This window comes from Falco peregrinus, chromosome 1, assembly GCF_023634155.1.
Source record: "Falco peregrinus isolate bFalPer1 chromosome 1, bFalPer1.pri, whole genome shotgun sequence".
Classification (NCBI taxonomy): Eukaryota; Metazoa; Chordata; class Aves; order Falconiformes; family Falconidae; genus Falco; species Falco peregrinus.
In genome coordinates this window covers 126,586,936-126,655,668 of record NC_073721.1, presented here as the reverse complement: position 1 = coordinate 126,655,668, position 68,733 = coordinate 126,586,936, and the positions used below count along the sequence as shown (strand labels likewise).

General features: G+C 56.3%; 1 protein-coding gene and 1 long non-coding RNA gene across 9 annotated transcripts; both read left to right on the top strand.

Moving 5' to 3' along the window:
- Positions 1-31,834: 31,834 nt before the first annotated feature.
- Positions 31,835-33,475, top strand: LOC129783651 (uncharacterized). Its single transcript, XR_008745420.1, has 3 exons — positions 31,835-31,931; positions 32,050-32,213; positions 33,279-33,475. It is a non-coding gene; the product is annotated as an uncharacterized LOC129783651 (long non-coding RNA).
- A 2,530-nt stretch (positions 33,476-36,005) lies between these two features.
- On the top strand, positions 36,006-67,712 carry TLE3 (TLE family member 3, transcriptional corepressor). 8 transcript variants are annotated; one of them, XM_055816881.1, is made up of 21 exons: positions 36,006-36,416; positions 36,836-36,959; positions 37,031-37,131; positions 38,573-38,636; positions 39,511-39,555; positions 47,904-47,966; positions 48,460-48,534; positions 55,214-55,415; positions 57,255-57,271; positions 59,517-59,636; positions 59,922-59,972; positions 60,154-60,309; positions 60,453-60,585; positions 60,840-61,021; positions 61,679-61,755; positions 61,968-62,217; positions 62,402-62,649; positions 62,967-63,114; positions 64,344-64,494; positions 64,962-65,038; positions 65,280-67,712. In XM_055816881.1, the coding sequence occupies exons 2-21, from the start codon at positions 36,936-36,938 to the stop codon at positions 65,385-65,387; spliced, it is 2,292 nt and encodes a 763-aa protein (XP_055672856.1). In that variant the 5' UTR covers positions 36,006-36,416; positions 36,836-36,935; the 3' UTR covers positions 65,388-67,712. The 8 variants fall into 8 exon arrangements, with proteins under 8 accessions (XP_055672856.1, XP_055672823.1, XP_055672832.1 ...); XM_055816848.1 differs by having other exon boundaries at positions 48,460-48,564; positions 60,840-61,036; XM_055816857.1 differs by having other exon boundaries at positions 36,007-36,365; positions 48,460-48,564; positions 55,211-55,415.
- The last annotated feature ends 1,021 nt before the right edge of the window (positions 67,713-68,733 follow it).

Genomic DNA, 68,733 nt, shown 5'->3' with positions numbered 1-68,733 from the left:
TCCTGGGCTCATTTGAACCAGAGAGTGGCCGAATAGGTTGGGGAAGAACCCGGGCTGAGCTCCCTCCGCGTTAGGGCTCTTGGCTGGCTGGCAAAGGACCGACCCCACTGCCAGGCTCAGCACCATCCTGATGCCCTCCACCATCCCGACTTCATACAGGAGTCAGGCCCCAGTGAATCACTGTAATTTTTGTATTTTTTTATATTTCTTTTCTCAGGCAAGCCAAAAGCACAAAAATTGCTATGAATTGATTTTCGGACATCAAGTTTAGATGGGTCATATTTGCCTAGCTTTTAATGCCTGGTGTCTATAGCTTGCACTTCCATCATCCCATTACACGGATGACAAGCAGGCCAGCACCACAGAGAAGAAACAAATTACCTAATAAATCAAGCACCTAGGATATAAAGCGGACAGTGTTATTAGGCTGCTACAGAGAGGGATAGTAACAGATAGGGATGGATCCAGGCTGAAATGGTGGGGAGAGGGGGCCGTGTGCCTGCTTCACCACAACAGTTGCAGAGGGCTGATGCGCACCCGGAGCCGTGCATGCTGTGCTGGGCTTGGCTCTGCCTGGCTGCTCGATGGGCTGTGCGCCGGCTCGATGACATTTATTTCATAAAAAGCTCTGTGAAGCGAGTTCCTGGGCACGCTGACTGGGAGGAGGTTAATGGGGTTGGAGGGGTGTTTTTATTAGCCTCTCCCTTTCTCCGAATCCTCCTCGCAAGTTCTCATCGCTCTAACGAGAAATTCTGAGGGCTTAGAAATGAGCCCGCTCCAAACCATCAGGTCTTTGCGGCCTTCATTGCAAAGCACTGATTTCATTGTGGGATTATAATTAGCAACTACAATGCCATAATTATGCACCACTTAACTTCTTGGCTTTAATATCTGTGTGAGCCAGCATTAAAGCAAGCAAGCAGGATCCCGGTGCTCGACTTGGGGGGGGAGGGGGGGGGAATATACAGGGAAGAAGGCATTTCCAAGGGGGGTGTCATTCCTGGCGTGCAGCTAGACCTGCCCTCTCCCAGAGCAATTGCTATTGTTTTCTGTGAGAACGGAGCACGGCTGTGGGACCGAGCGAGCCCTCGGCCCCTGGCCCCGCCGGGGCAATAGGCAGAGGAACAAAAGAGGGCTGCAGGAAGGAAATGCTTCATAACCTTCTAAAGGCTCCCTCTCAGCAGAAGAAATGCTTTTGATTTTTATCACTTTTGTTCTTTCAAATAACCTACCCTTAACCTTTTTGTGTTTCCCTTTCTGGGACAGCAAGATAGTGCTGGGAGTGCCTGTAACTCTTGGCTCCAGGGTGCTGATGGGGAAGCCTTGGATTCTTTTTTGGCATTCCTTACCTCGTGTCCCACTTGTCTCTTCACCTACAGCAGAGTCATCTCCGCTTTAGCATCCGCATCTTCTGAAGCCCTGCTCGGGACTGTGCTTTGCAGGGCTGGGTCCTCACAGCACCCTGGCACCCTGAGGGGATGCTGTGCCCTGGGGAGTGGGGCAGCTGCCCTCCCCTGCCCTGGGATAACTCAATTTTCTCACCTTGCACAAGTGAGCGGGTGTTCCTTGAAGTCCACTGTGGCCGTCAGCCTCCATGTCATTTAACTCGTCGAAAGCTGCCCTGTAACTCATTATTCTGGATGAATTAAATTGTTTGTAATTGATAAATTATGCAAAAGTGCCTGCCAATTCTGAAATGTAGAGCTGATATCAACCCACCCAGGGGGACTTATTCTAATTTTATCTCAGCCTTGCATTGTGCCTTGCCTGCTTGATGTATGTTGTATTGATTTAACAAGACTCCTGGGAATTAGGCTGATTTTCTAATTTTATCCTCTAGATGAAATGAATCAGATTTAAATACAATCAGGGCATTGTCTGCCTTGGGTAGCGCAGCGGCGTGAGCAGAGTGCCCTCTGGCCCGATGGCTGGCTGGGCTGGCGAAGGGGATCGGGGGGGCCTGCTCTCAACCCGGTGTCATCCCAATGCATCTCCCAAGGACCAAACCCACCCTGCCCCCCCCGGAGCCGGCGCCCCCACGCTGTTGCCCTTCCGGACGCGTGGCACCCGTTGGCGGACGCTCCCCGCGCTGCTGCTGCCACTGGCCCCCCGCACCGCAGCCAGCAGGAAACGTGAGATTACTCCTCAAAATAGCTCTGGCTTTTCTACCGGGGAGCGTTGCTGGAGCCGCTGTGATGATCTGAGGATGACATCGGCATGAGCAGTAATGTTAGTACTAAAAAGAAGCTTAGGAAAAGATTAAGGTTGTATTTTTTCCATGCTTGTTCAATTCTACATGGTAATAGTCTATAGAGGGGATAATGGAAGAACTTGATTCATGTATCGAGTCCATCTTTGCAATCTCTGTCTGAGAAATTTTCATTACAGTGAAATTCCAGGGTGTTTCCAGTCCCCTCGAGCCTCCCCACAGGCTGAGGGCAGGAGACTCAGACCGTTATCATCTCCAGCTGGGAGGACTTTCAAAAAGCAGCATCTGATGCCCGACACAGCTGTGCTCCGCCAAGAATTACTTCGACCCACCCTTTCCCCCACCCCACCCCCACCCCGTATTCTCTTATCAGATAACTGGGACAATTAGGAGATAGTGACCATAAATAATCTAGATTATGCAAGAAAAAACTGTGGTTAGGACAATATATCCTGATGTGTCGGATTCAAAAGGCTGGGAGAGACCTTTGGCTTCTGGATGTGGCTCAAAACGATGGGTTTGGAGGAGGTGGGTGGTTCAGAGGATAAAGCACCAGCAAAGGGCACAGGCACTGTGGGCTTTGCTTTGTCCCTGGTTTCCTGGCGTGATTGTGGTTGAATCCCTTCAGGGCTTGATTTTTTGTAGATATTTACCAGAACTGCTGGAAAAACCAGGATATTTGGGTGTGGAGTCTTCATCTGCCATCAGATCCTGCTGCAGCCCAGACTGTGTGACGATTCCCAGACCTTCTTGTCCCATGGCCCTTGTGGTAGTTTGGGTTGGAGATGCCAGAAGGCAATTCCCAGGAAGCTGGATGCGGACACCGCTCCCAGGCAGCACAGGGGGAAACTGGGTGCTGGGGGAACCATCCCCACTGGGGAGATTGGAGCCAGGGCTCCCGGCACCAGGCAAGGTCCTGACTTTTGCGCTTACTGCTGCACTTCATTGCAAAGGTTTTATCCCTGGAATATGGGATGCAGGCTGGAAACCTCTCTGGAATTCCTGAGTGGAAGCCACCATCCAAGAGGAACGCTTGGCCCCAGTGTTTCATGGCGTTACGAGTCGGGACAGCATCCTCATGCTGGAGAAACTGTCAGGCAGTGCTGGCGGGGAACCAGACAGGCAGCGGGCGAGGGAGGATGCTCTGCGGTTCAGCTCAACCCTTCCCTGCCTGCCGAACCTGAGCGGTGAGGCTCGCTTCAACCTGGGGGTAAACAAGGCTCTGAACCCCGGTCAACCCCCGGCGGCCCCGCTCCGGGGAAGAGCGGGATGAGGCAGGGCTGTCCCACAGAGCTGTTCCTGCCCGACTGGGCTGGGTCCAGCCACTGCTCCCGGACAGCCCGGGAGGAAGGGAAGAGTTTGACAGATTTTTCTGGTTGTGATGATAAACACGGAGGAGCCAGCAAGCACATTTCCATGCAGGAATTCTGCATAACTTGTCTGTGCATATGGTACAGCGGCCCTGAGGCAGCCAAAATGAAATTAAAATTAATATTATTTTTTTTTAACTCCTGTTTTAAATTAATATGCATGTTTTCCTTACGACTAGGACTAGTTATTCTCTCTCCCCTCCCTCCTGCCCTCAAGACCTTCAGGGCTTGTAACTGGCTTGTTGTCCATTATATATTTCCAGTATATGGGAATATGCTAAGTCTAAAATACATATTTCAGTGCTTATTTGGCTGTTGAGAAAGGGATTGTTAGCAGGAGGAAGATGGATTTGATGCCCGGCTGGGGAAGTCCCCAAGAAGCTCATGTTGGAGCTTCAGGAGGGTCTGAGTGTGGGAAGGGGGTGCTGGTTCCCCCTCCCCGGGGGCTCCTTTGCTGAGCCGGGATCTGGTTCCAGGTGTGAGCTGGGCTGGAGGGCACGGGAGCCTGGCGAGGGCTCTGCCAAAGACCATATCGATCCCTCCTTCCAGCACGGACCCTGTTAGGACTCGAAAATTGCTGTGCTCCAAAAGCAGCTTCACTGAGAATGAGAATTTGTAGTGTTTAATAAATATTATTAGAAAAGTGAAAGATAATAATTATGTCAATTACAGGATGGGTAATTGGGCCGCGAGAAGAAAAGTACTTTTCTTCCTAATTGCTGGGGCCATGCTACTGTGATTGCATGTATCAGTTCCAAAAATAAAAGGCCAGCTATCAAGTGGAGAAAGCACTTTGTTTTTCTAATGGCATGTTACAGTGCTGTGTCTGAAAGAATGCTCTGGGCCAGCCCGCAGGGATTTAAGAGCATCAGTTTAAAAAAGAAAAGGGGGGCAAAAAAGAAAAGCAGCATTTTCAGGTGTGATAAGAGCCTTTGCAGTGACCCCTTTGCTCCCACACCCATACCCACCCTCACCTCTGTTTCAGTCCCCACCACCCGTGGAGCCTGGGATGGCAGTGCTGGGGCAGGGTGGCTGGCAGTTTTGGGGTGCTGCCCCTGTTTATTCATCAGGTGCCTGTGGAGGTTCCTGGGGACGGTGCTGTGGGGCTGGGCAGGGTGTGCGCAGCCGTGCCGGGCGAGGGATGTTGGCGGCAGGCTCGCTCCTCCTTGCAGAGCCTGCCCGGGCTGGGTGGCCCGTCAGTCAAGGGCAGGCACAATCCCCTGGTGCTTTGGGGCCTTTGTTTTTTTCCACGGTAAATAAAATTTTCTGTGATCCTGCTTGAAAGATGTCTGGGAGAAATTTCAGCGTGGTGGAAGAGGGGGAAGGGGAGTGGTGATTTATTTCCTCCTTGCCTGGTATAAAAGATACTGCGCTGGGTCTACTGAGCTTTGAGTGTTTGTATAAATCTGTCTACTCAAAACATCTCAAAGAGTTGACTGACGGCCCATGTAATTTAGCACACAGCTAAAAATTTAAATCTTGCATCCTGCTGAGAGCTGGAGAATACAGTATCGTCTGCGCCGTGTTCGGCATTGCGCTGCGGGAAGCAGGTGCCAGGATTATCTTTCGGGACGTGCCCATCACACAGCTGGGGCAGTGCTACCCCCCCGGATGGCTCGCTCTGCTTTTCCCCATGGATGGAGGCACGGCCCAGCACGAGGGGTGTCATGACCGAGCTTGGTGGTGCTTAGCGTGGGGGTGCTGGTCCTCCCTGCGGTGCTGCAGTGGCTGGGCTGCCATCTCCCCCTACACCCAGGGTGGCTCAGGTGCGATGTGCCTGGGGTCGGGGTGCCCGGGGGCTGGTTTGGGGGCAGGGCAAGGCATGTTGGCAGCGTGACTTTGGCTCAAGGCACCCAGCCTGGCCTCCCTGGGGCACGGGCAGCCCCAGGGGATGGTGACACGGGGGACACAGGGTGCCACCCAGGTGCCAACCCCCAAAGCCATCCTCCCCACAAGCATCAGGCCATGGAAACCAGCTGAGCGGGCACTGACTCCCGGGGCTTGGCTGACTCCGGTTTCTTTTTCTTCTTTTCCTTTTATCTCCCACTTAATTTGTCTGCCTCAGTAGCCCATATGTTTGCCTGGAGATGGTAAGGTTTATTTTTTTTCCCCCTGAACTATAAATAGACATTTCAGAACAACGTCTTGCTGCCAGTTATCCGTCTACACATCAACATTAACATAATTACCACAGTGAATCTCTAATCTCGGCAGTAACGCGTTCAGGTTTTAGCAGTGGATCAGGCTTCGTAAGTGTGCATAATTTGGGTCTTTAGTGAACTGACAAATCTGCAGGCGAGTTGCTGCGGAGAGTTGTGAACTTCCACTAGTTCTCAGCCCTGATTGCTCGAGAGCTGAATGGTGACAAGTGAGATGGGAACGATGAATAATATCTGCCACGTATCCCAGAGGTGGGGATGTATCACAGCCTAACTCGTGGCTGTCAGGAGAGCGGTGCATTAATCTTTCATCTTCTTTGTTTTGTTTGCAAATGTCCCCAAAGGACGGGGCTGTAATTGGGCCAGTGGCAGAACTGGCAGTGGGATTTCTGCGGCGTGTTTTCCAGCTGCCATCTCTGACAACTTTCTGGGGAGCTCATTTTGAGCGTGGCACAAGCTGGAGGTGATGTCTGCCGTGCTCGCCCATCCCCAGATCCCCAAGACAGGTTGCCTGGGGATGTGCCCACACGGGGTTGGCAGCGCCGGCGTTTGCATGGCTCAGCCCTGGCCCCGTGCAGCCCTTCCTTCCGCAGGAGCCCACCGGCACAGCGCTGCTGCAGAGCCACACTAAGCCCACGTTTCTCCCCTGCTGAATGCGATGCTTCCAAGAGATGCGTCTCCCCCTTCACCCCAGGGCAGGGCATGCATTTGCTGTTTGCATGGGCTGGCAGGGCAGAGCTGCCCCACTGCAGCTCCTCTGGCTGGAGGCACAGGCAGCTCTGGGGGCAGGAGGCTTTGTGCCCACCGCCGGTTTCTCTGAGCCGGGGCTCCCATAAGCTGCCTGCTCTCCGGGCAGCACAGGGAAAAGAGTTACCCCAAACCGTAAGTGCATGTGTATTCCCTTCCCAGCCTCTGAGTTATACAGGGACTGGTTAGATGGTTTCAGTGGTTAGATGACTCACGACCTCATCATATTGTGGCAACGCTGCTATAGCACTCACACTACAAATTATGGGCTGGATCCCGCCGCCCCGACAGTGGCTGGGTGCCCGGTGACTTCAGATATAGCCGTGTGTGTGTTTGTTTTCTGAAAAGCTTTGACTTCAGTGGGAGGGTTTTGGGTGGGTTTTTTGGGGGGAGGTGGTTGTTGGTTTTGGTTTGGTTTTGTTTTGTTTTTTTTGCCTGAAGAAGAAAGGACAGGGCCTTAAAAATGGAAGGAGCTGTGCTGCTGGCAATGCTTTGCTGTCTGGCTGTGCTGGGCTCTCCCCAGGCTGTGCTGGGCTCAGGATCCCTCCCAAAGGGAGCCTTTGCAGAGGACATGCATCTCACTGCACTGTCAGCTGTGCTGCCTGCCTTGCCTTTGCACAGCTTTTGTTAGTGGGATGTGGGTATGGCAACGAGAGCAGGAGCCTTATCCCCGCTTGCCTGCACGTCGTCCCAAGTACCACTGCCCAAAATCTCGGCTCTCTGCAAGCTGACGTAACTTGAGCAATGTTTGCAGCACATTTTCCACTGCTGTGGTGGGTTGCCTGGAAGAAACCTGCTCAAATAATCATCACTTTGATTCCCAACAAAAGAAAGGAGCCGACTGAGTTAAATGCCTCCCTTCTGATGTGCTGTTTTGTTATTTTGCTTTCAAGAAAAATAAATACCCCCTCAGCGTGTTTACAGTGCTGATTTGGTACTGCAAACACCAGCCTAAATTGGAGGGCAAGGCATTTCAAGAAGAAAAGCAAAAGCAGCCTTGAGAGCTGGCTCTCCATGCCAGAATGCCCCTGTGGCAGGGCAGGAGGGGCCCTGGGAGCTGATTCCCCACTCTGTGGGAAGGAAACCTCTGGCTGAATTTGGAGATCTGCTCCCCTAGCCCCTCTGCCCCCTCCGTGGGGCCCGTGCCCCTTGTCCTCTCTCTTCCTGGGGCTTCCCCTTGCTCATGGGCTTTCGCCTGCCACCTCAGCATCAGCATCGCATCTCCCAGAGCAGCTCTCCCCTGGGTGGTTTCCCCCATTTGCATGCTGCAGCCGGCTCCTCTCAGGCTGAAACGCTGCTAGCTGTTTTCCTGGGCCCCAGCACTGCTGCTCTGGGTGTGGAGCTGGGCTGGAGCGACCCTGCTTCTCTCTCTGCCCCATGTCTCCCATGCCCAGGCTGCCCCAGCCCCATCTGCCTACAGCAAGGTTTAAGATTTGCATTTTGTTTGCATCCGACTTTTGTTTGCATCTGCTGCTGCCGCCTCCCTGGTTGCGGGCAGCAGCTGTGGGTGCAAGGAGTGGTGAGCCAGCCGGGTGTCACCAGCCGTCCCTGCAATGCATGCAGATGTGCCAGATGTTCCTCCCCAGCGTTGGACACGGGACTTGTGAAACAACAGCGAAGGCTCCACAGATATGCAGAGCCCAGGACCTGGACTAGGCAAACACCGGTGCTGGGGTGGAGGGGTGTACCGTGCATGCTGCTCGCCCCTCACCGCCCTTCCCGGCCTGGGGCAGGTCTGACCCATGGATGCTACTGGACTGGACCAGGGACTACAGGGAGCAGCACCTGCTCCTCCTTCCCCATGTCCCCCTACATTTGAGAAAGTCGGCATTGTTCAGCCTGGAGAGGAGAAGGAGAAGGGGACACCTTATTGCGGCCTTTCCATACTTCAATGGGACTTGTAAGAAAGATGGGGACAGAGTTTTTAGCAGGGCCTGTGGTGACAGGACATAAGGTGATGGTTTTAAACTGAAAGAGGAGAGATTCAGAGTAGATATAAGGAAGAAATTTGTTATGATGGGTGTGGTGAGGCACCAGCACAGGTTGCCCAGGGAGGTGGCCAATGCCCCATCCCTGAAAACATTCACGTTCAGGCTGGACGGGGCTCTGAGCAACCTGACCTACTTGGAGATGGCCCTGCTCATGGCAGGGGTTTGGACCTTTAGAGGTCCCTTCTAACCCAAACCATTCTGTGGTTCTAAGAAAATCCAAAGGGACTTCATCCATGGGGGCTCAGCAGACCCTCATCTCCAAACTCTCATCTTCTTCACTAGGCAGGCAGCTGCCTGCAGCCTGGGATGGTGCTATTTGAATTCAGCCGGCCAAATCTCCCTCCCTGTGCCTCCCCGTCCCACATACCCTCTCCCACAAGGGAGCAGAGCCATGGGGCGGACAGGCAGGGGCGCAGGCAGGGGCGCAGGCAGGGGCACGGGGCCGGCCTGGCAGCTGTCGATAGGCAGGGATGATAATCACGTAGCACGATGGGGGGTGAGGGTTGTTTTTCTTCCCTAGGGCTTGTGTGGATGCGCCAGCATCTCTGACAGCATAATCTTCTGCCTGGTGTCATCATTATGGAAACAAGCTGTAAATCTTCCCTTGATGTTATGTAGATCTGGGATGGCTTGCCTCACGGGAACAGCCAGCGCTAAGAAATAGGGTGTTGAACATAAAGATTAACATATTGCAAGCACTAATTTTGGGAAGGAACTGCCTCTGCGAGGAGAGCCGCGGTCGGTAACGCTGTTAGCGGCTCTGCCGAGCTCTGCGCCGTGTCTGCCGCCGCCTTCCCAGCAGCTCCGAGAGCTGGATGCTCTTATCACACCATCGCCTTTCCCCACCACCCCCCCTTCATTTCCTCTGGCAGAGACGCCAAGCAGCAGGGGGAAGAATACTGCAAAGTAAGGGATGCTGTTCAACAGAAAAAGTTGCTGTTTGGATATTTTTGGTGCAATTTTGCTGACCCGCAGACACCTTTGTTGGCCGCTGCTCCCAGACCTGTCATCTTCCCACCTGCTACCATTTATTCCTGCCCATCCCGACCGGCTCTGCGGGCTGCTGTGTGTCGGTCCCGGCTGTGCCGAGTGTTTCCACTCACCCCCTCACTCTTCTTCGCCAGCCCTTTAATCTTGGGGAATTTTTTTTTTTTTCCCTCTGACATCTCTGACTCTCTTGTGAAATGCAAATTAATTAGATTCTAATTACTCACTGTGTGCTGTTTCTGTTTCACTCTCTTGTTAGGTTAGTCTAACATCTTTGTTGTCAGCTGTATGTTGTATGTATTCAGCCCATTAAAAGTGATCCTTGTTCAGCGGGAGACAGGCAGAGCAAAGAGACAGTTCCCCCCCTCCTGCTGGGGCTTTGTCAGGAGCAGCTTTGTCAGCAGTTCCCGGCAGCATCGCTAAGGCAAACCTCCGCTTTTTTTATTGTTCAGTTTTTCTTCTGTTTTTTTTATAACCCGGTGAGTTAACGAAACATTTAGCGAACATCAGCCGACCCCGCTGGCTCGCCTCCACCGCTTGAGGCCACGCTGGTCTTTTCTCCACGCTGGTTTTATGCTGCCCGTGGTCTCCTGTGCACTGGGAAAGACACGTTGGAACTCCTGCTTGGGATCTGGGACCCCTCCATGTACCTCCATTCTGCCTCCAGCCCCATCCTGGGTCCCACGTCCCTCTGTCCTGCTGGGAACACCCACTGCCTGGGCTCAGGGGCTGAGGTGGGACGCTCGGTGCAGGGATGCTCATCCCTGGGGACTCCTGGGACTGTACAAGGTCCCACCACCGCCCTGGCCCCTCCCTGCCCTCTGTGCATCCTGGTGGGAAAGGAGACCCCAGCCTGCATCCTCTTGCCTTGCTGCTGCCTGGCTTTGTCCCCTCTCCTGTCCCCTTCCCCTCACTCCTTGGCACCTTGGCTCTCTCCTACCACAAGCAAGGGACTGGCGGTGTCCCTTGCCGTCCCCCTGCTCTCACTAAACCACCTTGGCACCACGGAAAGGGGCACCTGTGGACACTTCTGAGGCTGCAGGCATGGCAGCCCCTGTGGCAAGTGTCTGCTTACGGCATGGGTGGCTCCTAGGCAAAAATCTGCTGCCTCAATGGAAAGCACATGGTGGGAAAGCACATGGAGGCAGCACCACATGCTATGCTGCAAGAGCCACCTGAGAAATGTGGGTCTTGTTCTTCATCCCATGCTCATGAGTTTCAGGCAGGTTCATGCCTGGATAGCCCGGTAATAGAGATCTTAATAATACCAGGAACTTCATGGAGAATATGTGTCACTCAGCAATGAATCAGGTAATAATGTTGACATATAAATGGTCCTCATTAGCCACGGGAGCACACACCCAGGGCACAGAGCGTTGTGGAAGTCCACGGGCTCACTGCTGGCATGGCGGGGTCCTGGGAAGGGGGGCTCGCCCCCCATTCAGCCCTCGCTGCTGCCGCTGCGCCTCACCCCAGCGCTCAGCACCCCGCACCGGGGAGGCAGATGCCGAACTGCAGCTCCTTTAGGTGCCTGTTTGATGTCTTAACGATCTAACAAAACATGTGGCAAACAGGAGTGTTCATCCCGCGCCTGACGCTAGGAACAAGACACTTATACTTTCTATAAATTGAGCATGTAAGCGGGGAAGCTGAGGGAGAATCACACAAGGAACGGGAGCATCGGCAGCATTTCTCCGGCAGCTGAGACCGGCATCGCCTCCGCTGCCACCTCCTTCCCTGCCCTCCTCCGCAGCCCCTGGCACCCTGGGGGAGCCCTGCAGACCCCCAGCCAGGGAGAGCAGGGTCCCAGGTCAGTGGGACCAGAGCACAACCCTGAACTGGGCCTGGAGGCACGGCTTCGGGCACAGCCCACAAATAGAGAGGTTTCGGCTGCAGGAATAAATGCAGAGGCAGCCCCTTATTGCAGCCTACTTGTCTTTTGCTCTTCCTATGAGTAATTTAGGGTGAGATTTTCAAGGAGTTTGTCCCCTGGCTTTGCTGCTACATGCAGGGCAGATGTCTGAGTGCTGCCCCGCGCCTGCTGCAGCAGCAATCCTGCATTGCTGCCCCAGAGGCAGGGGCTGCCTGCGGCTGCCTGCGGCTGCCCCCGTGATGCCAGCGCTTTACCTGGCCCTTAACATGAGCATGTTCCTCTGTCTCAGCCCTACGTCCACAGGGAGCCTCGCACGTACACTCATGGAGCTGGGCAAAGTTGAAGAGAGGCCCAAAAGCATCCCTAGTTGGTCATTGTCCCTCCGGCTCGGGTCAGCTTTCCTTCCAGCTGTTAAACTTCCAGCTGTGTGTTTTGGGTAGGGTGCTGTGCCAGGACCAACCCCACAGAGCCCTCGCTGCTACCCAGGTGTGGGTACCAGCATCTCCCCGGCACCCACAGGCGCAGAGCCAGGAAGATGCTGCTATAAAAAGGCACCACCAAGCAAAACAGACCAAAGTTTCTGCAGGTTGTTTTTTTCTCCTCCGAGTACTGCACAGTCCATAAATAGCGTTAAAACACAAGCAGAATCTTCTTCTACCTTCGTGCTCTTTTTCTTCTGCGGGAAGCCAGTCTTGCTGCTCTCCGGAGTTTGTTTGTTGCCCTAGGAGACACGCTGACAAGCATCACAAGCTTTGAGAGTCAATTGCTCACTGGAGTTGAAAATGTGTTTTCAGGTATCTGGCTGATAGGTCCTCCATGAGGAGGATGTGGCTTGAATGCTAAGTGAGGCAGGGCTGGATCCGGCCCCTCGGGCAGCCAGAGGGGAGATTGCTCTGCTCTGATGTGCGGCGATAAAACGCTGCAGCTCAAAATGACCACAAGATCTGAGTGCGAAGTCCTTGTTCACCGAGTCGATAAAGAAGGCACAATTTATATTTAAAAGCACTATAAACTTTTTGGTCCTAGAGAAATGCCTTTGGCTGAGAATGAATGAGGATTAAAAGTTTCTGTTGCTCTGGGGAAACGGTTGTGAGACTGGGTTTTCCATCCTCCTGGTCCCCCCGGGAGCAACAGCATTGCCCGAGTCTGGCTCTGGGCTGCGATGCATAGGGCGGTATCTGATCTTTGCTAGACGAACATCTACCAAAGTGAGGTCTGAGCACCTTCCATGGTGGGACACAGGCCTGGGATGCCGAAGCTGCAGTAGTGATGGAAGTCATGCCAGCAAAATGATTTGGCTTGCCTGGAGATGGGTGATGGACCTCCTCACCCTGCCTCGATACTACCCTTGGTTCTGCCTCAGTGTCAGCCCTGCAAGCCCAGTGTCCAGCGGTGTTGTGGTGCCTGGAGGAGATGCCTGGCTGAGGTCCATCACCTAAGGGATGCGACCCTGGGGTTGAAACACCTGGATAAAGCTTGCTCCAATAGTCAAAATCTCTCTGCGTTTCTCTAGCTGGATCTGGCAGAGCGGAGCCTGGACCACCACCCTCTCCCTGGAGCTCCATCGCTGCTGGGGAGCAAAGCCCGGTGGTCAGGCTGCTCGCTGCAGCAGAAAGCAAAGTTTAGCTCTGCCTGCGGCTGGTGCATCAAGGAGCATGTGTTGGTGGGGGTGAACATTCTAGAAAACCAGCCGTGCATGTTTGATGTGGTTTAAATTAATCTTGATTGCTGTCTAATATTTTAAAAAGACACTTTTTATAACATGCAAGAATAATGTAGGAGAACTAATGTTCCCTTATGAAATGCCTTTCAGAATAATGATAAAAGTGCACTTTAATCTGCTGTGAGAAGTATCCATGAGGGAGAGACATCATATGAACAGGTGGAATCGTGGAATAAATACAATAATTAATGAAAAGGAAGAATTTGCATCTTCTGACTTTTCTACAACACCTGCTCTTTTTTTTTTCTTTTTTTTTTCCTAAACGGCTTTATTTTGTTTCCTGAGGGGGTCAGGAGAACCTGGGGATTCAGGCTTCTGGCCATTATTAAGTTATACTTTCAAAGACTATAAAATGTCAGGGAAGCAGTGCATGGGAACTAAGTGCTCCATTAAGTTTTCCCTATGAAATTAAGCACCTTTATTGCCCTAAATGAGAGCTACTTCCTAATGATGGACCGATGCAAATTTCCATCTGCATACCTAAGCGAAAGGGTTGGTTCCCACCCCAGTAGGCAGGGAGGTGCTGCCAGCGAGTGCTGGGCACAGGGGATGGACTCAGCTTGGTCCAGCCTCACGTCCCGCCAGGAGGGAGCCTGATCCTGTGGGAACATAGGAATAAGGAGCCTTGTCTGAGCCCACGGAGATGGCTCCCCAGTGCCATGTGTGGGGCAGGAGGGGGTTTGGGTGCTGGCTGCCCCCTGTCCCGCACATCAGGCAGCTCAGTGGGGCAGCAGCATGACCCAGGTTTGGCTTGTGCTTCCCAAAAGCGAGACCCTCATGGTGGGCTCAGGGCTGCACCTTTCCTGGTGCCGTATGGTTTCTGGGTGGCCTGCGAGCAGGCTGCTCCCATTTGGTGGGGCCAAATTCTGGTCCTATGCCTCCATCCCAACCACTCACAGAGCCTTTACTAACTGGGATGGCTCATACCTCACCACCACAGACAGTCTTTGCCACTGACACTGTCACCACACTATGCCCACACTGGTGTCACTCCCAGACACCTGCATCACCCCCAAACACCAGCCTCACTGATATGGAAACCCAGCGGACCCACACAAGTTGTGGGTGCGCTCGAGGTGCTGTTTAAGGGCTCTGCAGAGGCAGGGGCTGCCCAGGTGAATCTTTTAAGTCTCATTGCTGCTTGTTTCTGAGCAGGTCCTCCTCAAGCACAAGCCTTTCTGATGGCCAGCAATGCTATCGGTAGCTACGGACAAGCAGCACCTGGGAAAAAGTATGCCACCTGTTACAGCTTGAGACATTGAATTAGTAAGAGGTATGTATACAGCAAACAAATAATCCATTCACATTTAGATTATGTCCTTTTCAGATGTTCTACTTTTTATGCAGTTTCTGGAGAAATCTTACGGTTTCCTTCATTTTCTGAAACCGTGGTGTTACAGCAGATAAAGGTTTTGCAATTGCAATCCAGGCGAAGCTGTTGCAAAATGGAAAACCTTTAGTAACTTGTTCATGCTGGTTGGGAAAAGTCTCAAATATGAAGTTTGTTCTCTGCATGTTATTTCTTGCTAATTGCAGCATCTCGGGGTGACTTCAAAGATCCCCATCAAAGAGTGGAAGGTTTAATATGGGCTGTGACGGCGGGTCAGGCTGTTTGCACTTGCAGAGCACCCACTAACCTCCCTGCTGAGCAGGGCTGAGCGCTGGCCAGGTGCAACATACCAGAATGATAATTTCTCTCCCTATATTTCTGTAATATTGCTTTGAAAACGAGGAAGATGAAAAAGGACAAGCATACCAGACAAATTACTACCATTGTTAAAAAATAATGTGTCAACAGCCATTTGAAGAATAGGCTTCACTTCTGGTTCATCTTGGGGTTTCAGTTGTGAAAAGCCGCTCGCTGCTGAATTTGGGTGCTCTGCTCTCGGCTTGTGCCTGATGTCCCAGCAATGTGGGACCTCTTCATGTGTCCAGGAATGAGCACCCAAGTGCCCTGATCCCACCTGGGACCAACCGGCCTCATTACTACCTTGTAAATTATTAACTATTAAATTATTTTTATATTTTTAGACTAAAGGATGCAAAAAAACCCCCAGCAAACAATCCAGTGTCATGAGGCAAAATTCACCCTGACACAGTCCAAGCCCATATGCTTTCCACTCCATCTTCAATTGCCCGTGGAGCTGCTCACCCTCTTCCCTGCATGTCAAGATCATTGCACCAAACCCGCTTCCTCCCACCGCTGCCCGCAGCGCTGCCTGCCCAGCCCGCACGGCACGGCACGGCACGGCATGGCACAGCACGGCACTGAGCATCTAGCCCCCGCCCAGCTTGATACCAGCCACTATTACCATCAGAGGTTGCAGGAAGATCCAAATTAATCACGGAAGGGCTGTGTGGGTTTTTTGTTTGTTGGGGGGGGGGGGCGGTTATGATTAAAAAAAAGGAAATTTGGATAGCAGCATAATCATTTATTTGTTTAAACATTGATAGGAACTTGTGCTAATTCAAACATCATAAAATGTTGTGAAAAAAGCAGCTCAGAAGATCTGAAGCTCTGCGTGTGCGATGTGCCCAGCCACGAGCCTTGGAGGGGGCCGGTCGCACCCCCTTCGTCCGAGCACAGAGGAAGCAACTAGAGTGCCTTAAGTCAGATATATAATGTTATTTATCCCCTGATTACCATATGTATAGGCACTTTCCTAAATATGCTAAGTATGTCCTTGAATGTTTAGTTAGCATCACTGGGGTTAAACTTTAATCATATCTGTAAGTGTTTAATTAGAGTCATTGCCCTCAGGACAGAAGAAATTACAATATATATCTTGTTGTAAAGTATTTATTGTACATATGTATATTTGATATATGTAAAGTATTTATGAAGATCAATAACTGTTGTTTAAGCATTATCAGGATAATTTTCTAAAGTCATCTTATGATTTCAGCAATTTGACTCGGAAAATCTCCACACACGATCCCAGCGGGACACCGGTGCGTGCACGCAGTGGCAGGGGACAAGCAGCAGCAGTGAGCCCGTCCCGCGGCAGCGAGGTGGGGGGGCTACGAGCTGGGGCTCATCCTGCTCACCCACACTAGGCACGGAACTGGGAACACATGAGACCTGGGGGAAGCACTCACCAGCATCATCTGAGCCAGTCAAAGGACAAGTTGAGTCATTTTGTGGAGAGCAAGGACAAGGGTTCATTGATCTGCTGCTGGAAAATATGTCCCCAATGCAGGTGATGCGCTGTCTGTCCCGCAGTGCCACAGTGGCAGCTGTCCTTAGGGCAGAAAAACATGCAAGACCACAGAAAGCACCAAAACTGGGCGCAGCAGAGAGGGTGCCTCTCCCAGGCCATCAGCGATGTGCCCGGTGCTGTTCCATCCCTCTGTTTGTAGCACCCAAGCTGAGTTACCCACGCAGGGACTGGACCTGCAGCACCTTCCACGGTAATGCCCCCAGCTCTGCAAAATGCATTTCAGCCTGATTGGCCAAACTACTCTCCTGCTACTCTCCTGCTACATCAGCAGACACATCCAGGGCACCTGTAGGTCATCAGCCCATGGATGCTCAAGGAGGAACCTCCCCAGACCCACTGTCTCCCCAGGAGCTATAAATGGTGCCTGGTGGAGGAATGCTTAGGGATGGGAGCAGAAGGTTGTTCCTAGGGTGGGTGATACTGGGTTTTGGTCTCAGCTCTGCCATCATGTCTGTAAGTGCAGGGATGTGGGCCTGGATAAGCCACTGGCCATGCCGGGGACCTGCCTGCAGGGACCTGTGCCTTTAGCAAGCAGCAGAGCCACAATGAGCAGCTGCAGCAGCTTCACCCACAGTCGGAGAGCAGCACAACCCTCCACTGGCAACTGCTGCATAGGGGCTGAGGTCTGGACCTCCTCTGCAAAGGGATGGGAGCACCGCAGAGGCTGAAGCTGGTGGCCCCCCGTGTGTGGGGTTTTCTCTGCGTGAATATGTAACGTGGCCAGGAACTGCAGCGGGCTCTGGGCTGCCCTTCCCTCCTGCCCTCTGCAAACAGCAGCAATCAGGCAGCGCAATTTGCAGCTAATCGCTCCCATCCTTTGGAGATCTGGGGAGCCCAGACGTGGAAGCAAAGCTCTGCCACCAAAGTTTTCAAGGAAACACTTTCATCTAGTAAATAACATATTATTAATTTGCATGAGGGTTAAACTACTGTGCTGAGATGTGTCTGCTTCAAAGCGATTTAAAGAGCAGACATTGAAGTGGTAACTCCTGCATCCTCTGAACAGCTCTTAACCAGTCTTCCCTGTTTTGTAAATGGCATTAGTATCTTAGCTGCTTATTTAAAGCTTTAAAAAGTAACCGACTTCCTTGAAGTCATTAAAGTCTAACCTTTAAACTCCAGGAGTCTAATGGTTCAAGCCAAGCATAATGTTGAGGCACATCTGTGATAAATCTGCTTTTAATCTCCACAAAGTGCTTTTCATAGATTCCAACTTTAACGTATTAGGTGTTAGATGAACACACTGAGTGCTAGTAAAATGCACTAGATTGTAATCTATTACCTTTTACACAAAGCAGCGTTTAGTTTTATTAACTATTGAAATATACTGAAAACTGTTAAAAAAGCACCATGTAAATCTTTAAGATTCATGCTGCTTGATTTTATAGAGGCCTAATTCCTTGCAAAAGTAGCAGGAGAGTAGTTTGGCCAATGACTTAATAGTTTGTAGCTGATTAACAGAAACCTCCCATCTAATTCCAGGGAAGTGCTGGTTAATGAGGGGCCAGATGCAGTGCAGGGATGGAGGGGGCACTGCGGGAGCTGGTGCCAGCCCCGACACCCCACTGCACCCCGAAGCTGCTCTTTGCATGGCTGCAGGGGCTCAGGTGCAGCTTTACAAGTGGGGTATTTCAAACCGGGGTGCCTCTGGCCCCGGGTATCTTCAGGCACGTGCTGGAGGACATGAGCCTGCAGCCCAAGGATGAGCCTGGACAGTGATAGCCAAGGCCATCTGTTTTCCAGAGGGTCCGTCTTCGGATGTGCATCCTCCCAGTGAGAAGAGGACCTGTGGCCTGGGGGGTGAGGGTCAGAGAGCCTGTGCAAATGTCCCTGCTGCCCGAGAGGTTGCTCTTGCTGTGCTGTAGCCTGGGGTGATATTTTGCAGAGGGGTTATTGCAGCCCCCTGGGAATCCCCTGGCTGCAGCTGGAAGGCGGCTGGGCTCTGCCTCGGCGTGGGGCTGGTGCGCTGAGCACTGGGCAGGGTGGCACGTGCCATACCCCGCTAACCATGAGATTACGCTTCCCTGTTGCCTTTGGCAGTTACCAGGGCTGTGGTGCACAGGGGCTGGTGCAGAGCCAAAGGCTCCCAGGGAGCCTGGCACACCAGAGGAGGTGATGAGCATCCCAGGCGATGCTCCCGGCCTGGGTCCCACAGCACTGGGGCAGGGGCTGGATGCTCGCAGGGTCTGCAACCTGCCATGTGTCCCCGCTGCGCGGTGCCCTGGGTATGTCTGGCACCCTCTGGGTCACCTCCCGTGTGCCCTCACCCTGGCCAGCAGCTCGGTCCCAGGTTGTTTGCACGTGTGTAAATCCCCACCGATGCAGCTGAGCTCGGGGTTGTTTTTGGGGTTTCCTCAGGTGCAAAAGTGCAGAGATAACCACTCGGTGGGGCTGGGACCCACAGCCGGGGGTCCGGTGAGGCTGGGGCTGGCAGGTTGCCTGCACCTTTGCCCCTGGCAAAGGACCTTTCCACCCCGTGCCCACACACGTGTGCCGTGGGAGTTTCCAGTGGCACAGCTGGGCACTGTGCAGGATGCGGGATGAGTCAGAGCAAGAAACGGCGGGGACCAGCCGGGAGGGAGGCCCGGGGTTCCCCTCCCGCCACTGCCTTGCAGGGCTGTGAGGAAAATAAAACCCACACGTGAGCTGTGGGACATGCCCAGGGCTGCTGTCCCCAGCCTGGCTTGCTGCTGGCTGGTGCGTGGGGTGCATGTTCCCAGCCAAGCTGTGCTTGAGCAAACTCCCCAGGGTTCCCAGCCAAGCTTGGGATGCTTTGAGGTCTCGGTTGCAGGGGCACTGGGGATGTATCCTGCTCCAAACCGGGGCTGGGCAGCAGGAGGCTGAGGGTGTTTAGCATTGCTTGTGTGCATGAACCTCGCCAGACCACTCCTGTGCATCGGGGGAAACCTGGCTGGGCTCAGCGGTCCCCTCGGGCACCAGCATCCTCCTGCTAGAGCCAGCCCGTGCCAGAAAGGCACGGTGAGGGGCGGTGGCGGTGCTGTGGTTTCCTTCTCTGTTATAGGCAACAATGCAGCCAAGCAGAGCAAATCCCCCCCGCCGGGCTGCTGCGGCAGAGAGTGGCTGTGGGGGGACAGGCTGGGGGGGCAGGCTGGGCCCCTGGGGAGGGTGAGGACAGAGCCACTGCTGAGCAGGTCCGTGTGAGCCTGGCTGGTGGCACGGAGAGCTGGTGGCGGGGGGGGGAGCGCGCCCAGCCATGGTTTTAATTTGCTTGCTTTAATTTGCATTTGCTTGCATGCAAGCTTCGGAACTGAGCTTGCATGGGAGGCTCCGGGCTTGCATGAACCCACGGGCCCTGCTCCCACGTCAGCCCCCTGCCCAGCAGCATGCTCAGCCCGTCCTTCGCACCCCGGTGGAGCCTGGCAGCTGCCAACATCTGGCTGCACCACACCGCTGCGCCACGGCTGGGCTGGCCAGGTCCTGGCTCGCTTGGCTGGGGCCTCCCGCGCCAGGGCACGCATGGGGAGGGAATTTGGTGCTGAGCTGGGGCTGGTCCCGGTGCTGAGCTGGGGCTGGCCACCGGCACCGCGGTGAGGAGGGAGTTTGGATTTTGGAGCTGGGCTCGCCTCTGTCTCCAGCTCTTCATCTGCGCTTTTACAGCCAACAGGGCTAATTGTCAGGAAAACATGCATTTAAGGGGAAAAAATCCTTTAAGCCGCAGAAAACTATAAACATGGGAATAATTAAAAGATATACAAGGCCAGAAAGTTAGCACAACAGTAGGTGATTTAAATATGTGCACAGGGATCTCTCTCCGTACTTCCTAGCCAGCCACTCCCAGAGGCCTCTGAAACGGTGGAGGCAATGTTTGTTTGGATGCCAGCAGCCCAGGCAGGAGCTATAAAGCCGGGTACAGCCACGGCGGCACAGGGAACCTCGGCGGTCGCAGGCGGCAGCTCTGCGCAGATTTGACGGGGCACGACTTTATTTTAATAAAAAGCTAAATTGGAAAACGTTGTTCGAAAGGCTGTTCCAGATCTAGAGGGAAATAACTCTGCTTCAAAGCTGATGAAGCCAAAATGTGTTTTGGTTCTTTCCACTTTTGGAAGAACTGTTGAAAGATTTTTTTAATTTTTTTTTTTCCTTCTCTTGCTCTTTCTCCTTTCCTCTCCCTCATATGATTATTCAATTTGCCATGAAAGCTGGGACCAAACCAAAACCTCAGTGCCAAAACCTCCGCTCTTGGAGAACATTTGGACCCTGAGCTGGAGCTTAAATTACATCTTGCACATGGCCCCAGCCGCATTGGATTAAAATCCAAAATATACATGAGTTCCTGGTTGTTGAAACCCGGCTCTGAAGGAAGCCGCTTTCCACCCGGGGGGGGTCTCTCTCTCTTCCTCAAACCCAGGGGAAAAAACGTCCCGGCACGCTGGAATGGGTTCCCCAAGCAGAGACCTCCAGGTGCTGACGGGTGCTGCGGTGCCGGAATGTGGCACACCCCGATGTGGGGTGCAAGGGTGGCAGCTGCCCTTTGGGGGTGTTTTGCACTGTTTCTGCCCCAGCGCAAAGGAGCTGGGGGTCCCTTTTAGGCTGGGTTGGGCAACTGCTCCCTCCCCTTCCCTCCTGCTGCAGCTGGGTAGGAAACACCTTCTGCAGCTCAGCCCCCAGGCAGGAGGGATGGAGAAAGAGCAGCTCCTGCCAAAACCTCCTCTCGGCAGGGAGATGGGGAGATATGGGCCCGGCACAGCTCAGCTCTGCCCTGGTGGATCTTGAAGCCCTGTCCTGGAGCACCAGCAGCCAAATGGCCAGAGGCACCTTGCTCTCCGTCTGCAGGAAGGAGGGCGGGCACTGGGCGCCGGTCCCTGGGGACAGTCCCCTGTGGCATTGCTGGGTTGCCTGGCTCCAGTGGGCTCTGCACTTGGCCAGAGACCCTCAGTGATGTCCCGTCAGGATGAGGTGGGAGTGGAAGCGTCTGCACAGGGATGCCCAAAGCCTCCATTTGCAGGTGAACCCATGGACCTGCTGGAAGGAGTTGCAAGCTGCTCTGCTGGGACTTCAAACCTCTCCCCTCCTTGTGCCTACATGAGCTGGCTTTGCTCCCCAGCCTTCACACTGGGATATCCCAGGGCTTCGAACTGCCAAAGGTCATGGCAGCCTTGACACCATCACCAGGGCTCTGAAGGAGACCAGCTCACCCGGGGTCCCAACAGCACCCGTCCTGCCGACAAACCCTCCCGGCAACACCAGCCTGCGGGTCTGGCTCTGTGGCAAACATACGCAAGGTGTGGCAGGACAGGAGGGGTCTTAGTGCAAAGCGGGAGCAGGGCGTTTGCTCCCCTGGTGACAACCAGCTGAGAACACCCCTGGCCTCATGAAGAGGTGCTTGCACCTGCAATAGTATCAATGCCATCAGCCAGGACAACTCTCAGCATGTGGCCAAGCCAGTGGGATCAGCCTTCTCATCTGCAGGATTACCCTCTCCATTCCCACCACCTCCCTCTCCGTCCGGGGATCTCCCTTTCCGTGGGATCCCCGTGGGACCTGAGCCATGGCCACCTGAACCCTCTCCTTTCACACTTTCCCAGCTTCCTTTTTTTCCCCATTCCCACTTCACTGCCTGCTCATTTTCATCAGACACAGCCAGTAAACAAAGACGCATCCTCCACTTGTGGAGCCCATGACCAGAGAGCTCTTGGCCTCATTTTAGCAGTACAAGGTGTTCCAGTGATTATTACCCCTAAATAATGTGGTTTAACAATTAACAGCTTGTTTAAACAGTATTTGCATTTTCCTGCTACTGAACAGGAGACTTTAATCTCCTCACACAAACAACATCTTGTCAGGACAAGCTGCGGTATCTCCGGGCTGTGGTGCAGCCGTCCTCGCCCCAGCTTGCTGTCCCTCTGTGGGGTTTCACCATGAACTACCGCGGCGTTGCCGAGACCTGCAGCATCAGCCCTGCACATTTGGGTTCAGCTGGTGCCGGTGTCGAGGGCTCGGCACAGCCCCGGCGCGGCGGGTCGGACCGTGCGGTGCAGACGGTGCTGTGTGACAGCGCAGCCAGCTCCTCTGCTCCGCCGGTCCTTGGGCTCCTTTGAACGTGCTCGCTTCAATTATCTCTAATTACACGCGGTGTATCAGAAGCCAGACTGCTTTGAACCTGAAAGAGAATTTGCGCCGTTTCCAGGTGCAGAGCAGCAAGCCGCCCCAGCCACATGAAAAGTTGATATTTCTGGAACTATTAAAGAAATGTCTTTTAATGATTTAATAAAATAGCCAGCATAGCAACGAGTCCTTTCAGATGTCAAAACCCCAATCCAATAAACCATTGCTCTGATGACTGGCTTCCTCAGATGCATCATCAGAGAACGATTTTCCAAGGCAGCCTGGGATGGCCATAATGATGGAGCCGAGAGGGGCCTTGAGAAGGATCGTCACTGCTCACTGGCTCTGGCTGGGACAGCCACCGGTCCCCACTCGCCTGGTGTGGCGATGGCCAGAGTTTGCCCTGCTCCATCCCCACCACAGACCACAGCGTGTGTAGAGACGAGAAAGCCACGGTGCATCTGAGGCAGTGACAGCAGGGCGATAGTCCTATTTATTTTGAGGATGCTGGTGACCTTCTGCAAGCAACACAGATAAATGCTGGGGCAGGCAGCATTGTTCTCTCTTAAACCAAGAAATAGAAACATTAATCATCTAACCAGTCATTTATCATGGTTTGGGGGCATTAATTTGATGGTATGTCATTTCCCATTTGGTTTGTGTGTTGTGGAGGTTGCATTCAAAACACCTTCAATTAGATGTAACTAATGATATAGAGCTATTTTAAGGACCGATGATCCCTCAGAGCAGGAGGTTGCTGTGACCAACACAGCCACCTCTGACACCAGTTAGGAGCAGGGGGATGAGAACGCATCCCTTACTGGAGGACAAGCTACCGCCAGCCTCCCTGGGCTGCTGGGCTACCCTGGCCCCAGCCAGGGCTGTGGGACATGGGTCTGCAGCCTTGTGTGGCGCAGGGGTCTTGCCTCATGCTCAGGAAATCATGAAACCCCCCCATTGCCCATGAGACCCCCCTTCTTCCTACATCCCACGCAGTCGGTGGGCTTGTGCAGACAAATCCAGGAGAAGTTTGCTTGGTACCCAAGAATCATGTTTCCCTCCTACTCAACAGCCAGCTCGTAGATGCCAGGCTGATGTTCCTCATCACAGCGATCCCTTCTCCTCGGAGGCTTATTTGTAATGCAGACATTGTGGGAACGTCCTGGACCTCATCTGCCTCGCAGCTACCCCAGCAAGGGAGGACTGAAGCCTGCATCCGAGAGCGGGACAAAGAAGAGCAACAGCTTACAGGCTTTGTCCTGAGGGTCCACAACAACGTGATGGGGGATGCAGGTGGACGAGGTTGTGATGGGGAAGGGGGCAGGGAGAGAGGGATGAGGAACTGGGGACCACCGCTCCCGTTGGAGCCTGAGCAGCCATCTGGGGATGCTGCAGTACTGAAGGTCAAACAAGTCTCTGGAGCTGGGTGAGCCGGGCGTTTGGATCAGGACCAGGCAAACAGAGCCTGATCCTCCTCCCTCCCTGTGCATCTTTGCATGAAGGCATGCAGACCGCAGTGCCCAGATCAAAGATGTCCAAAGGAGAGCCAGGCCTCTGAGGACGTAGTCCCTGGGCAGGGAAACACCCTGCCACCTCGGAGATGAGCATGCCCCAGCCTGCAAGCACCGTGCCACCGTGGCCTCGCAGAGGAGTCCCAGCCTGGTCGCGGGCCAGGGGCTGAGCATGAGTGCCGGGCCTGGCCATTAGGTGTGGGTTTGGTTCCTGGCTCAGCCGAGGACTCGTTGCACAACTGGGGTGAAGCACATAACCTCCCGCCTCGCTCGTTTGACTTTGGAGAGCTGTTAAGCCTCTGAATGGAAAAGCACCCCGTAATGACCCGGGTTATTAATGGTTGCTCGGGGAGTAATAGCAGAGCTGGGCAGATCAGAGGAGCTGCCTGCAAACAGCCCTGTCATCCTGCCTCGGAGCTGGCCTGCAACACCCTTATCTTTCCCAGACTGGGGCAGCTCCTGAGCAAAGGCTGCCCATCGTGCCAAATTGCACAGCGCAGCAGGCAAACACTCATTAGGTGCTAGGTGGAGCCTACCAAACCCGTACTCAAGGGCCACCTAGACCACAGCAAAGCCAGGCTGCAGCATCAGTCTGAGCTGTCAGCACGAAGCAGAAGGAGCTGCATTACCACAGGTCGAAGTCAGAGCTTTGCTGTGCCTCGGAGAAAATCTCTTGCCGGGAGAAAAGCAAGCACCTGCCCTGCGGCCGTGCATGCAACACACCCTTCCCACCGCAGCAAGTCATAGTGCTCGCTAATGCTCCCTAGAAAGTCCTGTCTCCTAAAGACCTGCTCCAAAGCAACCCAGGGAAAGGCAATTGCTGCCCTTTTTAGAGAGGTGGATGATTTACTCCAGTGCCTGGAATGATTCATTCGGAGTTGGTCTGGTCTGTTTGGTCAGGGCCGTTTTACAGGCTGGGCTCTCAGTTCCTGGTGCAGCATCACCTCGGGGGCCCTGGACACGGCAGCTCCCGGGTTCCTCCGATACGGGGGTGCGGTGGGTGCCAGAGGGACTGCCTGTCTCTCATGCTGGAGACCCCTGAGTGTCCCCGCGTCCCTGGGCAAGTGAGACAGCTAAGGAACAGGGAATGATCCAACAGACATTTGACCTTCCCTGTCTGAAGGCTTTGTCAACACGAAGAGACTGCCTGGAATAGATGTTGCAGAATAAGCTGTTCTGTTGAGCTGTTTGAGGCAGAGAAACCCTCATTCCCTTTTGCAGGCTGGAGAGCCTATAAAAAACAACACAGAGTAAATTGCAAATGTGTCTTTTTGCACCAGCTTTTGGCTTTTGCATGGAAAATGTGGCCGAGACGAGGGCTTTAAATAAAAAGAGATGCTGTCCCTGGCTGCAGGAGGGCATCCTGCCCCGGCTGCTGGCCGGCTGGCTTGAAAGGCCGGACCGATGCTAGCCAGGCTGGAAATCCCGTCTGAGCCCAGCCTAGAGCCAGGCTGGCCAAGGGAGGGGGGAAAGGGGGTCTGGCCCACCCCGACTCATGCACCGAGGCCGAGGTATTTTTGGGGTGCAGGTGCAGGCTGGTGTGGGTGCAGGGCTGCACCCCAGCAGTCACTCCCATAGCTTTTCCCCTGGGAATTGCAGCATGCCCAGGCTGCCTGCGCAGTGGGGTGAGCCGGGCAGGGCTGTGCCCCACGCTGAGCACCATGCCCAGCACCTGCCCCCTCCCATGGGTCCGGCAGCGTGCGGGCGGGCGGGATGGTGCCCGTGGCAAAGCCTTCCCAAGGAAAACGCCTCCAGCTCCCACTCCTGTGTCGATGGGCAGCTCGCCTGTGTGGGGCTGGCACGGCTGCTGCCTGACACTGCTCCCCAAGCGCCGTGCCGAGGGCGTGCTGGCGAGGCCACGCTCGTTAGGGATGCCACAGCAATGCTTCTGTTGTTCACAAACCCCACACTGTTGTATTTTTGCCCCGGCTCCAGGCAGTGGCCTGGCTGTCTCTGAAGAGTGTGAAGCCCTTCTAAAACTTTCCGGCTAGCTGACAAAGTCCTCCGTGATGTAGCGGTCCCAAGTATTTGCTTGATCTTCTGTTGCCACACATTCTTCCGAGAACAAATCCGCACAGCAACGCGCGCACGTCATTCTCCTCCGGAGAGCTGGCTGCTTTTCTCCTGTTATAAACCAAAGCTGACAAGTGTCAGACCTCCTGCCAAATTCGCACTGACTGGCATTCTCATGAGTGTTGGTCAAACAGTAAAATCCATTCATTTGTCTAAAAACAAACCCACAGCATTCTCCTTGTCTCGGGTTGGGACAAAGTCTGTGCCTGTCTGCTCCCAATGCCCTTCCTATGATGGCAGCGGGCATCGCCCCCTCCTAACTCCACAGCCGGCACAGGGATGGGCCCCACAGGGTGGCACGGCTGCAGCCCCGGCCCCCCCAGCTGGTGCTTGGTGGTGGAGGTTTAGGCGAGACCCCTAGAAAAGCAGCAAACCTAAAGCTTGGGAGTTATTGGAGGTGGGAGGTGGCAAGGCTGATGCTTCAGCTGGGCTCGGCTGCGAGCACAGGGCTTGGTCCCCTCCGTCCTCTGGTGCTGTAGCCCCAGCACCATGTCCCCATCCCCAGGACCCACCTCTTCCCTCATGGACCCTGGGAGGCTTCGTTCTCCCTGGCCACGTGGCAGTGAGCGGCGTGGCCGACCCTGCGTGCATTGCTGTGCTTCTGGCTGATGGCAGCACCAGGGCTCACTGCTCGGATTGACGTGCGTGCGTACGCTCTTCGTGTTTGATTAAATGTTTCTGAGGAGCGAGATGCTTCGTTTCCAGACCAGCAACAGATTGAGCAACAGAAGCATCTCTCTCTGTTGTGGAGCCTTCAGGAAGCTGTGGGTATTTTTTTTAATTTTTTTTTTTTTTTTAAAGATGCTGGAGATGTGCTGGGAGGAAAGCGGAAAACACAGGGCGAGCGTCGTGCAAACCTGGCAGCTCCTGTGAGCAGCTTCTGCTCAGCCTTCAGTTGGGATAAGTGGTGGATTTGAAGGCTGGGTGCAAGTGCTGTGGCAGCCGGAGCCGCTTGGAGCTGGGTGCCCTCGCTGGCTGGGGGAGCGGAGGCCTGGGCAGTGCGGTGTGCTGCCCTGTCTCCTCAGGCAGCCTCTAAGGGAGGGCTAATCCCACCAGAGGGAAATCACCAGCTGCCCACAGCAGAGCCGGTGGGCTCCCGGGGAAGGGAGCATCCCTCAGCCCTGCAGCGCCCAGGCAGCTTTTGGGGCAAACCTTCTGCAGACGAATGCTGTGTTTCATTGGGGATGATGAGCGACCTCTTCATCTGCTCCATCTTCCATCTTCTTCTCGCTTCAGTGAAACGCCTCAGACATCCTCACAGGCAGCACGTAATTGTTGGCCACTTCACTGAAAGCCCAGCGCTGTTGCCTTGCCAGGGTAAAACAAGCCCTTTGTTGAACCTCCAGCTCCCAGCCGGCTCCTTCCCGGGGCTGGAGAGCACAAGGCAGCCCGGCTGCACAATGCTGGAGCCCCGCCAGCGTGTCAGGGCATCCCAAACCCCACGCTGCGCCTTTCATCCCGTGTGGGTGGTACTGGGAGACAGGCTCTCCCACGGAGCAGGGGCATGCTGAGGATGGGGGGGCCCTGCTGACAGCCCCCCGCTGGGGCCAGGGGCTCTGAGCCCTTCCCCTGAGCAGGGTGATGCTCCAGGGTTGGAGACGGGGGTACCCAGGCTGTGTGGGGCCCTTGGCAGAGTCCCACCGTGGGTCTTGACCAGCCTTGGCTGCAGCAGAGCAGGTACCTCCCTGAAGGACAGTTTCCATTTCAGAGCTGCAGGGAGACTGCCCAGGCGACTCTGAAATCAAACCTGTCCTTCATGCAGGGTCCTGTTCTTCTGCAGCCGTGGGCTCGCGCTGGCCTGTGGTGGGTCAGGGGCTCTGTGGGTGCTGCACCTTGCTGCAGGAACTGAAAGGCCCCCAGGGCCTTTTCTGGGGGCTTCTGGACGGCTCAGAAATTACCGCTTCTCCACTGAAAGCTCACTGCTTCAGTCCTGAGGCACATGATTTAGAATCAGGCTATAAACTACGGTTTAACGAGCCAAGGAGTGGGGCGCGCGGGGACGGAGGGGTGCTGCCCACCCGTGCTGGCAGCCACCTCCTGCCCACTGGCCAGAGGGAAAGAACCCTGTCCCCGTGGGAGACAGCGATGCTGGCTTTGGGCGAGCAGTGGGACTGCTGCCAGGGGTTCCTGCAGTCGTTATTCCTCCAGAGAGAGACCACAAAATAGCTCCTGCCCAGCAGATACTGGCTGCGACTGAAACCAGTCCCGAGCTATGGCTGAAACCTGTCCCAGGCTGAGCCCCAGACAAATGTGCACGGCTCTCATGTATCAGTGGTAAATGTCTTCCTGTTTAAAAGCTCTCAAAATCACAGGGGTAGCTTGTTTTGACATTTGATTAGCCACAGAGAACAACTTGAGAGTGCTTGAGTGAGTGAGTGAGCAAACTCAGAAGCAATCCTGGTGCTGAATGCTCGGGCCTGTTAGCGATAGAGGCGTATCGGGCAGGGAGGGTGGGCACCGCTCCAGGGGGAAGATAAGTGGGCTGCTGGGGGAGGCGAACGCGAGCAGAGGAAGTGGTGAGTGAAGTCAGCTGAAAACAGTTTCTTTTGCTCGCTCTGACTCATAAATTTCATTAATACCCAGCTTTGCTCGGGAGCGAGTGGCTCTGTGCAGCCCTCCGTCCCCCTGGCCCCGTGCACGCTGGAGGGGGGGCTCGGGCTGCTCAGGACCCAGGAGGATGGAGACCCACCATCGGTGAGCGCTGGGGCTGCAGATCACCCCGCCACCCCTCGCTGCTGGTGGCCTTAGCAGGTCCGGGGTGAGGCAAAGGTGCCACCACGCTGCTTGTCTGGTTGGTGCCGGTGTGATGCCGCTGCAGCCCCAGCTGTGCCAGCTGTGCCAGCTGCTGCCAGTGCAAGGGCCTGCGGGCAAGGTAGTGCTAGATGGGCAGGAGCATCCTTGCCTGCAGAGCCCAGCCCGGCGCGGGCAGCCACCCTCCTGCAGCCCCCCAGTCATGAACTCCCGGGGGTTTGGTGGTTTTTTGTCGCTTTTTTTCCCCCCCCAGACCTAAAACGTGTTGTGTCAGGTTGGTCAGGACACTGCAGGGCTGTTTTCCTTTCCCTTGCTATCACTGCTATCAAGTAGGAGTTAACAGCTCTTGTTTATACAATGACTATCTGGCCAGAGGCTGATTTAATACCTCCCACTCCTTTTAAGTGCAAATAGACTCTAATGTGTGTATTAGACTACTTGAACGGCTGTTCTGGTGAAATACTTGCTTTCCAAATAACTTATCTGCAGTTAATGCTGGGGAGAGGAGAAGAGCAAACTTCTTTAGCATTTAGCAATAATAAAAAGAAAACAATCCGTTTAATATTTTCCTCTTTCCTTGGCTAAGCCTTTAGTCGTACAGAGCTTTCACAGGCGGAATCCTATAATGGTTTATGGGCCGCAGCCCTGATTCAGCAAGTTGCTTATGAGCATCCCCAGGCCTGAACCCAACAGCTCTGGCAGGTGATGCCACATCTGGGGACAGGGAGCTGCACAGCCAGGCTGCCACTGCGCCCGCTTCCAACCTGGCACAGATGCCAGCCCCATGCTACCGCCATCCCACATCCCTCCCGGTCCCCGAGCTGCTCGGTCGGGCTGGAGTGTGGCCACCGGTGGGGCCGGAGCAGTAGCCGTGCTGCACAGGCAGCCGTCTGCAGCCACGCTTGGCAGGAGAGACAAAGAGTAATATCATCCCTGAGCGAAACTGCAGAGTTTCTGCTGAGTCACAGTCATCAGGGAACGGGGAGAGCAATTACAGACGAAAACTGGGAAGGCATCCCAAACAAATTGGTTATAATTAACAAGTAGAAGAATAACACCAGTAATACCATTAGCAGGCCCAAAAGCCATTTGCAATATAATATCTATAATTAGACAGTATACAGCAAAAGCCTGGGCTGAGCTGCTCGCCCCGGGAAGGGAGGGCAGGTGAGCATGGGGAGCAGAGTGCCGGCGGCGCAGGCTCCGGGGGTGGCGAGCACCCACGAGCACCCGCGAGCATCCGTGAGTATTCGTGAGCATCCGTGAGCAACCTGGCTCCGGCCATGGGGGCGAGAGTCTGGCGTGGGGCTGGCCCTGGCTCTGGTGCCCAGGGAGGCTCAGCAGGCCCAGCTGAACCTGCTCTCCCCACGGAGAGCGGCCAGGCTCTCCTCTGCCACCTCCCTCTGGGTCGCACCTGGTGTTAAATACACATAAGCACATGGTGTTGCTATCCTGGGAGCAGATGCAGTGCCGGGGCCCCAGCGTGACCAGTGCTGGTTGAATGCACAAGGCCAGCACTTCTTTGGGCTCTGCTGAAGCCCACCTGTGGTCCAGGGGGTCCCTGCGAGCTGGGAGACTGGGGCAGCACTGGGACTGGATGCAGAGATGCAGGGATGCAGGCAGGGGTCAGGGAGGCAGGCTGGGGCAGGGAACACCACTTCCCTGCCTGCAAAGAGCTCTCCGATGCCCCGTTTTCCCCATCTGGATTTGGACACCAGTGAGTTGTTTGACAGAGCTGGCAGTGCCGGAGCTGCTGGGTTTGGAGCTGAGCTGCAGCCAAGCCCCGTTAGCGGGTGCGGGGTCCCATCCCTCCACCAGCTCCTCCTGTTGGACACAACTTCTTGGCCAAAACTTTGCAAATGAGTGGATGGGCTGAGGCTTTTCTGGCAGGCGGGATGGCAGCTCTTCCAAGCTGCAGTGCCACCGGGAGGTCCTGGGGCTCTCCCTTCCTCTCTCTGGCACTGTCTGTCCCCATCTGTACCCCCCTCACCCACCTCCTTGCACCTCCCAACCCAGCCACAGGAGGATGGGGGAGATAACATTTGCTCTGGAGGCTGGGGCCCTGGTTCGGTGCTCGGAGGGGTTTGCAGCCAGTCCCCAGCGGGTTTGCTGCCTCCCAGGCCCCCCTGACCAGGCAGCCCCTGGCTGGGCCACTGCAGCCCAGAGGCGCTGGGCTGGGCCGGCGCGGGGATTGCTCAAGCAAATCCTGCAGATGAGGGTGATGTCAATGGGAGTTACGGGGTAATCGGGGCCTGTTGTGGCAACACCAGGAACCGACGCTCTTCCCTATCTCCGCCTGCGCGCCAGGCTGCGGGGGCTCGGAAACAGCCCGGCAGCTTCTTGGCGGTGCTGGATGCGGATGCGCGTGTATGGCTGTGGGGGGCAACTGCGATGCCCACCGCTCCTGCCGCTGGCCCAGAGGACCCCGGCACGCTGCTTTCAGTTTCCTATAGCTGCTGTGGAGCAGAGAGAAAAGTTCTGCTTAAACCTTCCGAGGCATTCGAGTAGGAGAGCTGCATCCGCAGGCTGGGGTCCAGGCTCTGAGCCCTATCAGGGGCTCAGGCCCCTTCCCACGGGAGGGCCCCCCACCTCTCCGCCCTCCCGCAGCTTTGTGCGGGTGCATTTTTCCTACCTGGAGCCCCCATCTTTGCTCTGGAGGGGAAAAAAGGAAAAACTGGAAAAGCTCGAGGCCAGCACACAGTCTGTTGTGTAGATACTCACTCGCACTGGCTGCGGGTGCTCAGAGCATCACTAGTGGGAACACCCAAAACTGAGAGAGGCTTTTGCTGACCCCAGCCCTTGCGAGGGATCCTGGGGCCAGAAGCGGTTGCAGGATTGAACCCTCTCTTGCCAGGGGGGCTATAAAACCTTACTGCCAAGAGCAGATAAACCCGAGCTTCCCCACAAAGCAAAATAAACTTGCTGATAGCTCTCCCGGCTCTCCGTGGTCGGTCATTAGTATGCGTTTCACTGCCTTCCCAGCTCTGAAATCCTTGTTTAGATAAACTTGAAAGCTAAAGGAAATTTGGCAGGCAGGGTCCTGCCCTGTGCGGAGGGCAGATAGTGTCACCTGAAATGTAAACACACACTATTGACTGGGGCCGGGACCAGCTTGTCAACGATAAAGCCACCTCTCGGGGCAGCTGCCGTCACGCTGCCGGGCACGGGGAGCACCGCTGGCACGCGGGGTGAGCTCAGCTGGTCACGGTGGCTGGGGAACGAGGTGGGAGCAGAAGTGACCCAGTGACCGGTGGGTGTGCGTGTGCCTGCACGTGTGCGTGCGTGTGCCTGCACGTGCGTGTGTGCGCACACGTGTGTGCATGCACAGAGGTTTCTCCATTTTCCCCCCTTCCACCTTCTCTCACCAGCAAATCCAGGTGGACGGATGAAGCTGTGCTGAAGCTGGAGCCAGCCTCTTCCAGGGGTCACGAGACACAGGGCATGTGAAGAGGAGACAAAGTGTGGTGGAGGGAGAAAATCGCGTTTCCTATCACTGGCATTGCGGACCCGATGCCTTGCAGGGAGGCTGGAGGTGAGCAGGATGACTATGGCTGTGTGGGACCCTGCCAGTTGCAACAAACCTTATCCCGCAGGATTCTTTCCATCCTGTTTCCTACAGCTGCAGCACGGCCCGGCCCTTGGGAGCAGGGCTATGGAGGGGCTGCGTACGCCCACCGCTGGGCTGGGGCCAGCCGGGGTGGCCGATGCTGCAGCATCGATGACGAGAGGATGGGGTGCCGTGGCTCTTGACCCACACGGGCTGTTTGGGAAGGGGAAGGGCAGCTCGGGCAGTTTCCCCAAAGGGTGGCATTGCGGTGGGGACGAGACGGTGTCACAACACCCCGTGCCCAGAAGCGGAGCCTGAGGTTTCTCCCCAGACAGGGTGGGTGAGGACATCTCCTGTTCCCTTTCGCACAGCTGTGAGAGCTCGCAGGTGCCAGGGCTGCAAGCCCACAGTGTGCCTGGGCATCCTGGCACAGTGGATGGGGCACAGCTTGGCCAAAAGCACCCATGGGACACTGACAACCTAAGGGAGGGACCAGCGCGACACCCTCAGGACCCCCAACACCTTCTGTGCTCTGCTCACCCTGGGGTGCTCCACTGCCATGTCCCTGTGGGCAGCTGCCCTTTGCAAGGCACCCGAACGATGCACGCGGGGGCTGCACGGGGCCACTGGCCTTCGCTGACCATCCCTGCAGCCCTCATCCTCATCCTCATCTGGGGGGGGCTGGCTGTCCCAGCTCAGGCAGCAACATGCTGGGGAGAAGACCCCCCTCTTGCCTCCCTCCTGCCCCGTGTCACCCACTGAGGAGGGATGTGACATCCCCCGTCTGCGGTGACAAAGGCACCTGGTGGCAGCGCAGGCTGGCTGGCTGGGAGAGGAGCTGGGGGCTTCTCCCACTGAGGCTTTTCCTAGGATCATTAAGAGAAAAAAACCCCAAAATCTCAGAAAAAGAAAAATAACTTATGGGAAAAGATCACAGTTTATAATTGGGATGTGCAAATATCAATTTAAGTAGATTTTAAATCAATATGAACCAGAATGTTTCATTTCACCCTAATAGTTCTTTTTTTTTTTTTTTCTTTTTTCAAACAGGTGAGTTTTAATAAGCTAAAATAAAACATCTGCTATTTCAGTGCAGTCCTAGTGTGAGGAATATCAATTAACAAGAGGCATTCTTGGTCGTTTGAGTTCACCACAACAGCGCTGGAGCTACAGCTAGATGGGAATGTGAAGAAAATTACAACCTTTTCGGGGAAACCATTAAATAAAAATCAGAATTTGTCCATAAGTACCGCTGGGGGAGGGAAGCGGCTCATCTAATGTGTTCTATTTTCAGCAACGAAATGAATTCTCAGTGCAAAATCACTGCTTTTCACTCCTGTCCCCGTGTCCCTGTGTCCACGGAATCAGGCTCCAGAGGGCCCCTTGGGTGGAGGCTCTGGCTCGGCCCTGCCATTGGAGTCACCCCATTTATTTGCATTTTTCCAGCTCAGTCGGGCGCAGGGTGAGGATCCGCAGGGAACACGAGTGCTCAGCGTGGGCTTGCAGGGTCTCAGCACCCAGCAGCACCCACCCTGGCCCCATGCTGCTGCAGCCGCAGGGTCAGCACGAACCTGCCGGGGGGGGGGGGGGGGGGGGGGGGAAGCACGGGAAGATCAATAAACCTTCCTCAGCTGTGAAAAATTAACAAATATCTGCAAACCCAAGAGCAAGCGTGGAGGCCAACACACAGCGATTGGAGAATTATCACGGGTCGCTCCAGCCTCCATCAGCTTGAGGAAATGGTGGGCAGCTCCAGCAGCCTGCTGCTGTGCTGGGGGGCAAGGGCAGCGTGTTCTGTCCTCAAGGGTCACGCGGAGGGGAGGATTTTCAGGTGCTGCTGCCTTTGCTTTGCCATCCTCCTGGGACCGATGCGAGCGTGTGACACCGGGAGCATCGGTCACGTTTTTCCACTAAATAGATGTTGCCTTGGATGTACTCGGCAGCGTGAACTGCCAGGGAGAGCACTTTACAGGAAAAATAAGCACCGGTTTCACCGCTAATATTTCCAGGGTTACCAGTTGCCATTAATTTTTGCTGTTTCTCCAGGCACAGGCGGTCTCAGGAGACCCCCGGCGTGGCTGCAAGGGCTGCGGGCCCACGCTCGCCCATGGTGGCTTGCATGGGGGCTCTTCCTGCACCTGCTTGCCTAGCACAGCCTGCCCGGGGCTGCGGTCCTGGGGGGGCTCAGCACCCCCCTGTGCACCCCGACATGCACCCCCGCTTCGCAGGGAGCTACTGCCTCTGCGGGGGGAAATCAAAAAGGAGCAAAAGGGAAGGGAAATTAAAACCTCGGCGGGGGGTGGGGAGCAGGGAGCGCAGTGGCTTTGGCTCCGCGTCTTTAACTCCGCGCCGGGTTTTGCGCGCTCCCACCTCCCCGCCCGCACCCCACGTGGGGACAGGGCGGGGCCGGCCGCCTCGGCCAATGGGCAGCGCCGACGCCTGACACTTTTTGCACGTCAACAGCCGGAGCGCAGCCAATTAGCGGCGGGGCCAGGCCGGGGGGGGGCCGGGGCACCCCCACATCCCAGGGGGGGCTCCTCTAGCCCCCTGCCCGGGGGCCGGGGGGGCGGGCGCGTTCCCCGCGCAGCGCGACCACCGCCTGGGGGGGGTATTTTTTTATTTCCTTTTTTCTTTTTTTTTCTTTTTTTTTTTTTTTTTATGAGGGGGTGTGTGGGGGGGGGTGTTTTGATTTTTCATTTTTTGTGTTGCCCCCCGCCCGCCTTTTATTATTTAGATGGACGCGTTTCATTACTGGGGAGAAAAACCTAAAATATTCCTTTGATACACAAAATCAAATTGATATTTAGCCTCTGCTTACTTCTTTATGCGCGGCTGCCCGCGCCGCGCGGCAGTGACAGATTGTTTGAGCTGGAGGAAAAGCCATCCCGAGCTAATTAAGCCGCCATGCCGGGGGGGCTGCGGGCGGGGGGCTCCGCGGCAGCCGCGTTTGTCAGCGCTCCGGCCCCGCGTGGCTTTGATTGACAGCGCCCCCCCCTCCGCGGCTGCCCGGCTCCCTTCAGCCAATAGAGTTGAAAGAGCCGAGCGCTCGGTGGGGTCTGATTGGTTGAAGGGCGGGGGGTTTGCTGAGGGGGCCCCACGTGGGGTAGGGAGGCTCCGTGTGACGTGAGGGTGAGGAGCCATTTTGTGTCGCCATCGGCCGGGCCCACGCGTGAGGATGCGGAGGGCCGCGGGGGGCCGCACTCCTGCCCACCGGGGTTCGGCGCCCCCCGACCTCCGTACACCCCCGGCCTCCGTAGCCCCCCGGGGCTCCTCACCCCCCGCCCCGGGCTCGCCCCCCCGGGCTCAGCGCCCCGGGGTCAGCCCGGCCGGCCTGTGCGCCCCCGAGGCGGCGTTACCCGCGCCCCCCGTTACACCCGGCTCCCCCCCGGCCCTGCCCCGGTAGCACCGGGCAGGGCCCAGCCCCCCCCCCGGCCCCCGCACGGCCAAGCGGCGGCCGCGCAGCGGGGCGGGCGTTACGGTGATACAGCGGCGGGGCCGCACCGGGAGCGCCACCGGGACCCCACGGGCAGCGCCTGGGCCCCACCGGGACCCCACGGGCCGTGGCGGGGCCCCACGGGCAGCGGGACCGGGCCGGGGCGGGGCGGTGGGGAAGCGGGGCGTGGCCTGTCTGGCTGGGAGGCGTGGTTTACCGAAAGGGCGTGGCCTGATGGGGGCGTGGCCCGCCGCCGCCGCTCAGTCTCTCATCGTTTCAGACACAAGTCTGGGCATTGTGACGTCTCCGCTGTAGTCGCCCAGTCAGCTGCGGGCTTTTCTGTCCCCCACGTGGGTTTTCCGGCCGGCTATTGGGCGGCGGCGGAGGGGCCGCCCGGGTTTTGTTCCCCCGCCCCGCTTCGCCCCAGCGCTCTGGCGGCGGCGGCGCGGACCGCGTGCTCCGGGGCTGCCGCGCTCCGCCGTGCGGGGCTCCGCTCCGCGCACCGGCACCCCTCACCCCGGCACCCCCCGGCCGCGGGACCCCAGCACCCCGGACCTCGGGGCAGCAGGAGCAGCAGCAGCATGGCTTGTGGAGTTACGGCGATACCGGCTGGACGCAGCTGAACGGCCGCCCCCGGGCGGGGGAACCGCGGCGGAGGCACCGCTCGCACTTCGCATGCCCGCGGCGCCCGGGAAGTCGGATGTGTACGGCCTTCTCCCCCCTCCTCCTCTCCTCCATGGCCGTCGTGCTCCGGCGTTAGTTCCTGGCTTTGCTTCCCCCTTCTTCTCGCAGCAGGAATCCCGCGGGATCCTCCTTCCTCCGGGGCTCCTTTGGTTGCGTTTTGTTGTTGCTTTTTTATTATTTTTTGTGTGTGTGTCTCTGCGTGTGGTTTTTTCATTTTTTTTTTTTTTTTTTTTTGAGAGCGGCCGCCGGCAGGCGGGGGGGCGAGGGAGCGGAGCGCCGCGGGGCGGGGGGGGGCCGCACCTGGCCCCGGCGGCTGCGGGCAGCTCGGCCGGGCTGGGCTCCGCGGGCGCGCAGCGCGGCCCCGGCGGTGCGGTGGCTTTGCGCGGGGGGTGGGGGGCCCGCAGTCAGGCCTGCTCCCCCACCCCCCCCGCCCCCCATCCCCCCTCCTCCGCCCCCCGCACGGACTTTTCCTCTCGTCTCTTTGTTCCAGTTCTCGGCCTCTCCGGGAGCGCTCCGGGCAGCAGCGCACGTCGCGATCGCCGTAGCGAGGCACGGCGCGGCTGGCTCCAGTGACCCCCCCCAGCCCTGCCATGTACCCCCAGGGCCGGCACCCGGTGAGTCCCGCTCCCCCTCGCCCCGCTCCCCCCCGCTCCGCGGCCCCGGTGCTGAGCGCCTCTCCCTGCAGGCTCCGCACCAGCCGGGCCAGCCGGGCTTCAAATTCACCGTGGCCGAGTCCTGCGACCGGATCAAGGACGAGTTCCAGTTCCTGCAAGCCCAGTACCACAGGTGAGCCCGGGGGGGCCGGGGCGCGGCTGCGGGCAGTGCCGCTCCCCTCCCCTGCCTGCCCCTGCCTTGCCTTGCCTCCCCTGCCTGCCCCTGCCCTTGCCGCCCCTGCCTTGCCTTGGCGCCCCTGCCTGCCCCTGCCCTTGCCTTGCCGCCCCTGCCTGCCCCTGCCCCTGCCTTGCCGCCCCTGCCTGCCCCTGCCCCTGCCTTGCCGCCCCTGCCTGCCCCTGCCCCTGCCTTGCCGCCCCTGCCTGCCCCTGCCCCTGCCTTGCCGCCCCTGCCTGCCCCTGCCCCTGCCTTGCCGCCCCTGCCTGCCCCTGCCCCTGCCTTGCCGCCCCTGCCTGCCCCTGCCCCTGCCTTGCCGCCCCTGCCTGCCCCTGCCCCTGCCTTGCCGCCCCTGCCTGCCCCTGCCCCTGCCTTGCCGCCCCTGCCTGCCCCTGCCCCTGCCTTGCCGCCCCTGCCTGCCCCTGCCCCTGCCTTGCCGCCCCTGCCTGCCCCTGCCCCTGCCTTGCCGCCCCTGCCTGCCCCTGCCCCTGCCTTGCCGCCCCTGCCTGCCCCTGCCCCTGCCTTGCCGCCCCTGCCTGCCCCTGCCCCTGCCTTGCCGCCCCTGCCTGCCCCTGCCCCTGCCTTGCCGCCCCTGCCTGCCCCTGCCCCTGCCTTGCCGCCCCTGCCTGCCCCTGCCCCTGCCTTGCCGCCCCTGCCTGCCCCTGCCCCTGCCTTGCCGCCCCTGCCTGCCCCTGCCCCTGCCCCTGCCTTGCCTTGCCGCCCCTGCCTGCCCCTGCCTTGCCTTGCCGCCCCTGCCTGCCCCTGCCTTGCCTTGCCGCCCCTGCCTGCCCCTGCCCTTGCCTTGCCGCCCCTGCCTGCCCCTGCCCTTGCCTTGCCTGCCCCTGCCTGCCCCTGCCTTGCCTTGCCCTGCCTGGGCGCCCCTGCCTGCCCCTGCCCCTGCCTGGGCGCCCCTGCCTGCCCCTGCCTTGCCTTGCCTGGGCGCCCCTGCCTGCCCCTGCCTTGCCTTGCCTGGGCGCCCCTGCCTGCCCCTGCCTTGCCTTGCCTTGGCGCCCCTGCCTGCCCCTGCCTTGCCTTGCCTTGGCGCCCCTGCCTGCCCCTGCCTTGCCTTGCCTTGGCGCCCCTGCCTGCCCCTGCCTTGCCTTGCCTTGGCGCCCCTGCCCGCCCCTGCCTTGCCTTGCCTTGGCGCCCCTGCCCGCCCCTGCCTTGCCTTGCCTTGGCGCCCCTGCCTGCCCCTGCCTTGCCTTGCCTTGGCGCCCCTGCCTGCCCCTGCCTTGCCTTGCCTTGGCGCCCCTGCCTGCCCCTGCCTTGCCTTGCCTTGGCGCCCCTGCCCGCCCCTGCCTTGCCTTGCCTGCCCCTGCCCCTGCCTTGGCGCCCCTGCCTGCCCCTGCCTTGCCGCCCCGCCGGGTCTCACACCTTTGCTCTGCCCCCCCCCCCCCAGCCTGAAAGTGGAGTATGACAAGCTGGCAAACGAGAAGACAGAAATGCAGCGCCATTACGTTATGGTAAGAGACTTTAATCAGATTTCGGATCAGGCTGTAAATGTCATTAGCTGGGAGCCCAGCCGTGTGCTGGGAGAGGGGCAGCAGGAGGGGGACAGGGACCGGGACCTCTCCACCCCGCCGGAGTGGGCACCCAAGGGACCTGCCGCCCTGCCCCGGGCTCAGGCAGGGAGGGGGCCGGCTGCATGCCCTGCTGGTGGCTGTGCCGGGTCGAAGCAGCCCAGGAGAGCAATAACAAGTTTCCTGTTAACCCCTTTTCTGCCGGTGCCTGCGGCCCCCTGGGCAGGGGGTACTGGGGGGTGCCCCGGGGTGCTCGGCGGGATGGGGTGCAGCCCCCCACGATTCCCACCCGGGCTCTTTTATTGCGTCTTTTGAGGACAGTTTGCATGGCAGGGATGTGGGGGGGTTGCTGGTGGGGGTGGCAGGAGCCAGCCACCCCCTTTCTCGGCGGGGAGAAGGGGTTGGTGCTCCCTGGGTTCCCAGCAGCAGTGCTGGAGTCAGGGTGAGGGGGGGTAGATAAATCCATACCCCACCCCCAGCTCAGTGAGAAACTGGGTTTTTGGCCAGACTACGGGCAGTACCTGTTCTGCCAGGGCTCTGCAGACGCCTGTCACACAGCTCTGCGCCTCTTTGTTTTTCTAAATAGCTTAGGAGGAGAAAACAGGAGTAAAAAGGAGTGTCCTCTTGTTAAATGCATGCCACTTGAACCCTATAAACATCTGCTTATTATAACGTATAATTTCCTTGGCTACCAATGCTTTAAGCACAGTTTTGACCGGGATGCTTTCTGGTAATGACCTTATGCAAATACCTTATGTTAAATTAATTCAAATTCTTCTTGGCTCTTTTTTTTTGTTTTGTTTTATTTATTCCCCAGTACTATGAAATGTCCTATGGTTTGAATATTGAAATGCACAAACAGGTGAGTAATTTAAAGGGGGGAAATTGTGATTGATTGATCTCCTGTTGCCCTTTTCTCAGCCTGAGATAAAATAGGCCCTGATTGCACTAAATGGGGAGCAAGTGCTGAAGCTGGGGATGTGACTCCAGGTGAGATCCTATGGCCCAGCAGTTACATCGGGAACTGCAGGGTGATGGCAGGCCAGTGAGGTTTTTGCCTATATTCAGGAAAAACTTGGGTTTTGAAAATAGTGTTCATGAGATGGGGTGAAAATAGCCTTGTGTTCCACGCTGGGAGGTAGGTACCTGGAATGGCACATTCCCAGCACTTGGAATATTCTGTTATCTCCTGCGTTTTCCTCTGGTTTTGCGGTTGGTACAACACGACCGTTTCTAAGGTTGTAACCCCCTGATACTCGCCGTGCTGTAGTGTGAGACTTAAAGGGAATTATCTTCAGGGATACTGATACGGTGTGTTGCTCAATGTCACGGATTTGTCTTTGCATCTGGAAAATGAAGCAATGTTTGGTACTTGGCCCCCCACCCCCACCCCGCAGTCTAATATGTAACTTGCCTGGAGGAAAAAATAGAGAAGGCCGTAGCAGAATGTGGTGTGCTACCTTGATAAGATTATAGTTAAAGAGCCTAAAGGCTGGGCACATGATGGTAAAACTTAAAGGAATAAAGTTATTATTGAGATTAGACCTGATTATTTGTGCTGCTGCTCTGCTTACTGGTTTTAGAAGTAGTTCTAATTAAGAACTTAAGGCAGATAGAAGTTGACATCAACTTTGCCATTCGCAAATCAGCCCCGTTCAACTCCAAAGTGGTTTTGCTTGACAGCAGCATCACCCTCCGAAGTAGGAAAGTGTCGTTAGCTGACTGATGAAATTCAAGGCAGCGTGCCTGTGAAGCTGCTCTCCTTCGCGCACATGCTTCCCTTTAGCTTTCTGGTACGTAGTCACAGGGTAACGAAAATAATTACTGCTTAGTCTTCAGTTTTTTAAAAATATCTTCTTCCATGCAGATAATCCTGACTTCTTTCTCTTCGTTGCTTCTGCCTGGACACACAAGCGTCCTTGCAAGGCAGCGCTGCTCATGAGGAGCCCTGGGGGGGCTGCACAGGAGCCCAAGCCCCCAGACTGGGGGCAGGCAGGGCATGTGTGACCGCTGGACGGCTCAGGGGAGCCGCTGGTGCGGTTTGCCTCGGCGCAGCCAGAGATGCCCCTGAATTCAGAATTTTTGCTTAGGCCTGTGGTGGCCTTCTGCGAGGACCCAGTCCCTGTTTTGCGTGTGTCCAGAGGGACATGGACCCTGTGGCCTCTTCGGAAATGCTCGAGGGAGTGGAGTGCTGCAAGCGCGGGCCGCTCTGGGGAGAGGGAGAACCTCTTGCTGCCTGGGTGCTGGGTGTTGAATGGCTTCACTCTGCAAACGCTGGGAGATGCTGAGATAATACAGCAGGATGCCGAGCTTGTTCTATTGATTGGAGCTTTGGAAGCAATTGCCGTTTCCCTGAGATGCGCAGTGTTTTGCACCGGTGCGTGGCTGCAACTGGAAATGGATCTGGGAGGTTTTGCACGGCAGGATGAGTGTGGGGGCTGGGGGCGAGAGCCCGCTGGGCTCTGGCTTCGTCAGCTTGTGGCTGGGGCGCTCCGCCCTCTGCTCCATCTTGCGGCGTGACCACGTAGCGTGTCTTCCTCGTGGTGCTGAGCCAGGCGAAGTGTCTGCTGCCTTGGCTTCTGGAGGGTGACTGAGGAGCCTTGGAACGCCCGGGGGCTGTTTTCTCTGGGGCTGGTGCAAGCGGAGCCCAGCTGCTGCTGCATTCCCTGACCCGGATTTTGCATTTCCCGGGTGGCAAGGCCGAGCGTGGTCGGTGTGCCTTGCTGGGAGCTTTGCTACCTTGCAACTCCGCAGATAAATCTTTGCCGGATGCTTCCAGCCTGCACCGAGCATCCCCTGCCTGCTTTAGTTGTTCCTGGTGACATATGCTGCGTGCCTAGTGCTGGGCTGATGGGGGAAGTTTGGGGAGGTGAAGCTGTCTTGTTATTTAATTGACAGCAATGTGCATGGTGCTGGAGGAAAACAAAGCAGCCCGAGCTGCTCCGAGCGTGCTTCCAGGCGAAAATGGGGCGACAGGGAGCGGAGGGATGGGAGAGCTCGGCCGGCCGGAGCGGGTGCCTGGAGAGGCTTTGCCCCTCTTTTGGGCTGCAGCATCCCCCTGAAAGCCATCCCATCCCGCCGCTAATTGCAGCGTGGTCCTGCCTGCATCTGGTTGAGGGTGGCTAGTCCTGAACAAACAAGTTTATCAGCTGACCTGTTTAGCGGTTGACTTGTGTTTATCTGCACACAATCAAGTAGACTGAAGTGCTTGAATTATTCATGCAGTGTCCTGCCCTCCAGACTTGACTGCTTGTGATTACATCTGCTTGAGACAAACATTGATGGATACTTCATCTTTAAGCAAAAGGGGATTGTCTGTCTGTGGGTTTATATAACAGATTATCTCTTCTACGCTGAATATTAAGTGTGTGTATATGTGGCCGTGTGTGGGGTTTTTCTTCCCCCCCTCCCCCCCCCCCCCCCCCCCCATTTTGTTTCTTGTTAAGGAAAAAATGCAGTTTCATAAACAACTCCATATGCAAGGAAATATTTAGGAAGTGACTACCCGCTTTGTTGCATATAACGCGGTGAATTGCTCCTTACATCAGTCTTCCTGCTGAATGAAGCACTCTCTTCCCAGGGCTCAGCTTTCTTAAACTTGAGGCCAGCCAGGAGTTTTCTTTTTAAACCTGGGCAAAGCTCTTTTTTTTTTTTTTTTTTTTTTTTAAGGTTAATTGATTTTTACAAAAGAAACTCTCGTTCCCCTGTTGGTTTTGCATTGTTTTTGTTCAGATCTCTGTAGATAATTGCCAAATGCAGTCAGAGTGAATAACGATTCCAAAAGAAAAACTTAATTTTGTGTGGGGAAACGGGACACCTTGGAGGGCAGAACCTTTGTGCTGATTTTCTTTTTTTTTTAATGGCTGAGATCTCTCCACATAAGCACTTCTTGTTTTTGTGCTTAAACGCTTAATGCTTGGAACAAACCTAAACCCTCCTGCCACTTCCAGGGAAAGAGAGGCATGCTTTCTTTTTTTCTTTCTCTAGAATATTCCAAGAACACAATATACTTTCTGTCATGCTTGTTAGCAAGGAGTGCCAGGTAATAATTTGCTAAATACTTCAGAAGCCAAGTAATTTGTTAGTGTGATACTCTCAGGTCTCCTAAGGTAGGGAGGAATAGCTCTCAGCCAGCTTAACCTCTCCCTCCCCTTGGCTTTACGGGAGGCACCGGCAGCCCCCGGTGACTTTTGGGGGTCCTGAGTGAGCTCTGCCCCCCCACCCCACAGCCCCAGTGCCCGTGGTAATTCCGTAATGAGGGGTTGTGGCCCGCCCCTCCACACCCCCTCCCTGAATTTAATTCTCATCAGTGAAGCTCTCCACTTTGCTAATAACGATAGCAGCCACAAATAGCTTTCAACATGCCATTGACAGCCTGGTTGGAGAGAGCACTTGAAATAGTGGTAGACAGCTGAAAGTACCCATAATTGTGCGCCGGAGTGAGAACCACACTGCTCAAGGGCCTTATTTTCATGTGCTTAAAGAGACAATATCCTGGTTTCAACAAATGCTTCTGGTGCTTCACTGGTGGTGTGATTTGCTCCTTGCCTTTCTCCAACCGTCGCTGCTACCCTCTTCCAGGGCTGAGGTTTGCAGGGGGAGACTGGGGTAGCTGGGGGAGGGCAGTGGTGCTCCGGACCTGTCTCGGAAACATCCTTGTGGGGGGTGTCTGGAGAGACCTGTGGTTTTGGAGCCATGGAGAAAGCTGCGGGGCTCGGTGGGGGCTTCTTGGTGGGAGTCTCACCTGAACCCCAGGATCATGCTGATGCTGCGTCCTGTGGGCCGTTTGCCTTCAGCAGTGCCACCAGCCCCGTTCGGGGGTTGAGGCAGTGGACAGGGTTTGTTGTGTTTTTCAGGAGGAGGAAGGGCTGGATGGGCGATGCGGTATGTTCAGCCCCTTGTCACTGGCCTTCGTCCCACTGTTTAAATCAATAAGCAAGAGTGGGTTGGAGCTTGGTCTGCAGCGGCCCAAAAATCTGTTCTGAGGCTGCATCTGGGGTGGCCTGGTCTGCTGTGCTGGTGTGATTCGCTTCCAACCCACGCAGGTTCACGGGGGCTCTGCCCCGGCGGGGTGCGGGTGTGCTGTGCAGGGCCTCTGGGGAGCCCGGGGCTGCTCCCCGCAGAGCGGTGGCCACAGGCTGGGCTTCTGCGAGCACCTCCATCCCCAGAGCAGGGCTGAGCGCTCCTCCCGCAGGCTGGGAGCCAGGAGGGGTTTGGGTCTGGTCCTGTGCCCTGGGATCCACGCTGGGGTGTGACCCCCAGTGTACCGGTGGGGCTGGGGCAGCCCTGCAGCTCCCCTTCGGTTGCTCGGTGAAGGCCAAGGCTAATGTATTTTGGCACAGTGAGCATCTCTGTCGCCCAGAGCAGTGTCTGCAGGGTGTCACGCCAGGGTTTGGGCTCCCCCCCTACCCCCTTACCCTGGCTCAAGGCTGGGGCTCTGCCTGCACTCGGGCACTTCGGGCATGTTTTTTAAGGCTGCTCCTTTCCACTCCGCTCTGCGTATCCCACAACTGACGGCCGGCAGAGTTATTTTTAAAACTTCCCTCTGCCATGTCCAGGTGTAAAGACGAGAGGACTGGGAGCCGGAGCTGCTGGGGAGAGCCAGCCCTGTAGCTATTTAACACCATGCCACTGCTGCTGCAGCCGGAGCTCCTGCCCAGCTCTTGACTTGGCTCCAGCCGAGGTTCTCCATGTCCTTAAGTGCTTTGGGTGCTGCTAGCAGCTCTGGCCATTTTAAGAGCGGGTGGCAGGACCTGCAGCCTGTGGCCAAGCAGTCTGTCTCTTGATTTATAACCGGTGCAAATGTTTTCTCTGATTTCCCCCCTCCCTGCTTGCAAAACATTGCCCCAAAAGTGTTTCTTGACTAGCATCAGGTCAGATTCCTGGCAGGGCTGTGGGGCTGCGGGGGGGATTAGTCAGGATTTCAGGTTCTCCTGACTCCTTGCCCTTTTTAACGAGCAGCACAGAGCCGCCCTCAGCATCCTGCTTCCCTGGGGTGAGCTTCCTGGGAGGTGCTCCCATGGGTGCCGGTGCTGGGCTGTGCGCCTCTCCTGGGGTGCCCTATGCAGCCCCCGGTCTTTTATCTGCCGCTCATTCACAGCCCCCATCTTGGTGCTGCACACCATGGTCCAGCGAAGATGCAGGGTGTCAGGAGGGGATGCGGAGGCTGGGATTGCCATGGCAACCTGCAGCAGGGGGGGGAATGGAGGTTTTTCTTGGCAAGAGTGGCTGAGGGGGGGCTCGGGGGCTCTGCTTCTCTGGGCCAAGGTGATGAATGAGCTCTGTTATGGGGAAGGTGTTGGGCATGAAACCCTCCCCTGTTCGCGGTGCGCCAGAGGATCCCCTTTCGCTCCTGATTAAACTTTTAATGGGGACAGCTAGAGTTTAATATGTGGGGGAATGGGAAAAGTTAAAGTGAACAAATATTTAAAGATTATTGAATCTCATGTTAACAGGAAACCTCATGGTTGTAAACACAATATTTTGGACATCTAATATCTTCTTGCTTGCTGAATCCCACGTGGGAAGGCTGTCTCTTTGCAGGACGCAAAGGTTTTCTTCAAATCTTTGTTGGAAGTTTGGGCAGATTGGATCTAAATGTGGAGGCGATGGGTCGTCATGCGTCTTTGTTTGTCTGGACCGTGTCAGTGCTCGATAGTGCCTGGGGAAAACTCAGCCCCTTCCCTCCCTCCCTCTGTGGAGGTGGTCTGTTTGGATGCTGCATTTTTCCTTTTACACCTAAAAGACCTTTGCGACACGCAGCCGGAGGGACTGCTCATGCTGGCACCGCTGTTTTCACCTCAAATAAGGATTGACTTTGTTCTAGAATTTGTTGGGGGCTGGCAAGAAAGAGCTCACAGGAGAAGCAATCATGCTGGAGGAGCAATACGCAGAGTGCTTGTTGCGTCCAGAATCCAATAGGCTTCATCTGAAGGAATAAATATTTAATGGAGCTGCAGTCTATATATAATCTAATCAATGCGTCGGTGCCAAAAAGGCCTTTAAAGAGGTTTACCTATCGCTGAGCAATGCGTGATGTGAGCGCCAGGGTGGTTGTCGGTGGCACTGCTGCCACTTTGAAGTGGCACCGCTTTGCTGGGGCGGCTGCGGTACGCACGGCGCCACCCGCGCTCCTGCACCACGCTCCTTCGGATGCGGCACTATGCCTGGGCTTGATTTTTTGCAGTTCCAGCTCACAGCCCTGTTTTGGGGCTGGGAGTGGTCGGCAGGCGATGCACCGCATGTTTGGTGTTTAAAAACTTGTACTGGCCGGAGCCCTTTTCCTCTGGGCAGGGAGTGTCGTGCCGTCACCAGCCGCCTGACGAGCCCTGCATCCTCGCGTTCGGGTCTGTGGAAATCCTGGCGGCTGCAGCACTTGCTTAGCTGCAGCCAAGGTACCTGAGTCCAAACCGTAGTCACTTCCAGATGCCTCTGGCTCGACACGGCACGCCAGCACATTCCCCTGACCTCTGGAAGGGCTAATAAAAGCATCAGGTGTAACCTAATCACAGGGGCGCTGTCAGAAAAGACGTCCAGAAATATCCCCGTCGCTTTGAAGCCAAAACCGGCGATGCCCGTGCAAAGGTGCTGCGGGAGCAGCAGGCGGGGGGTCCGGGGGGACCCCTTGCAGCAGGTCCCTGAGCTCTGGTGGCCATGGGGTCTCCGTGCGGTGGTTCCCTCTGCAGGGGTGAGTCTAGACTGGGGGAGATGGGAGTTCTCCTGCCATCTTCTTGCTTATGCTCATTCTGGGGCACGTTGGTTGTGCTTGTTGGGTTAGTCCTGCAGTAACACCAGTGCGCCCCAGCCATTGCCCAGCTCCTCAAAGCAAGGGTTGAGTGTCTGTTGTGGGATATTTTGTTGTGGTGTTTTGTTGCTTTTTTTCCCAGACTATGGGATTTGGGTTTTTCTTGCAGTATTTGAGAGCAGGTGGAGCTGAGAACCCCTCTGTGGGTCAGCACCCCACTGGGGTTGCAATCAAAAATCAGAGCTGCTGCAGGGCACATCCTGGGGGCTGAGCAGTGGAGGTGGGGGAGAGTGAAGCCTTGGGGTGCCGGGGGGTGGCGGTGGCGATTTGGGGAGCACGTGGGCAGCTGCTGGCTGTCTCGGGGGGGGAGGCACCTTGCCAATGGGGAGGCTGGAGCAAGACCCAGTTAATCACTTATGTTATTGATAACGAGCTGCTCAGGGCTGTCGGAAGGAATTTCTGGGGCGTTTGATTCTGTGCCAGGGCTCGGCTCCGGCCATTGTTGCGGTGCTGAATCCTCGCGGCTGCTCAGGCCATGTTTGAGTTGGACCAAAAGCTGTTTTAACAGCTGCCTCGGCTGGCGCAGCAGCCGGCGTTAACTCTTGGGAGCCAGGCAGCTCCGCGTGCCGAATGGGAGCATCCGTGGGGTGCGCGGCAGGATGGCACCTCCTGGCACCGGGCTGCCGGCTTGCCCCAGACATGGGCTAGGGTTATGGCTCCAGGAAAACGTTATTCCCAGTTAATGGAGGTGTTGTAGAAACCACAGTTTGACAGCGTAGGTTTGTTGTTAAACTCCCAAATAATGTGGTTGAGTGGATGGGTGTGAAGGGTTATGGGCTCAGCTTGCTGAGGATGACGAAAGGAACCTGGGCAGCTTCAGTTTGGGGTGGGGGAAGACCTCGGCAGTGCAGGGATCGGAGCAGCACCCACCAGCCCTCGCTGTTGACTAAACACTCGCTGCATAGGGCGGTGTGTTTGCCGAGGTTTCTTCTGAAGAAACCCAATGCCCGCAACTGAGTGCTGGGAGCAGAAGGTGATGGCAAGGGGCTGCCCCTGCGCGTGATCCCGGCTGGGTGTGCCAAACTGATTTTGTGTGACCCAGCCGCTTCAGAGAGCAGCAGCTGCTCGAAGGATGGGGAGCCGGGCTAACGCCTGGCTGTGTTTTCTTGCAGCCAGGGGAGTCCGGGCTGGTGCGGAGCTGCTGGGGCTGGTTGGTGATGCTCGGTCCCATGATTGGGACCAAAGCATCCCGAGAGCGTGGGGAACGGGACCCTGTCCCACAGAGCAAGCACGAAGGTGCTTTTGTTGCCTCTTCTGGGAGTCACCGCTTCCTCTTGTGTGGCTGGGAGGGGATGCACGGGGTGGGGGTGGATGCACGGTGCTGCTGCCGGGAAGCCTCGTGCAGGCCACGGGAGGTTGCTTGGTACTGACCGTTGCTTTTTCTTCTTCCTTTTTTTTTTTTTCAGACAGAAATTGCTAAAAGACTGAATACAATTTTAGCCCAGATCATGCCTTTTCTGTCACAAGAGGTAAGGATGTTTTCACACCCCAGATGTGGGGTGCTGCTTCTCCCAGGGGGCTTCCCCAGGAAGGAGTGCTGTGCCCTTTGGGGAGGGGGGATCCCACGAGGGGGCACGGACCTGTTCCCAACAAACCTGTGTTTTGGAGGTGCGGGGCTGTTCTGGGGCTCCCCATGAGAAAGGGGGCTCAGATCCTATGTGCGTGTTGCAGAACCCTCGGGGTAGGGGAGTGCCAGACCCTGTGAGGGGCTTTGCTTGGCTGTGGGGGTCTGTGCTGAGCCTGAGGAGCAAAAAGGGCTGCGAGGGGCTGCTCTGGCTCCCCCCCCCCCCCCCCCCCCCGTGGTCCATGGGGCAGTGTCCCTGGGCTGCTGCTCTTGTGAGCAAAATATAGACACAAAAAAAATAAAGAAAACGGGGGGGGGTGACCATCTCCAGGGGGTTGCACCTTGGTTGGGTGCCCCCTGCCAGGCTCTGACCTGGCCGTGCGCCTCTGTCCCCGCAGCACCAACAGCAAGTCGCACAGGCTGTTGAGCGTGCCAAGCAAGTGACAATGACGGAGTTGAATGCTATCATCGGGGTACGTGGACTTCCCAATCTGCCTCTCACCGTGTGTATACCCCTTTTATTCCTATCATTTACCATAATCAGAGGCAATCCTGTGCTCAGGCGGGGATAAAGAAGGGTGGCTCGCTACCCTGCGGCCCCCCCCCCAAACTACCAAAACTCCCCCAATCTGGCATTGAGCGAGACGGGGGGTGACAGCCACGGCTCGGGCAGCCCGGTCCCCCTCACCGGGCACTAATGCAGCACCAGGAGCCTCTGCCAGTCAAATTTGCTGTTCTCCATGAGATGGGGGAGGGTTTGGGGTGCAGAGCGGGGCTGAGTGCCCAGCGCCCTCCCGGAGCCCCCTGAGCCCAGGCATGTCTCTGCATGGGCTGTTGATGTGAAATGTGCTGTAAATTTGACAGAGTTGTTGTTCCATGCATTGACTTACCCGCTCCCGTCTTACTGGGCTCTCTCTCGCAGATCTTGGGTGGTGGGTTTTTTTCCTTAAAACTAACAATTTTTAATGTCTTTTTAATTGGTGTGATGGTCTCAGTCCTGCAGCAAACCTGTTCTCTATTGGAGCTGGGACATCAGTGTCCCCAGCCAGCATCCTGGGGAGGTGGCTCCAGAGCTGCTTTGGGTTTAGGTGTTTGTTTTCCAGAAAATACTGATTTTTAATTTTTTAAATTTTTTTTTTTTTGCACAACTATTTGCACTTCTTTCTTAAGCTACAAGGGACTTCATGATTCTCTGCATTGGACTTGCTCTTGTATATGTTTTTCTGGTTTTATGGGGGTAGCACCAAGTGCAGAATCGTGCTCCGGGCTGCAGCAGCAGCCCTTGGGGGGCTGAGGAAAGCCTGGCTGCAGCCGGATCCCTCACAGCGGGGCTTGTTGTGGCGGTGGCATTGGGAAGCGGTCCAGGCACAGGAGTGTGTCTCACTGGGGTGGCAGGCAGCACTGTGCAGCTGCTTGGCCTCCTGCCTGCTGCTGCCTGCACCTCACACCTTCCCGGCGGGCTGGGAGGTTGCATCCATGGCAGAGACAGCAAGCGAGGGAGATGCTCGGCTTTGATGAGCTGCTTTAAGTCGCAGCCAGGAGCCCAGGCAGCTAGAGGCAGATATTGGAATTCAATTAAGGTGAATGAGCGGGGCCTGTGACCCCCATTTTCAAGGTAATTGCTTCCTTGGATCAGAGCGAGTGTCATCCCATCATTAAGCAGCCAGGCATTTAATCGCTTTGCCTGACAAACTTTGAGGAGGCAGGAGTTACAGGCAGCTGGGGGAGCACAGGGCTGATCTGGGGGGGTGCTGGGGTGGGACAGGCAGCTGGGAGCATCCCCTCCCGCTGTGTCTTGTCGAGGGGGAGACCCAGGACAGCTGCTGCTGGGAGAGGGGCAAGCGCTGCCATGTGCTGGGATGGCTGGAAGAGGAGGGCAGAGCTTATCCCTGGGATGTGCTGCGTGTTCCAGGCAGATGCGGAGCTGTTTTGGGTTGTGGGTCTGTACTGCTTGGTGGCTGCTGCACCTGCTTGGGTGCCCCGCCGAGATGTGAAACCAAGAGGGGGCTGTTTTTTCCAGCAAACAATTTCTTCCCTTTATGCATGCGGTGGTTTGTTATTGTGGGGTTGCTCATGTGGGGCAGACCACTTGTGTGTGTTTGCTCTTTTCGAGTGGGAGAGGGCAGTGTGCTGGGGCATGCACAGCCCCCCGCATCCCACGGGATGCATCACCAGCGCAGGGGGATGGGTGGCTCTACTGTCCCCTGCCATGCCTTGCAGGAAGGGAAGACTACTATTTATAAACTGCACCAGCGTCTTGGTGCAGGTGCTGCAAACAAAAATCAACACACACAAAAAAAGCACCAAATCATTAAGACGTTTTTGGTTTTTGGTTTTTTTTTTTTGCCCCTTTTGAGGTCAAGAACTGTTAATTTTATGCATCTAGGCCATTGTCTCACAGTTCCTCTGCTTCAGGCTTCTGTGAAATTGAGCCCTTGATTTGGTTATAGCTCTGGAAATGATTAGACTACTTTACTAAATTTAACGCAAGTGGTGAACTTAAGTGGTGAACCATTAAATCGGTTAACAAAGGCATGAAGCATGATGTACATAATCCAATTAAAAACACTCTACATATGAGATATTCCTTGCCAGCCTTTCTCATAAATTGTAACCTCTTCATATCTTAACCATATTTGTCTGGCACATGCTGAGGGACCCCAGAAGGAAAACATCTCTGTGTCTGCGCATCTCCCACCAGCTCCTCTCGCCTGGCCTGGACCTGGGGCCTGAGCGATACTGACATCCCCCGCCGTCACCTGGGGCTGGGTTTGCAGCACCCTTGTCCACAGCCCCTTGCTGCAGGCTGGTGTCCTGGGCTCTGCAGGGAAGTCAGTCCAGTTTGGGGTACTGCCAGCAGCTGAGAAGCCCCAGCGCAGCATCCTGAGCAGGTCTGAGCTTGCTGTGCAGCTTGGGCACGCTGGGGAGGTGTTGGGAGGGTTGCTGGCCTCAGAAGGCTGCCCCAAGTCCTTGCACGTACCGCAGCGCGTGCGTGACTTTGAGCAGGACCCTGATCCTGCTTGGATGTGAGCAGCCTGCCTTGTCCCTGCCGTCGGTGGAGGCGTGGGGCACCCACCCCGGGCAGCTGGCTGCAGGCGCAGGGGTGTTTTTCAGGTGGTGAAGGTGGCTGAAGAGCTGCAGCCTGCCCTTCCCTGGGCTGTTTGCAGCAAGCCCCCCTGCGATGTTAATTTTTAAAAAAACCACCATTTTTCATTGAAGGGAATAAGGGGCAGAGGAGGGAAGACGGGCTTTTCAGCGAATGCTGAGTGAGCAGCATCACTGAGCTACACTGCATCCCTCTACACTGCGGAGTCCCGGGCGGATTTTATCCCGCTCTGTGGAGTCTCCAGGACGTGATTCCCGAGTGCCACGCAGGAGGGACATGGATCCACCACTCCCTGGGCCAACACACACAAACCCCGGGGGAGCGACACAGCTGGGAAGGATGGCAGAGGCAGCCGCGGGGAGCTGCGAGCGGAGCCTGGGGATCCTCCAGCACCCATGCGGGTACCCTTGCCCGCAGCGAGGATGTGCGCTGGACTTGTTGGCTTATCATCGTCGTCTTGCCATGGGAGTGACCTGGTTGGGGCATGGCTCCTTCCAGCAGTGCCGGGATGGAGGTCTGCAACCCTGAGATGTGATCTTCGTGACCCTGTGGAGATGTGGGCAGCCCAGCGCTGATGCTGGATGGAGGGATGAGGCTTCAAACCAGAGCTGCCTGGCAAGGAGGCTTTCCAAATGGATTCTGCTTGCTGGTTCCTGCATGCCAAAGGGGAGAAAAACACCTTTAAACATTACCTTGGGCCACAGTGGGATGTTGTGTCTTGACATTTGTTTCTACCCCCTGCACCGGAGCAGGGCTGCTGCAGCGTGGCTCAGACCCCACAGGGTCGGTCCCCTGTGGCTCATGGAGCTGTTGGATGGATGTATTTGCTGGCAGCATGTTGAAAGAAAAAAAAAAAAAAACAAAACGGGGGAGGAATCCAGCAGTTTTCTGCTCTGCTGGAGTGTGAAGCTGAGGGTGGTGATTCTTCCTTCCGTGTTCTACCCCACCTGGGTGCTGCTGCGCTTGCTCGTGGTGGAGCTGCTTTGTCTGCTGGGGCTGTGCCATGGCTGTGACCCTCATCAACGTCACTGGGCTGGAGTGTTGCTGCCTGGACCCAAGGGTGCCCAAGACACCATGTCCTTCTGGGGCTCCTGCTGCTGCAGGAGGTGGTCACCCTGGGCTGGAAAGCTCCTGGGAGGAGCGTTATGCAGTGCAGGTATTTCTGCTCACCGTGGAAGTTGGAAATTGCTGAGGATAAAGCATTGGATCTTGGTGTGTTCCAGCCCCACGGGAATGGGCACTGCTGGAGAGCTTGTAGGAGAGGAGCGTACCGTGCTGGAAAACCATCGGGGGCTGTTCCCTGGGATGATGCTCTGATAAAATGACCAGCCTTGCCTCTCGCCTAAATGGGTGTAAAACACGGCGAGATTGGGAGTGTAAAGAGCCTCACTGAGTTCAGCAAGAGCTGAGGCTCAGTTCGTTTTGCTTTGGTGTCGGAGGGATTGGTCTCCGCACGTGTGCGTGGTGAGGAGGCAGGGGCCGTGCCCTGCAGTGTCGAGGATGCACCGGCAAGGCGCTGGCACCATCTGGCAGAGCCCCTGGGGCTGGGGACCCCCTCCTGGTGCTCCCCTTGCCCTGCCTGCCAGGTCTCCTTACCCTGCTGCCTCGCACCTGCTGGTTTGAGGACACCTCCTCAAATGGAGGTCTGGAGGATGCTTCCCCTCTTCTGCCCTGTGGATGGAGCAGCCCAGCAGAAGCCAAAAAGCTCCTGCTTTTGAGGACAAAATGATTTATGCTTTTCCTATAACAGCACTGCAGAGGCCTAATTGCCTTCTCAATTTGGCTTCTGCCACAGCTGAGACCTCTGCGCTGCCCGGAAGAAGCTGCGTTTTAAGATAATGCATCTCCTCTGCCTCAGACTGCAGCTACTGCCGTTCAGATCCATGCCCGGCTCCGTCCTGGCTGGGGATTTCCCTCTCCCCTCGCACCAGGCTCAGAAACCGGAGCCTGGCAGGTGTGGGTCGCCCACCCGCTCTCCCTGCACCCAGCTCTGCCCTGGGCGGCAAGAGGCAGCTGGGTCCCGCTGTGCCCATCAGCGTGTGACAGCAAGTCACCCCTTCCTGCTGCCCCCTAAAATAGGTCCTTTAGTCGGGAGGTGGGTGGAACGTGTGTTTCCCCTGAAGACATGGCCTCAGTGTGGGGTTTTTTTTTTCCGAAAAGCTGCATCCTGGCTTTTGCTGCAGGGGCCACCGGGATGCTTGCAGGGGGTGCAGCCTGCCCTCAGCATGGCTGGGGCTGGGGTCTGTATGTACAGCCTTGCAGCACAGCCGACTGCTGCACCGTGGTGTTGGGGTGCTGCAGGGTCCAGCCTGCCTCGAGGGCAGCAGGAAAACTTTTAAGTGCATCTTCTGACAGGGCTGAGCTGTGGGTGCGAACCTCTGGGACCCCTCACGTTAAGCCCGCTCTTGGCCCTTTCCCAGTGTGTTTTTTGGACTGGTTGCAGTGACTGGTAACCCCCCACCACTTGCTGTTCAGGGGCACTCTGGTGCATCCATCCCCTTGCAGCGCTGGGGAAGATGTGCTGGAAATTTCCTTGTTGGAAGTGTTGGAAATGTCAGGTCCGCTGTGCCTGGGAAGGGGTTTTGGTGTGCTCCTGCTGCGCTTTGGGCTGAGCAGCAGCCCCTTGCTCCCTGGCTGTTGCTGGGAGCTGAGCCCCCCTGACCCTTGCAGGAGGACCTCCGCCTGCTTTCCATCTGTGCCCCCCAGGGTGCTGTGGGTTGGTGGGTGTTCACTTGCCGCACGGTGGGATCCTCCTCCGTGCGCAGCCTGGGTTGCTAGAAAGCTGCCTGGTCTGGTGACAGCTTCTGCCGCACTTAGTGGTGCTGGGGAGGGAGAAAATCTGATCTGACCTGGTTGGGGGGGGCTCTGCCATAGCTCGGCTGTCCCGTCCCCCCCAAGCCTATGATTCCCACTGAAGTCGCCCAAATGCAGCTTTCACCAGCAGCTAATAAGGTGCTGCTTGAAGTGGCTGTGGGTGCAGGCAGGGTTGGGAACACAAGCAGCAGCTCTGCGACCTTCCTGGCTGGACCGCTGGGGTCATTGGGGTGGGGGAGCTGCGGGAGCGGTGGCCTTGGGGCTCTTGGAAGTGACACCCTGGAGAACAGACAGATAGTAGCTTGCATTTTGGCTTATTTTTTCAAGTTTGTATTCGAAATAGAAATGAAAGGGGATGCGTTTGCTGTTCCCTTCCTCTCCTCAAAGCTGCAGATCAGCTTTTTCCAGCAGCTCCCAAGGCTGGGTGCATGCATGCCAGGATGGCCGGGGTTCACGGCTCCCCAAAGCCCCCGGGGGAGGTGGGGAGCAGCCAGGCGCCTGCAGACGTGCTGGGGACTGTGGGTGGTGATGTGCTGTGGCTGGGGGAGGGGGTGCACTTGCGGTTTGGCCAGCCCCATGCCCAGTGCAAGGGATGTCCCGCTGGTGTCAGAGAGGTTGGGAGCAGTAGGGTGGCAGGATGGGGCCGAGATACTGTGCAGGAGTTTTTCTTGTTTTCTTTGTGCTATCGATTGCCTTAAACCTTGAGCAAATAAGCAAAACTTCTCTTTTCTGAGGTGTCCTGGGAGGATCCTGGATGCTTGAGTTTTCTCTTTCTGATCTGGTTTAGCAGCTGGCACTCCAGCCAGAGCTGCTTTCTTCATCCTGGGTGGTGTTCCTTAATTTTTTTATTTTTTTTTTTTTTTGCTTATATCTATTGAAAAGCAAAACTAGCCAAGTCTGCAGTGATGATGTGAATTACCTTGAATTAAAGATGACTCCCATGGTCTGGCCAGGGGTGTGTGCCATCATGCACTCTTGCCACCTGGCTGCGTTGGGGATCATCCCCAGGGCCATACACGAGGCACCTTCCGTCCCTCCTGCTAACGGGGCTTCTCCTTCCAGGCAGCCAAGCAGGCAGCTCCCCAGGGCATCACCTGGCTGCCCTCCCGGCACGACGCTGGGCATGCCCCTTCCTGGCACTGCTCCCGCTGCCATGCCACTACTCGATGCCTCCAAATCCCCCCTGGTCCTGCTGCCCCCTCCCCGGCTCACTGGTGATTTCATTGCAGCAGCAGCAGCTCCAGGCCCAGCACCTCTCCCATGCCGCCCATGGGCCCCCGGTCCAGCTGCCGCCACATCCTTCGGGCCTCCAGCCACCGGGCATCCCACCGGTCACCGGCAGCAGCTCGGGGCTGCTGGCTCTTGGTGCCCTGGGCAGCCAGGCACACCTCGCCGTCAAGGACGAGAAAAACCATCACGACCTGGACCACAGAGGTGAGAGCAAGGGGGCCGGGTCAGTGTGGTCGTGGAATCACGGAATGGTTTGGGTTGGAAGGGACCTTTTAAGATCATTCAGTCCCACCCCTCCGCCATGGGCAGGGACACCTTCCCCCAGCCCAGGTTGCTCCCAGCCCCGTCCAGCCTGGCCTTGGGCACTGCCAGGGATGGGGCACCTACAGCATCTCTGGGCAGCCTGTGCCAACGCCTCGCTGCCCTCACAGTGAAGAACTTCTTCCTAATATCTAATTTAAATCAATCCTTTTCGAGATTGAAACCATCACCCCTTGTCCAGTTGCTACAGATCCTACTAAAAAGTCTGTCCCTATCATGCTTATGAGCCCCCATTAGGTACTGGAAGGTGCTGTAAGGTCTCTCTGGAGCCTTCTCTGGGCTGAACAACCCCAACTCTCTCAGCCTGTCCTCACAGCAGAGGTACCCCAGCCCTCTGATCATCTCTGTGGCCTCCTCTGGGCTTGCTCCAACAGGTCCATGTCCATCTTGTATTTGGGGCCCCAGAGCAGGTCCCTGGGGGCTGCTCATCACTGCGTTCTCTGGTGCTAAAAATGCCCTGGTCCAGGTGTGGTTCTGCTCCCACCGCCCCATCCCTCAGGGGAGCGGGCTTCAGGGAAGGGGCTCGTGCTTTTAGGGGTGCAGTTTTCCCTATATGATGCTTAAGCTCCTCAAATCAGCCTTGGTGGCCAAGGAAGGTGCTGCCGCTTGTGGGATATTCCCAGCGGCAGCTTCCAGGCGATGCCAAAGCTTTCCCTGCTTTGCTTGTTTGCTGAGGTCAGGATGCTTCTTGAGAGCAGCCTGGGGCTGGCGGGGTCTCGGGGAGGAGGGGACCTGCCTCCAGACCGAATCCCTCTTTGCTGGTTTAGGGCAGGGAATGCAAATTGCCTCAGGAAATGGCACAGGCGGAACGATCTGGTGGGTTGAGCTGCTTGTGTGCCCCCCGAGTTTACACACAGGTCTGAGTCCCCATGGGCTGTGGTGGAGTCTTGCTGCAGATCCTGTGTTCCCATTCAGCCGTGCCTTCATGGCAGAGCAGCCTTCCTCCTCTCCATCACTGCCAGACACTTTCGATGGTCTGGAAACCAGCAATATTCACTGTAAACCTGCTGGGTTTTCTTCCTGTTAGCGGTAAGACAATCTTTCAGAAGATAAAATGATTCATGAGATGGGTTGCAGGCCAGCAGCGTTGAAGATTTTCCTTGCAAATCCCTCTGCCTGTTAATACACCAAGATCCGAGATCTTTCCCCTTAGCATGCCCATCTGCAGGGCACTTATCCAACAGCCTCACGAAGCTGCTGGTCTCTTCTGCTGGTGGATCTGGGGTGGTTGTCCTCCCCATGAAAGCCAGTGAGGGAAAAAACCCATCACGATCGGTGGCAGTTATCCAGTTACATTCATTTTTATGCATGGATTCAAACTGCCGGGAGATCCCAGGGCAAGCGAATGGCTGAACCACAACCCACCCGTGTGGCTGCGGAGATGGGTGGTGGGGACCTTCTCCTGGGTTTGTGACTTGGGGTACACGTGCCGTCGGCGGACGCCGTTCCATTTGCCTTTCAGGGTGTTTCCCTCGGCCCCATGTGCTTTGCCAAATAAATCACATTGGCAAAAAGAAGGAGGCAGGAGGCAGTGGGGGGACACAGGGGGATTTGAAAGCGAAGCCCAGGAGAGCACAGGAAGGTTTTGAGTTAAGGCAGGAGAGTGTCCGGTGAGGAGCTTCTAGGTTTATTTTTCTGTTTTAAGACTTACTCTAACTTGCTTTATTTTTCTGTCTTCATTTTGGCTGTGACCTCACCTCTGACATCGGCTTCCTCTACAAGAGCGAGACTCAAGTGCAGTAAGTCCCGTTACCTCCTTTTTTCCCCCCGTCAGTTTCTGGGGGGTGCGTGTTTGTGTTTTATCTGTTGTTTTAAAATACAGGCTTGAGGGTGTGAACCTTTTGCACAGGTCCTATTTAATAAATAAAATTAAAAATAACCCCCCACCCTGAGTGGAGGAGCTGCTGGGCTGTTGGCTGTGCCAGGGGGAGTGGAGCTGCCGCCTCTGGGCCAGTTATGAGATTTGGTTTAAATCTTTTTGATTGCTGCGGAGCTTCGAGATTCGGTTTCAATTGACTAAGCCCTGTGAATGAGCGCAGTCAAGTCTGCCTGGCTAAAAATCCTTCGGCGATTAGGAAAGCTATTTTATTCCTGATCACTCTTCTATTATCTTGGGTCATCTAATCTGTTGGGATGGGTTTGGCTATTACGCTGTGTTAAGTAGGACTTGGAAGGTCAAGCAGTTAACTAACCAGCTAAATAACCGTGGTGGAGGGCAACCATCACCTCCAGCACGGCTGCTTTTTATTTGTGTCCCCGACACCTCGGTGTTAATAGCAGCAGTTTGGTTCTTGTTTTGGCTGGGTGCAGTGCCTGAGCATGGATGGAGAGCGCAGGGAATATATTTTTTTCGGTGGGCAGAGCCTGGTGGGGGGCTGCCCTCCCCGTGGAGGGGGGCTGAGCCTGCGCCCCCCACCCCGGGGTGCACAATGCCGCCGTCTCGGGGAAAAGCTGGCAGGACAAAGCCTGGCTGAGCCATGGCTTTGCAGCGATTTCCTGCCATCCCCGAGCCCACAAATGGGCCTTTTGAGAGCTGGGGGCGGATGGGAAGAAAAGTGCCATTTAAGGGGGGAGAGGGGAATTGGGCATCATTAACCTGCTCCTTCAGCGGGGAGGGGGCCGTCAGAGATGGGAAGGTTCCCGATCTATAAAATAAAATACAGGGTATTCCCCGTGGAGGTTTAATGCGCACGATAATCAGTTAGTCATTCATATTTTCCTAGCCTTGCCTGTGCAATAAAAAATATTTAGTTTCTTGGCAGCGGGCCAGTGGCGGGCTGAATGGATCGATGCCTCTAAATGCTTGACATGATTCTCTGGTAGCTGCGAGGTTTTTCAGCATGACTGCCTGAGAAGAAAGACCCCGGTGTTATCCAAAGCTGCTTATTGGGTACCGAGGAGAAACATGAACTGCTTTAGTTCTCCCTTTCAGCTGGGAAAGAAAGGCAGGCAGAGGAGCTTAGGAACATTTCTGCTTAGCAGGGGTGGCAGGCTCTGCTACAAGACATGAAATGATGGTAATTTCTCCTGCTGCTCTGAGAAACTAATTGAAGGGCATCTGCGCAGGGCTGGGGCTGTGCTGCAGGGCGATGCAGGGCTGGGCTTTCTCTGGCGCTCTCAAGGTGGTTTTGCGCTGCCATTTTTGCTCCCGGCGCAATCCCAGCATGCGAGGGGCTTTCCTGGGAATGCCGGCATCTCCTGGGCTTTGTTACTTGAAGCGAGCACAGACAGCCCCCCCCCCTCCCGAGCGGAGCTGTGCAGCGGGGCGCCTGGTGACGTGGGTTTTTCCAAACATTTTTTGGATGCCTTTTGGCTCGGCTGCTTGTCTGGCTTGTCTGGGGCTGGGATGAAGCGGTTCCTTTGCTCCCCTAATAAATGCCGGGGATGAGGCCCCTCAACACTGCTGATTCTGGGGGAAGCACCCATGGGCTCTCGTGGGTGCCAGCCCTTGTGCAAAGCCCTTCCCGTGCCCAGGGTTGTGCAAAGCTCTGGTGCTCCCCCCGTCAGGGGCAGAGGACGATGTGGAGATGGGGCTGGTGTAGGGGAGCACAGCTTATCCCCTCTCTGCATTCACCAGTACCTGCTGGTGGATCCCAGCGGCTGCTGGGAGCTGCTGCAATTGCCCACAGCCTCCTCCCAGGGTCTGCCTTTTGAAACAACAACCAGCTCCCTTTTTCCCGCTCTGCTTTTGCAGTAAATAGGCTCAGGTGCCCATGAGCAGCCTTGCTGGAGCGGAGCAGCCATGCGGGGCTGCCCCGACAGCATCCCCGGGGCTCAGGGCGATGCTCAGTTTGGTGGCGGCCAGCCCCCAGCCCTGGCTGCCCCTGTCCCCTGGCATGGTGGGCTGCAGAGGCTCAGCCCCCCGGCGGGGTTTTGCAGTCTGGGGCAGGGCTGGCTGGCTGTTTGCAGCACCCTCTAAGCTGCTGCTCGTGAAGTCTTGTTGCCTTCTGCTTCCAACACTAGAAGTGTCTTTTGTTTTTGCAGAATAACTCCGTTTCGCCCTCTGAGAGCCTGAGAGCCAGCGAGAAGCATCGGAGCTCCACAGATTACAGCATTGACTCCAAGAAGCGGAAAGCAGAGGAGAAGGACAGCATGAGCCGATATGTAAGTGGCAGGGATGGTCTGCAGCCGGGTCCAGTGGCTGGGGGACCCCTAGAGCCCCCGGGGGATGCGGTCATGCCAGGCATGGGGCATGCGGCATGTGTGTGGGCAGGACTTTGGGTGGGAGAAAGTGAGGTTTGGGTAATATTTTCCAAATGCGGCATGGTAACTTGTGTCATGCTGCTGGGGGGGGGGGGGGGGGGGGCGGAGTTGGGCTCCCTGGGGGGCTGCCCCCCACCCCAGGGTATGGCAGCTCACTGCAGGATGTAACTCAGCGCTGTGTTTCAGGACAGCGATGGTGACAAGAGTGATGACCTGGTGGTCGACGTCTCCAATGAGGTGAGCCATGGGGGTGTTCTGGCAGATTTGCTCCTCTCCCGTGGTGTGGTGGGGGTTTGGAGGGTGGGGGGCAATGCCTTAGGGGCCCCCTGTCACCAGCCCCGTTCCTGCCTGGAAGAGGAGCCAGAGGGAGCTCTCCCCCCTGCTGGGGGGGGTACCAATGCTTTCTCCTGTCTCGCAGGACCCTGCCACCCCCCGGGTTAGCCCAGCCCACTCCCCCCCAGAGAACGGCATAGACAAAGCCCGCGGGCTGAAGAAGGGGGACGCACCAAACAGCCCGGCCTCAGTCGCCTCCTCCAGCAGCACTCCCTCCTCCAAGACTAAAGACCTGGGCCACGTATGTCCTTCGCTCGGCTGGGGCGGGGGGGTCTGACCCTGCCAGCTGTGGGTGCTTGCTGGGTCTGGGGTCTTGGTGAGCAGGGGCTGTGGATGCCAGTGGTTGAACCTCATCCTCCTGTTTTTCATCCTTTCTCCTTGCAGAATGACAAATCGTCAACGCCCGGGCTCAAGTCGAACACTCCGACGCCAAGGAACGACGCTCCAACCCCGGGGACGAGCAGCACCCCAGGGCTGCGGCCAATGCCTGGCAAGCCGACCGGCATGGACCCCCTGGGTGGGTACCAGTCCCCTGGTGCCACCTCTGCTGCTGTCCCCAGCACAGCTTCAGCCCGTGTCCTCTACTGGGAGCACGGCAGCTTTGAGGGGGTTCAGGTTTATCGGGGACCAAATCCAGGGCAGCTCAGGGGGTCCCGGTGCCAGAGATGGGGTGCGGAGGGAGGTCCAGCCTTTGCATCTTTGCCTCTGGGGGGAGTGGGGCTGGATGCTGGTGGGCTCCGTCACCTGACCGTGTCCCCAACCCTCCCTCAGCCTCGGCCCTGCGGACACCCATCTCCATTGCGGGCTCCTACGCGGCTCCCTTCGCCATGATGGGGCACCATGAGATGAACGGCTCGCTCACCAGCCCTGGTGCCTACGCGGGGCTCCACAACATCCCCCCACAGATGAGCGCTGCTGCCGCTGCCGCCGCCGCCTACGGCCGGTCACCAATGGTGAGCTTTGGAGCTGTACGTAGCACTTTTAGCTCCTTTTCTCGCTCCCGGTGGGGTGGGTGGGTGTGGGGAGGGTCTGGGTGTGTGTGTAGGGGTGTCTCCCGTGTGTCAGCTGTGAAACTGGGGCTCCTCACTAGCTGATTCATCTGCTGTTGAAGGGTGCTGTGTGTAGAGATGCCTCCCCACGGGGTGATGTGCATGTACCACTACATGGGGGTTTATCCTTCCCCCTGGGTGCATGCAAAGTACCCATTATGCAGCCCCATTCCCATTACTCTTGCTAAACACTCGATGGCATGCTTTAAGGCAAAACACAGTCAAAACAAGAAGTAAAACACTGCCCTTAAATGTAGAGATGGGGGTTTCTGCAGCTGGGGTGGTGGGCATGGCTTGGCTGCTCCCGTTGCTGGGCATTTGGGAACAGCATGGGGAGGGTGAGTGTCGCACACTGTGCCTTGCAGACCCCAAACCTTTGGCTGATTCCCCAGTCTTTCCCCCTTCCTGCCAGGGGAAAAAATAACAATTCGTTACTGAGCAGTAAGGGGGATGAGGGAGCCGCCGAGTGTCCCCCCACCTGCCTGGGCTCATGGATGGGAAGCTGTTCGCTCGCGTGCTCCGCTCGTGTCCGGCCTCACCCGTGTCTGTGTGTCTCGGCAGGTTGGCTTTGACCCACACCCACCCATGAGAGCCCCCGGCCTGCCCTCGAGCCTGGCGTCCATCCCGGGAGGGAAGCCGTAAGCCCCTCTTTGTCTGTTTGCCTGCTGGGTGGGCATGGGTGCCCGGGAGGGAGGTGAGCGTGGGGCTGGGGCCAGCCCAGCCCCCGGCTTGCTGGGGCAAGGCATGACCCGGCAGCCGGGTTGCAATGCCACCTGCCTGCCCCTTATGCTGGGTTTGCAGCAAACCTCTGTCTGTGGGGCTGACCCCCCTGTTTGCCCTCCCCTGACAGTGCCTACTCCTTCCACGTGAGCGCCGACGGGCAGATGCAGCCGGTCCCCTTTCCCCACGATGCCCTGGCGGGTCCCGGCATCCCACGGCACGCCCGGCAGATCAACACGCTGAGCCACGGGGAGGTGGTGTGTGCCGTCACCATCAGCAACCCCACCAGGCACGTCTACACGGGCGGCAAAGGGTGCGTGAAGATCTGGGATATCAGCCAGCCAGGCAGCAAGAGCCCCATCTCCCAGCTGGACTGCCTGGTAAGGGGGCTGGGGGCGGCATGGCCGCGCACGGGGGCTGGAGCATCCCTGATGCACACACAAGCGAGCAAGCCGCAGTGGATTGCCGCTGGTCCCCAAGCGCATGTTCCCCCTGCTTTCCCCTACCTTTACCATGACAAGTTGTTCTCTGCTGTCCCCCAACGCCACCTCTGTCCCCCTCCAGAACAGAGATAACTACATTCGCTCCTGCAAGCTCCTTCCCGATGGCCGCACGCTGATCGTGGGAGGGGAGGCGAGCACGCTCACCATCTGGGACCTGGCTTCCCCGACACCCCGCATCAAGGCCGAGCTGACCTCCTCTGCCCCCGCCTGCTACGCCCTAGCCATCAGCCCTGATGCCAAAGTCTGCTTCTCCTGCTGCAGCGACGGCAACATCGCCGTCTGGGACCTGCACAACCAGACGCTTGTCAGGTGAGCCAGCCTCGGCACCTGGCCGCGGCACGAGGGCTGGGAGCACTGCAGCTTGCTCTTCTCCGGAATTGGGGTCTTTCGGGCCACGTTTTGGCATGAGGACCTCAGGGATGGCGACAAGAATGCTATCTTGTGATGCTTGGTAAGTGAGCCTAGGAGGTTTGGCCAGGATGGCAAAGGATGCTCCCTGGGTAGGTGTCCAGGCATGGTTGGTGTGGAGAAGCCTCGTAAATGTAGCCTGAGCACCTTGAAACAACCTGTGTGCTTTTTGCTAGTGTTCCCCTTGAAGATTTGTGTTATCTTTTTGCTGCTTAAAGGCAATTTCAAGGCCACACGGATGGTGCCAGCTGCATAGATATCTCGCATGATGGTACGAAGTTGTGGACAGGGGGTCTGGACAACACAGTGCGTTCCTGGGACCTGCGGGAAGGGAGGCAGCTCCAGCAGCATGACTTCACCTCCCAGGTAAGCAGGGGGTGCCCGTGGCCCTGGGAGGGGGGGAACAACCTTGCCTCATCGTGCAGCTCCTTGTGGAGACCCCATGGAGGGCTTTAACCGGGGCAGTCTGCTCAGCATCCAGCTCCTGTGTGACTGTGGGAGGGGGCTTTTCCTGCTGGGAAAATGGCCTGCACAGGCCCCTGTTAGCTCTGTGCATGGTTGTCCGCACTGCTTTAGGTGAAACCCAAGAGTCTTCAGGGTGGTGAGAGCTCTGGGGCTCCCTGACTCTTGTTTCAGCTCCTCTTTCATCGCTTTTTCATCTGCTGCAAGGCTGGGCTGCCATTAGGAAAGCAGTGCTTGCCCAGGGCCACCTGTGGATGTCACAGGCTGGCTCTAGGTGCCTTGCAGGTGAGATGGCTGCAGGTCTCAGGCTCTGGCCACCTCCTGCAGACCCTCCCGGAGCCCTTGTCCAGAGGGGCAAAGCTGGGACTTTGTGTCCTCTTGGCAAGTGTAGCAGCATCCATGGGGCTCAAGCTGTCCCAGCATGTGCAGGTCTTGCACAGCTGCTCCTAATTTATGGATGTGCCTCTCCAAACCCTGCTGCACCTCTTTGGAGCTGGCCAGCAACCTCCACCAGTGCCGTACAGCTGGTGAAACTGGAGTTGTGTGGTCAGGGTCAAGAACGGCAGCCGGGTGGTCAAGGTCTCCGCTGTGTGCCAGCCACCAGCCCCATGGCACAGCATTAATACTCGCCGTCATGGAGCTGGGCATCCAGAAGCCGTGCCACCAGGGTTTCCAGCACATGAGTAGCTGTGGCTTAGAGCTTATTTAGTCCTACCTCGTTCCACACCAAGTTTTCCTCTTCTGGAGGATGCCAGGAAGGTACTTTCTGTCCAAAGGCACAAGTGCTGTCCACGGAAGAGGCTGCGCTTCAGCTGGGGCAGGAGCCGGGGCTGTGCTGCAGAGACAGACACCATCGCCAGCTTCACTCTGCCCATGGATCGGTGGCTGGGGGGTGATTTAAGAGGACCTGGCCATGTCCTTCCGTGCCGTTCGGGCTGTTTCTCTTCTGAATTGCTGGCCTTGCTGCCAGCGCTGCGGGCAAAGCAGTCACGATATTGAACTCTCTGAGGGGTCGGCCCCCAGCTCAGCTTGTGCCCGGGCAGTGGGTATCCCTGATGGGGGGTTGCTGGGGCTGCAGGCAGAGCCTGGTGGGTGCAGGCTGCCCCTCTGAGCACCCCTCTGCCCCCCTGCAGATCTTCTCACTGGGGTACTGCCCGACGGGCGAGTGGCTGGCGGTGGGCATGGAGAGCAGCAACGTGGAAGTGCTGCACCACACGAAGCCCGACAAGTACCAGCTGCACCTCCACGAGAGCTGTGTCCTCTCCCTCAAGTTTGCCTACTGCGGTAAGCAGCTCCGGTGCTGCGCTCGGCTCCTTCGGTGGCAGCTGGGCGTGCACATGAAGAACCATGGCAGGAAGGGACAACGTGTGGCACGGTGGTGTGGCGCTGAGGATGGACCAGGATCCATCCCACGGATGGCGCATTTGGGGATTGTCCTGGTAAAATGATCTCGGTTGTGGCTGCCGCCTGCCACATCGCGTGACGGGAGGTGGTGAACCAGCACCTGCTCGTGCTGGAGTGCATCCCGGTGGAGGGGGGCTGGGGTGAGCATCTCTGGAAAACCTCCAGGCTGTTCATTTTGTCCAAAATCTCCACTTTCTGAGGTTAAACAGCCAGAAGTCTCTGGGGGGGCAGGGGCAGGGGCAGGGAGATTTTGGCTTCAGGGTCTGGCCAGTGGCTTTGGCGCTGCTGGCCACAGGGAGTCGGCAGCGGCAGCTTTCGGCTGCTGACGCTGCTTTTCCTGGGCACAGGTAAATGGTTTGTGAGTACTGGAAAAGACAACCTGCTCAACGCCTGGAGGACGCCCTACGGAGCGAGCATCTTCCAGGTAGGAGGCTGCTTCTGGGGCTGGGCATGGGGGTGGGCTACACCCAGACCCCCTTCTCGGCATCATCCTGGAGAGGGGAAAATCCTTTTGGGGTGGCCAGATGGGTACCCAGCCTGCGGGATGTAGTGAGAGCACCAGCATGGATGCTGCTTGGTGGAACACAGCCGCGGCAGCCTCATCGGGGAAACCAAACTGATGGTTTTTTTGGGGGGTTTCTCCCCCCCTTTTTTTCCCCCCCCAGTCCAAGGAATCCTCGTCTGTCTTAAGTTGTGACATTTCAGCAGATGACAAGTACATCGTCACGGGCTCTGGTGACAAGAAGGCCACAGTCTACGAGGTCATCTACTAACTGCGGATTTTATAGCAGGGCTGGCAGCTCCCAGCCCCGGCCGTGGCAGGACTCGGGCGGCCGGCGGGCAGCGGCCGGGGGCTCGGGGGGGCTGCCCCAGGGTGGCCCCGGGGGCTCGGCCACGAACCGGCTGCTCTGGCAGGGCTCTGCCTTGAGGGCCCGGCGTACAATACACACGGATTTATTTGGAGGTCTGCAAATATGGCACACATTGAAGCCCTAAACAAATTTTTGTTTGGTTTTAGGGTTTTGGGTTTTATTTTGATTTTTTTTGTTTGTTTGTTTTCTGGTTCTTTCCGTCTGCGCTTTGGTGGCACTATAAAGGACTTATTTTTTATTGTGACTTTTTTTTTTTTTGTGCATCCTGCATAAGACTTGTGAAAAATGTAAATAACGGACTAGTAAATAGCATTGGAAGGGTGGGGGACCCCTCCCGGTACACTAGTTGTGTATTTTTCGTCTGCTGTAATTGTATTCCACTGATGGTTTTGGTGGTGGCAATTTTATTTTTTTTTTCCTTACCCCCTCAAAGCGTCCGTTGGGACGTGACTTTGCCATGCAGCGCGTAACCAGGCTGAGCAAAGATGTCCACTGGTGAAAGTTGTTCCTACTGTCGTACCCGTGCGTTGTTCGGTGTGTTAGTGATGGTGGGACGCTGCTGGGACCGCGGGGGACTCGGTCGGATCCTCAGCTACTGATGGGACATCAGCAACACAATCACCTTTTTTTATATATGGATTTTTTTGTGCTCGTATGTTTGAAGAAAAGGGGAAGCCCACGCTGCGGGATCGTCTGCGCAAGCCCTTCTTGGTCTTCGGACAGAAGCAATGAGGAGTGATTTCAAAGAAAGCATAGTAAATTCAGCTCAGGGAGCCACGAAAGATAATAGCAACTTATGTGTTTTGTATTCAAATGAAAGTAAAGAATTAGAATTGATAACCTTTAAAATACAGTTTTTTTAAAAGCAAAGTTTACTAACAAGTAGGGTTTGTGTGTGGTGGGGGGAAGGGGCTGGCTTTGGTAGGGTCCTGTGGGCTATATGGTCTTGTGTCTTCTGGTTATATAGGTTCTGATGAAGCAAACCCCCTCCCCCCACAGGCCTGCATTTCAGCATTTTGTACTAAAGGGTTAAAAAAAAAAAAAAGACGTAACAGGAAATAAAAGTATTTGTGTAGCAGAAGCGCTCACCCTGTATTGTAGCATATGGAAGAGAATTTTTATACTACATTTTTATGGATTATTTTTTGATTTTAATCTGGTCAAAAATAATAATTGCTTAGGCTTCAGGTGAGAACTGCCTGGTTTACAGACGTGGATAGTACAGATGGGGGAGAGGAGGATGGAGTGGAGGTGGTTGGTACCTGGGGTGTGCGCTTGGCATCGCATCCCTCCGAGCAGCTGCTCTGGGGCCGGGAGAGGCGAGTTGGGGTTGGAAGGAGGTCTCATGGGAAATGATTTGGGTTGGGGTTTTTTTTCTTTTCTTCCCCCCATCAAAATAAGAGGATTTGGAGATGTTTTGCCCTTTTATGTTCAAAAGAAAAAGAAGGGGGATGTCCTAGGAAAACAGTGTCTGCTGTGTGCGGCTCGTTGGTGCTCGCTGCGTGCTGCCTCGGCCAGGGAGGAGATGGGATTGATCTTGTGCGCTAATTACCCAGCGAAGGAAAAAGCAAGCTCTTTAAACCTGCATTTAGGGAAAGTGTTCTAAGGGCGGGCGGTTTGGCTCAGAAAAGTCACTCTGACAAGGCCCCCGGTGCCAACAGCCCCACGCTGGCGCCTGCTGAGGGGTTTGGCAGTGCCCTCTGTGTGTTTTGGTCCCCGGGGCTGATGCGGTGGTAGCTCCAGGTGTCCCCCTGCACCCCCAGACTTGGGACCAGTGTCTGACCCCCTGGTGTTTGTGGAGCATCCCCCCTCTTTGCATTGATGGGGAGGTGCATTTGAAAGGGCTGGGGAGCTTTGGATTGCCCCTGTGGCAAACTCCTCCAGCAGTAAGGTCACCCCCAGCTCGTGTCCCACATGGTCACTGGTTTGCAAGTTGGTGCTTCATTTTCCTCCAAAAAAAATAAAAATAAAGGAACTGCATGTACTGGAGCTGGCGGAGGGTTACTGAGTCAGACTTCTCAACTTTACACCAAAGTATGTAGCAGAATATGTACAGCTGTTAATAACTACAACTGGTTTTTGTAAAAAAGGGAGAAAAAAGAAAAAAAAAAGCAAAAAAGAATAAAAAAGTAAATGTAATGAAGCTCAAATGAAAGCAAAGTGTCTATAAACCATTTGCTCTCTGAAAACCTGCACTGAGTTGTTAATAAAAGCAAGCAAAGCAAGCGAGGGGCTGTTGTTGCTGTGCGGTGGGGCTGGGGGCTACAGGACACCCCTGGGCTAGGGACCCCATTACTGATGGGGTGACGGTGGAGGTCGGCTGAAGCAAGAACCGAGCTCAGGACTGATGGGAGCCACCGATTGCAGCCCCCAGCCCTTGGCTTCTCCCCATCCTCATGGTGCTGGGTGCTGCTGCAGCGAGTCCCTGGGCACCCTGGACCCCATCGCTTCTTTTTAATTCCCGAAAGCATCACCCAGCTGCCTTATTTCTGCTGCTGCAAGCCTGCAGGGAGGACTTTGGGAGGCAGAGGCAGGGCTGGGAGCAGGAGCCCTGCACTCCGGGGGGATGCCGAGGCAGGGGGGCAGCGCTCGGGGTGCCCGTGGCTGCAGGTGGGATGCTCGCTGTGCCTCAGGGACTGGGTCGGGGGGCCCCAAAACCATGGGGCATGAGCACCCGCGTTCCTGCACTCTCAGCCCGGGTGCCCCTGACAGAGACAAAGCACTTTCCTTGAACTAGGACATATGTACCGTCCTACGGGGGCTTCCCTGTGATGTATTGAACATGACAGAGCCTGCTGCGAGGGAGAAATAAAAAGCAGGAGCAGCACTCTAACTGCTTGGTTTCCCGATAATGTACAGCGGTAAATGGTTATGAGTGCATTTAAATCTGATTTTAAGCTGGATGGAATGAGGGGCTTACACAGGGGACCATTAAAAGATAAAAATTGCAAGAAATCCTTTGTTGTAAGATTTCGGAGAGCCTGGCACCGGGGAGTGGAAGGGTTCGGCAGAGCCCGGCATCCCCCCAGTGCTGCCCCTTCGGGCACCTGATCTGCTGCGGCTTCTGCTTTCAACAGTTCCCAGCAAACTGTTGCCCTTTGCAATTAATTTGGTTTGACTACAACCTTTCTGAAAGTGCTGACGGAGGAGGTGTTAAAGCCGCGCGCAGTCTCTCCGATTCCCATTTACACTATCAGCCAGGCACCGAACGCCCGTACTTTATAATTAAAGTATTTCGAGCTCCACA

What these genes read in the sequence shown, in the direction of transcription:
- TLE3 (XM_055816838.1), top strand. Translation starts at nt 36,936, where the DNA reads ATGTACCCCCAGGGCCGGCACCCG. An exon ending in TGCCTTTTCTGTCACAAGAG is followed by an intron (nt 47,967 to 48,459) that starts GTAAGGATGTTT and finishes CTGTCCCCGCAG; the next exon opens with CACCAACAGCAAGTCGCACA. An exon ending in ACGGAGCGAGCATCTTCCAG is followed by an intron (nt 65,039 to 65,279) that starts GTAGGAGGCTGC and finishes TTCCCCCCCCAG; the next exon opens with TCCAAGGAATCCTCGTCTGT.